At 36.5% G+C, this 72089-nt stretch overlaps 1 protein-coding gene across 1 annotated transcript; it reads right to left on the bottom strand.

Annotated features, from left to right (window-relative positions):
• Positions 1–510: 510 nt before the first annotated feature.
• On the bottom strand, positions 511–23099 carry LOC306643457 (intron Large complex component GCFC2-like). The gene is made up of 8 exons (XM_079109583.1): positions 22748–23099; positions 19130–19258; positions 15434–15658; positions 14636–14736; positions 9064–9178; positions 4901–5087; positions 1626–1749; positions 511–749 (listed from the first exon to the last, which is right to left on the bottom strand). Exons 1-5 carry the CDS (start codon positions 23016–23018, stop codon positions 9134–9136), a joined length of 771 nt encoding a protein of 256 aa, XP_078965709.1. The 5' UTR covers positions 23019–23099; the 3' UTR covers positions 511–749; positions 1626–1749; positions 4901–5087; positions 9064–9133.
• Positions 23100–72089: the final 48990 nt, after the last annotated feature.

Consider the following 72089-nt stretch of genomic DNA (forward strand, 5'->3'; position numbering starts at 1 on the left):
TATTAGAAACTTGGTAATTGACCTTGGCTTTTTTTGAAAGTCAGTCATCTCTGCAGAAGACAGTTCCATCATCACTAGATGTCCCTTCCTGATGGTTACAGCTACCAGAAAGTGCTCTTGCTTGTCTTCTTTGTATCCTATAAATTTGTAATTGTAATGAATCACAAATAAATAAAAAGCAAATAGTTCTTACTGAAATAAATGCTTTTAAAATAAAAATAATTAATTTTATAATTTATAGATTATGGCCAGAACACACCATCATATTAGGATTCAATTTTATGTTACTATTTTTTGACCCTTTAAGCTTTGGAAAGTTTTGTGATGATGGTTCTTCCTTTTTTTTCTTATAAGACATTCCTGGTAAGAACATCCCATGGGCTCATTAGTTTTCTGAGAAGGGGTAACAATATAATCAGGACTGTTTCTAGTTAAGAATAATTCCCAGCTTGATATATGTCATTTTTTTTACCCCTTTCTTTCAATGAATTCAAATACGCCAGTATGCCTTTAAAGCAGGTGAGAACTGCTTAACTAAATTTTGGTCTTACAATACTTTCACAAATTAACATGTCAGGTTAGGGTTAATTAGCTCATATAGTTAATTCTATTTAAGTAGTGAAAGTACCTTGCTCAATGATGCTTTAAGTCTTCACATTCTATAGGTACCTTCGGATTCAATCTCTTCTAAATATACTGAGTTTTTTCATCTACAGCCAAACTTCCATTTGTTGAAGTCTCAGTTTTGCCTGTTAATGAACAAAATCATTTGTACTGCAAATTCTCAAAAGAAAAATGGAACACCTTGAAAATAAAGGTAATAACATGATTGTATATACATAGGTATATATATATAAAACACACAAAATATGCTTATATTGCCATATTTCATTTTGCAATGAAATCTTCATGTTAACTCCCTATTACAATATTACTAGACATCAAGTTTCCTAGCCTAAAAAAGGTACCTTGGTTGGTATTAGCACTTGAGAATAGCAATATAATTTTATATCCATGTATCTTTTCCTCATATTCTTTTTCAATAATTTTTACTAATTTTCTCCATAGCCAAATACTAGAAATATTTTCATTGCTAATACCTTATTCATATTATTATCTATTTTAGTATAGATCATTATTTATGATTGAAAAATGTGGTTTAATCCCTTTCACTATTCCCTGATAGCACTCAGAGGAAGACATCTCTGAAAATACAAAACCAGTGTGAGAACTAAAAGAAAGTATACAATCATATACAGTGAAATTTTACAGATGAATCTATACTAAAATTCACCATAACCAGTCTGTTGAATAGTCCTTAAACTACAAAGTTAGATCTCTGACAGTCTTTAGATTATATGAACTCGTCTTAAAACATTCATTAAATGGCCATATAAATATTTTGTTTACAATACTAAGGGACTATAAGTTATAATATTTGTTTTTTAACTCTAAATTTATTTTGATATTCTACCTCTAAATGTTTTGTTTTTGGAAAGGTAGGTGAAGAATTAATGGGAAAACAACACAAAAAGTATTTTAAAATAAGAATAAAACCATTTTTATTCTCCAAATGAGAATGTAGCTTCATGAATAATAAACCATATTAAACATAAAAACACTACGTGATAACTGTTGTAAGTATGCTGATTCATGTTTTAATTCCTCTTGCCTGCGCTTCATTAAAATCATGGCTTGCTTTAAAAGAAGTGCGTGCATGGATGATTCTATTTCTTGGATGGTGATCATCTGAAATACATATATAAGTAACATTTGCAGGTCACTGATAACAAAGGTATAAAAAGTAACATTTAGAAGATATGTAACATATGTATATATTAAATTTCACATGAAGAGACATTTCCAATACCACTGCATTTCAATTATAAAACTATGAGCAAAAGATCTAACTGCAAATACTTTTAATATTAAAAACCAGAAAAAATCATCTTTTTCTACTCAAACAGGTATAATAGATAATGAAGCCCAAGGAGATGGAGTGAGGAACATGGATGTGCGTGATAGGTAGAGAAAGGGAGTCTTTTTTGAGATAGGAGAGCGGAAGAAGAAATCAGGGTACAGCTGTTTTTCCAAGGCTTCTTCCACTTGAAGAAGCTGGTAAATCTGAAAAAATTGGAAAATGAGAAGAGAACTAACCAGGGATGGGCATAAAAGTTGTGATGCAGAAACATAGGCTACTTGAAATTGGAACTCCTATTTCTTGGGCAATAGTTGCATTCCAGTGATGTTCCACATCTGCGGCCATCGTGGGCTGATAAGATTTTAACGGTGTAATTTCTTCAAGGATGAATGAAGAAAAAAATTACATTTTAATGAATACATCAGAAAGTAACTACCATGTGGTATATGAAGGTAACCAACTTAAAACAACAGAGGACAAAGCATTTAATTGACATTTTAATGATTTAAGTACTATGGAAAGTAGAGCAATAATTTATTTTTAAGTAATCTACCTTTTTATAAGGATAACTGAAGATCCCAGTGCAAGAACTTATTGTGTATAAAAACAAAAACAAAAAGTACAAGATGAAAGATTTATAAATCTGATAATACAAAAATTTCAAAACATGAATATCAAACAACCATGGCAATTTTAAAAGGCAAAACAAGACAGAGAGTTTATATTGAATAGGAAAGGATTAAAAATTTTAAGATATAAAGTACTGCTCATTTTATCTGGGCATGGTAGGGTGTGTTGTAATCCTAGTGATTTGGGAAGCTGAGCAGGAGGATAGCAAGTTTGAAGTCAGCCTCAATGACTTAGTAAAACCCTGCCTCAAAATTGAAAAAAAAAAGTGGTGCTGATATGGCTCAGGGCTAAAAGACCCCTGGGTACAAGCCTAGGCTACTTCCACTGTCTGTGCCCCCCACCTAAGAGGAATTGCTCAACTTAAGAAAACTAAAGGGTGGGGAGAAGGGAAAAAATTCCCACCAAGAACCAAAATAATAACAAGGCAAAAGAGATAATTCGCAAGTAGAAAAACTACACATAGCTAATAAAATAAAGGGTTTGAGATCAGAACATAATATAGAAAACAAAATTCGTTTTTTATTCATTTAGTAAAGTAATAAAACTAACACATCTTTCTAGAGAACAGTTTAGCAATATGTTTCATAAACCTTAAAATATTTGTACTTAATAATTCCTTTTCTTTGAATTGTTTCATTTTCTAGAAATTATTAAACAGATGAAACTTTAATACAAAACTACAATATTTTATACAGTGTTACTTATAGCATCAAAATGAGTGCAAATACCCTCAATGTCCAGCACTAAGGGAATATGTTAAAAACCTATAGGATGAAAAGATAAATAAAATGTGGTATATAACACCATGGAGTTTCATTCATGAAGAAGAATGAAATTGTGTCACTTGCAGGAAAAGTAATGGAATTTGAGAGCAATGTTAAGCAAAATAAACCAAAATCAGAAAGTCAAAGGTCGTTATGTTTTCTCTCACGTGAAGCTAGAGAAAAAAGGAAAAAAAAAAAAAAAGGTGAGGGGAATCTCATGAAAACAGAAGGGAAAGCAGGAGAACAGAGGAAGGGGACCTGTGAGGAAGGGGGAAGGGGAGGTACTGAGGAATGAAATTGACAATTACATTGTACTGTGCACACATACAAACAGGAAACAACGAAACTTAGTATTATGCATAATTATAATACACCAATAAAAATAATGTAGGAAAGGATATATCAAGAACTCAAAACAACTTAACACCAAATAAATAACCCAATCAATAAATGGGCAAAGGAACTGAACAGGTACTTCACAGAAGAAGAAATACTATCAGTCAACAAATATATGAAAAAATGTTCCACATTCTTAGCAATTAGAGAAATGCAAATTATAACTACACTGAGATTTTTATCTCACTCCAGTCAAAATGGCAATTATCAAGAGTACAAGTAACAATAAATGTTGGTGTGGATGTGGGGGAAAAGGTACACTCATACATTGCTGGTGGGATTGCAACTGGTGCAACCATTCTGGAAAGCAGTATGGAGATTCCTCAGAAAACTTGGAATAGAACCATCATGTAGCCCACTCTTTGGTCTGTACCTGAAGGACTTAAAATCAGTATACTATAGTGATGCAGCCACATCAATGTTTGTAGCAGCTCAATTCACAACAGCTAAGCTATGGAACCAACCTAGGTGCCCTTCAACAGATAAATGAATGAAGAAAACGTGGTACATATATACAATGGAATATTACTTGGCCATAAAGAAGAATGAAATTATAGCATTTGCTGGTAAATGGATGGAGCTGGAGAAAATCATGCTAAGCAAAATAAGCCAATCCCCAAAAACCAAAGGTTGAATGTTCTCTCTGATATGTGGATGCTAATACACAATGGGAGTAGGGAGGTGGGGTACAGAAGTTCAATGGAATAGATAAAGGGGAATGAAGTGAAGGGAGGGGTATGGAAATAGGAAAAAGACCGTAGAATGTATTGGATATAGTTTTCCTATGTTCACATATGAATACATGACCAGTGAAACTCCACATCATGTACAAAAACAAAAATGGGAAATTATACCCCATGCATGTATAATATGTGAAAATATAATCCACTGTCATGTATAACCAAAAAGAATAAAAAATTTTAAAAAGTTCCCAACTGCCATAGATGGGACAATTTGAGAAATAAATTAGGTATAATAGTTCTTAACTAGGCAAAGAGTCTGAAAAATAACCTATAACCCCTCATTGATAAATTATTGACTAAATAAAAGGGACAATAGAAAAAAATATGTAGGAAAAATACTTACAGATAATCAAAATCACAACATAAATAGTAAGACTTAGGAATATTCTTTAGTTGTATGATAAAGGTGTTTTTCCCAGAAGAGGAAATGATAGATTTATATGTACCTTTTCATTAAGACAGTCAATTATATTTTCCACGTAGATTTTCATGTTTTTATAGAATTTATAATTACAGCTTGACTTGATGAACTCTCCAGGTTCTCGACTGTACTCTTTGATCTTTTGACATCTTGCATATATTTTTTCATATTCTCTCTGATGTGCACGATGAGTATCCTGTAGTAATGTTAGTCTAAATAAATAAAATAAAAATGCTTTATTTTTCAAGCTTTTCTTTGAAGTAGCAGTCTTGCAAACATTTTTAAAGACAATCAAGGGAATTGATAATCTTATAAACCTGAGTTATTAGACTTGCTAAGTAAAGGGGCTCATCACAGTTATAGAGCTCTTAAGGGGGAAGGGAATAGAGCACTGATAAGTTTTTTAAATTTAAATTTAATTTTAATTTTTATTTCTAGACATATGTTAATTCTTAATCCTTTCTCCCCAACTTTTAAAAATTGGTGTATTATAGTTGTACAGACACTGCTAAGTTTTTAAAGGTGAGGGCTAATTCATAGACTAGTTTTAGATTAGAAGTTAAAGAGTATGGTTTTAGGCTGTGATTGATAAGAATTTATAAACTACATGAGATCCAGGAACAATCAATCACTTCAGATTCAAACCCAAGGAGGCCATGTGGAGTTACTGTTATATAAGTTTGTGCCAATGGAGGAACAAGAAACACATTTCTTTAAAAACATCTGGGATGTATTTTCCACTAATATTTGCCTCTGCTTTAAAATGAGAATTAACTAAAAATGAAATAATAATTTCACAGTATGTGGACTTGAACCAGGATTAAAATATTTATCTATTCCTGCTAACCTGGTCCATAAAAGACACTCTAGCACTTGCTTAGGCCAAATGTCCTCTCCCCAATTTACCTTTTTTCTTTCAGACTATGTAAAGAACAGTGAGAGTTAAGATATAAATCAATATAATAATGTACAGCATTACATTAATAAAATATTAATGTAATAAAATATTTTAGTTAATAAAATAAAATATTAATAAAATAAATATTATTTTAATAAAATATTTTAGTTTAATAAATATAATATTATCAGTATAGCAGTCAATTTGTAAGTAGGTTCAATGTGAAAAACTCTAGATATACCAAAAACAGCGTGGTTTCTTTTTTGTATAGCAAAATGGGACAATATATAAATATATATATATACACCAAGGGGAAACAATTAGCACTGTGAAGAAATAACCTACAAAATGTGAGAAAGTATTTGGTAGGTACTCTTCTGACAAAGGATTAATATCCAGAATATATAAATAACTCAAAAAACTTAACACCAAAAAAAGAAAAAAAAACCCAATTAATAAATGGGCAAATGAACTAAACAGGCACTTCTCAAGAGAAGAAATAAAAATGACCCACAAATATATGAAAAAATGTTCAAAATCATTAGCAATTGGGGAAACGGAAATCAAAACTAAGCACTGAATTTTGATCTCATTCCAGTCACAATGACAGTCCTCAAGAATACAATTAATAAATGCTGGAGAAGATGTGGGGAAAAAAAGAACACTTTTACACTGCTGGTGGGACTGTAAATTAGTACAACCACTATGTAAATCAGTGTGAAGGTTGCTCAAAAGACTAGGGATGTCACCACCACATGACTCGGCTATATCCCTCCTAAGATATTAACTAAAGTCATCACACTACAGTGGTATGTGCATACTCCTGTTTATAGCAGCACAATTCACAATAGTCAAACTATGGAACCAGCCTAAGTGCCCATCAACAGATGGATGAATAAAGAAAATGTGGCATAAACACAGCGGAGTTTTATTCAGCCATAAAGAATGTAAATATGTTATTTGCAGGAAAACGGATGAAACTTAAGAATATTATGTTAAGTGAAATAAACCAGAAATAACTCAGAAAGTCAAGGGTTGTATGCTTTCTCTCAACTGTAGAAGCTAGAAAGGAAAATGGAAAAGAAAGGTTGTTGGGGGGAATCTCATGAAAGTGGAAGGGAGATCAGTAGAATAGAAGGGACCGGGGGAAGGAGGAAGAGAGGGATGGGGGAAATAATGGGGAAGGATATTAGCCAAATTACATTATTATATTTTGTGCTCTTAGGAATATGTAACAATGAATCCTTCCATTACATACAACTATAATACACCAATAAAAAAATAGGAAAAAAATATACATGTATTTGTACAGATACAGACCACTTCTGGAAGGAAACAAGAAACTGGAAGCAACAGTTCTCCTTTTCTCTGTATATCTTTTGTACTGGTTGGTTATGTTTTTTAACCATGAAGGTGTATTTTCTTTTTAAAATACAGAACCTAGTGAATAACAAAATTGAATACAACAATAAATTTAAAGTAAAGTATCCAGATCAAATGAAATGCTAATCTAAACCAGTGATTCACTGTCTTTCTTCTATGTTATCACTCTTGCAAAACAATTATGAACAACCATAAAGGTTCTGGTTTACATGCAATTCTAGAAGCAAGAGTCATTCTAGCTGTTTTCTTTTAAATAAGGAAATTGTATCAAGATACCAATAAATAATAATGAAGTTATTTTAGAAATATCTTGAATATATAACAGTAATCTCACTTAACATAACTATTTTTATTTATTTATTTATTTTTTTGCAGTGCTGGGGATTGGGGTTTGCAGTACAGGGCCTTGTGCTTGGGAGGCAAGCACTCTACCAACTGAACTATATCCCCAGCCCTTAACATCACTGTTAGAAAAACACTGAGCTGGGCACAGTAGCACATGCCAGCAGCTTGGCAAGCTCAAAGCCAGTCTCAGCCATTTAGTGAGGCCCTACGCAACTCAGTGAGACCTGTCTCTACATAAAATGCAAAAAAGGGCTAGGAATGTGACTCAGTGGTTAAGTGCCCCAGGGTTCAATCCCTGGTAGCCCCCACCAAAAAAACCCCAAAATAACACCCCCTCAAATACTGATTTAGAATAGGTATTGGCAAACTTTTTCTGTACAAGGTCAGAAAATAAATATTTCAGCCTTTTTAAAGGCTAGATGGCTGCTGTTGCAATTGTCTACTGCGCTGTACACAAAAGTAGCCACAGACAACATGTAAATATACAAGCAAAACTGTGTTCCAAAAAAACTTTACTAACAAAAGTAGAAGGAACTGGTAGTTTGCCAATTCCTTAGAAAACAGAAATAACTTAATATCTAAAAACTTGTACATGTAAAGATTCTCAAATATTTATTTCCCTATAAAATACTACTAAATGTCCTTTCTACATCAAATCTTCATTTAAATGAACAACTATGATCACTGTTTTAGTTGCAATGTAATAAAGGAATGAATCCACTTTAAAGTTGATTTATGGAAAAGATACTGGGAAGGACATTTTGCACTTATTCTTAAGTACAGAAACAAATACACCCTGAAAGCACTCAAAATGTTCTTTTAAAGAACCAAATCCTCTCCTTGTATCAAACTGTTAAAGATTAAAACTTACCACATACTTCTCTCACACCCTAATAATGAGCATCACTGGATCTCACAGTACAATATAAAATATTTAAAGCAATACAACATGATGGGGTTTGCCTGAGCTTTAACATAAATAACACATTAAGGTTAGTCTATTAAGGAGATAAATATTAATACTGTTAGAATAAAAGATAGCTTGCTTTAGAAAGGCATTTTGTACCAAGAGCCATAAAAATATGACCTTTGCCATGACTGACTTTTGCTGGAAATTCATTTTAAGGGGGGAAAAAAAGTCAGCAAAGCAAAAGGCTTACAGAATACAGTATTCATTATCTGTATTATTATCTGTAATAGAGGAAATTTAGAAATCAAAATGTCCTGCAGAAATACTTAAGTAAATTATGGTATGTTAATTATATGGACAGATAAGATACATTTTTTAAAAAATTAAGAGTCATGTAGAATAATAATTATAATCATTAAATAAAAACCCAGAATTTAAGAATTACTGATTTTAACTATGTAATATATATCTGTCAAAAAGATTAAGAATACAAACATAATCCAAAGCAGGTGTGTTAGTGCAGTTAACAGAAACGGTATTTTTGTCCCGTAAATCTATTTGGTATTAATATTTGATAACCAAAAAGAATACAGTGCTTTTAAACTACTAAGTGTCTAGAACAAATGTAAATTTCAAAATGAATATTACTTACCTGGTATTTAGTCGTTTCTTTATAACTTCTAAATTTACTGGTGGAAATGAAATGGAAGTATCAAACTTCTTCACTGTTTGAGATTTCTACTGTGGGAAAGGTCTATGTCTCTTCCCTAGAAATAATATTAAAATTTATTAAAAAAAGTGTCACTTACTTTACAAATGTTAATAGCTTAAAAGGAGACTGCATACACCAAGGTCCCTTCCAGCTCAAAAATTCCCTGCCTTTGTAACTTTCATTTTCACAACAGAATGTTTTCTAAATCCTCAGTTTTAAATTTTAAAACTTAAATCTACAAGAGACAAATTTTAAAAATCAAAATTTTCCCAGAAGTTAGTTCTTAAAGTTTTTAAAGCTAACTTTGGTTACAGTCTAGTGTACTCTGAGTCATATGGTTTTTGAAGAAGCAACAGTCCTTCTTGGAGGAATGCTACCTGGCATGGGACCAGAACAATGTGATAGAAGCAGCCATTTAAATGGAAGTTTGGGGCAAGGTTTCTAGGAAAAACTTTTTATCTTGCACTGTTATTTGGGTTTTCTGATATTTGCAGAGAAATGCTACTATGGTTTGGGGACATGTTCCCCAAAGACCCTGTTAAAGGCTTGGTTACCAGACTGTGTTACTACTGGGAGATGAGAGAGCTTTTAATAGGTAGAACCTGGTTTAAAACTGGAGGCATGCCCCTTGTAAGTGATATTGGGACCATAGTCTTTCTCTTCTCTTTTTCACTTTCTGGCCACCGTGAAATGAATGGGCTTCCTCTGCCACTATGTGCTCCCATGATGATGTACTATGTCTCCACAAGCCGAAAGCAATGGGGTCATTTGGTTGTGAATGGAAACCTTCAATACTGTGAGCCAAAATAACCTTTCTTCTTTACAAATTGATTCTCAGGTATTTCTTACAGTAACAGGAGGTTCACACAAATGCATTCTTAGCTAACACATCTTATAATATAGATATCTGGATATGTATTAGTATCCTCTGGCTAATCACAACTCATCACCACAAAGTCTAAAATGTTCAAAGGTTCTGAAGACTCTCTAGATCAGACAAGGGCATGTGAAGAAGTGGATCAGATATTTAGACAACTTGTTAGCTTAATTACTCATTTACATTTATAAGCACCATCATGTCTCAAATCAATTTTCACCAAGCCTTCCATCCACCTCCAACTTACCAGCAAATTCTCAAATCCCCTGATTGAGTTTCAAATCCCTTACATAATAAACATCTTTCAATAATCCCATTTTAAATATCACCACTTCTATAGAGACTTTTCCAGACCTACCTGTTCACCCACTGTTCTATAAATCTGACCACTCCCTTGCTTCTTTGTGCTATTTTTTGCAGTGAGTTCTGGCATAGAACCTGTAAGAGTTCATTGTAATTATTTTGTTTAGCTGTCTCTCTTCCTGCAAAGATTGTGCATCATTCTAAGTGGCTGTAGTAGGTTAATGGAGACCCTATAGGGTAAGTTCACATTCATGTGAATAATATGACAAAACATGTGATTAAGTTAAGGATTTTCAGAACAAGTGCTTATCCTGGATTATGTAGTATCCTCAACAAAAAGATGGAGAGGGAGTTTGGGGACATAAGAGAAGGAGCTAAAGTAAAGATGGCCAAGAGACAGATGTGGCCACAAGTCAAAGAATACTAACTAGAACCTAGAAGAGTGAAGGAGTAGATTCTCTACTACAGCCTCTGGAAGAAATGCAGAGCTACTAACACCTTGATTTCGAACTTCTGTTCTTCAGTAAGGTGGGAGAATAAGCTTCTGTTATTATAAACCACCAACTTTGTGGTAATCTGTTGTGACTATCACAGGAAAGTGATATGAGCACATGGTGAATCTTCAATAAAGAAACCAATAAATGTGCTTATATTAGTAATAAAACTGCAAATCAAATAAGTAAGAAATTCCATTTTTGGCAACTATCCTTGCATCTAAAGCTGGCAAGCTGGTGAAACATTCCAAAATCAGTGGTGTTATAAATTGACCTAAAGTTTCTTTAGAAAGCAACAGAGAAAATATACATAAAATGTTCATCTTGTTCGACTAGTAATAACACTCTTGGCAATTATCTTAAGGAAATAGCTGAAAACCACACATTTGAACAAATGAAAGAAGAAGAGGAAAAAATAAAATATTCAATCATTATTATTTACTAATAGAAAGTAATTCATACTGCAAATAACTTAGAATGTTCACCAAAATAAGGAATGGTTACAATAATTATTCATTCACTCCACTGAATATTACACAGCTATTAAAATTAGTTATTTTAACTGCATTGAAACAGGGGAAGACATTTGTATGTCAATCAGAGAAATGAGAATTGAGCAGGGAGTGGTGACCTGTTGGGGGCTGTGCTATGATGGCGGCGCCGGGATGGCGCCTGATCACATCGGCAGCGAGGAGGTTAATTGACATAAGCACACTCAGGTGATTTTATCGTCCACGCACACAATGTATGCACATGTGTTCTCGAGCACTAATTGCCTGCTAGGAGTGTCTCGCCTAATCTTTGCATAAGAGGCGTGGCCCTGCTCTCCGCCTCCTGGAGGTGATATAAGCGTAGGCGGAGCGAGACAGAAAAAGCAGCCAGAAGAAAGAACACAGCAGCAGCCATTAGCAGAAAAGCAGTAGAAGAAGACACACGCGCGGCAGCAGCCAGAGGGAAAAACACGCTACAGCAGCCATTAGCAGAAAAGCAGTAGAAGAAGACTCAAACACAAAAGCAGCTAGGAAGCGTGGGACGGCAGCTAGTAGGGAAAAGCGGCACAGCAGCGAGTAGGGGCAGCGGCGGAAGGCAGATCGCAGAACGAAGAACTGAGATGCATCAATAAACCACCTTAGGTAGACGGACCCTTAGTTCACAGGATGCAGGACGCACCAGTAAGCAGCAGACCTTAAGTGAGGCGTAGCAAGTCTCTCTTCCTCTAAGCAAAGCCTGTCCTTCTCTGAGGTCTCTCTTAAGCAAAGTTTCTTTTTCTCAGATAAGCAAAGTCTCTCTCTCTCCTCTCAAAGCAAGTAAACCTCATTTCCTCTATCCTCTATAAACAAACAAACAAGAAAGCAGTGCACTAAAGAGAAAGATAGAAGTGCCTCAGTTTCCACTCCACCACCCATAAGACCCGTGCAAGTTGTTGCTGCAAGCGGTGACAAATATCCATGGATTTTGGAACCGCAAAGAGCCAGCGACAGTGACCCACACCTATTAATTCCAGGGACAGGAGGCTGAAGCAGGAGGATAGCAAGTTCAAGGCCAGTTTTGGCAAATGAGCAAGATCCCCAGCAATTTGGTGAGATGTTGTCTCAAATTAAAAAATAAAGATGTGATGTGATGTGGCTATGACATCTATTACTCCACTGATCTCCAGGATTGATTCAGTTGATCTGGCTGGCTAGGTGGGTGTTCCCTTCCCCCCTCACCACTCCATGTCCATCTCTCCAGAAGCTCTGTGTTCAGTGGAAGAGGATTATTTTCCCCAAAAGAGGAGAATCATTCTCCTGTTAAAGGTATACAAGTAGCTGCACTTCTCTGCTAGGACCTCCAAACAAGCTCTCAAGATTCACATTAAAAAATAGAAAGGAACAGGAACATAGCTCAGTGGTAAAGTGGTCCCTGGGTTCAGTCTTCAGCACACAAAACAAAACAAAACAAATCATAAATTAAAATTGTAGGTAGACTATAGTTCCCAAAGTATGTGAAGGCATCCTAGAGGATTCAAAGGAGTGAGGTATTTTAAGATTTCTAGGGAAACAGAGCAACACTCTATTGAACTGCTACCTCTAATGAGTTCAGTTTGCAACCTCAGACTGTACTACATTCCTTTTGATGAGTCATATTTGTGGAGCTGGGTTTTAGGAGGATGCTATGATAAAAAGCAAGTATTGAAGTTTAATATGGAAAAGAGAGAAGCAGTGTCCAAAATGATTCCAAAGTTTGAGAAGTCATGCCAAGTCAAACAGGTGCACACATTCTATCAGTAAGCAACTGTGGGTTATTTAAAAATGAAATAAAAAGATTTTTCTTCAATTTATCTGTATTATTATTCTTAAATGGGTAAGTTGTTAGCACATAAATCTCATAAAGTTTGGACCTAACTATTTAATAAATGCAATTGTTTGTACTTTTTTCACATTTTTAAAAATTTTTACAGATTGTATTTTGATTCATTGTACACAAACGGGATACAACTTCGTTTCTATGGTTGTGCATGATATAGATGTTTGGTACTTCTTTTGATTCAGGATTTCCATGTTAAAATTACTGAGATACTAAGGGCTTCATTATACATAAATTTTGGAACCTCTGATGGACAATATGATAGCAATTAGTCTGAAAAAAAAAAAGGCATAAGAAATACAAAGGAATTATGTAACTGAGCAGGTACAGTAAGGACTGGGATATGGTTTCTTCTGAAATATTTTTAAAATGATGTTGTTAACACTGATTTTTACCAAAAAAGTAAGGGAAAACATCTAAACCTATTATAATTATAAAAACCGTCTGCTAAATCATTTCTCAGGTTAGAAATTCCAAAATTACAATCACAGGTTTAGCTTTATTTAGCTTTATAGTTTTAAGAACATGAAAATCTTACAAAACTTTCTAAGTTAAAATAACAAATAACAACCTCTCAAAGAATTCTTAATATAAGACCTTTTATATGTATATTATTATAGTGTTTATAAGCACTTTGACTTGTTATAATTTTGAATCTTACAGTCATCACCTCATCAGGGGTTTAATATTATTATTATTCCCTTTATTATTGAGGAAAAAACCCCTGAGGCTTATAGAAACTTAGTGTTTTACTCGAAGTTCTTTTCAATATTTATCGAGCACCCACATTAGGTGCTGTTGAATACAACCCTGAACAAAACTGTTAACAATTCTTCACCTCATGAGGATTATATTCTAGCAGGAAGACCTGAACCAAAATCCAGGACTTTTGACCCCAAGGGCAATTTTAGTTTTTTAAATTTTTTGTAGTGCTAGCGATTGAACTCAGATCTTGTGCATTTTAGGCAAGAAATCACCCCCAGCTCTTTTTTTCTTTTCAGTTTTGTTTTAAATATCACCATATATATTGGGTTTAACTTTTAAACACCTGTGTTTAGCATAAACTGCTAACAGAAAATTAAGAATGAAAAAATATTTTTAATTTTATTGGAATAAAGGTCTTTGTGGTTATATCCAAATGAAGGATCTTGAGATGAAATCATCCTGGATAATCTGAGTGAACCCTAAATGTAGACAAGTGTCCTTACAGGAACCACAAAGTACAGACACTGAGAGGGCATGTGACAGCAGAGGCAGGAAAAGGAGCTACACAGTCACAACTCAAAGAAAACCTGGAACAACCAGAAATTGAAAAAGATAAGGAATAATTCCCCTATGGGGCATTTAGAGGGAGCACAGCCCTGCCAACCATCTTGATTAATTTTAGATTTCTGGCCTCCATGATGTAAGAGAATAAATTCTGTGTTGTTTTCAGTCACCATGTTACAGTAGGCACAGGAATGTAATAATATATGGTATAAAAAATAATTACCTCTGTGATTTTAACTGCTTTCCTCATTTGTTGCTGTTCCCAAATATCTTGATTTTCATCTTCTTCTTGACTGTCTTCACTTGTTTCTTCATTTCTACTTGCTGTCAAAAAAAAAAAAAAAAAAAAAAAAAAGTTCACACATCAACACTCAGTATTTTTCCATGCCAGTTGCAGCAGCCAACATTTCTAGGGTGTACTATATGCCAACTTAGCACTTTACATGTTTATTCTTCTTCATTATAATTTGGGAAGAAGATGTCTCTATTGCCTTCAGTTTACAAATGAGGAAGTTCGCGTAGTAGGGGACACTTAAATTATTTGTCTGAAGGCTATGATGAAGCTTAAATCCAGCAAGTTGACTCCAGAACCTGCACCCAGGTCACTCAATTGTCCCACTCAAGGCAATCTTTTACTAAAATAGGGAAGATTTTAATATGACATCTAAAAGCTCTGTAGAATCTTCCATATTTACAAAAAATAATTTATAAAGGTGACAATGATAGCTTGTAATATTTCAAAATTAAAATACTGCACAATTTCTTCAGCCTGCCAAAAAGCAAATAGGGTACAGGTCTTAGCAAACATTATTACACACACCCTTTAAGAGTAATATTTTGATACAGATACAGCTTTTAGAGGCTTATAGCATTATATGTCATGAACCAAATTGACAATAAATAAAAACCAACATTAACACTCTCTACAATGTGAAATACTACATTACATTTTTATGGAAATTTTATAAAATATTATAAGGAAGAATGCCTTAAAATTCATAGAATATAAATAAACACATACTTGTTTCTTTAGTCATTCTTTGTCTAAGTGTCTGAGGCTTTCGGGTAAATGGTATTCTCTTCTCATGGTCATCAGGCTCGCTCTCAGGATCCTCATCACTGTTCCTCTTCGTATCAGGGGTGACAGAGTTATGTTTTACATCCAAAGAAATATAGTCATCTTGGGTCCTGGCCAATTCGTGTTTTCTGCGGGCTGCCTGAATAAAAGCTGCATCGGGGATCTTAACTGAAACAAAGGAGGAGGATGAAAACTAAACACCAACAGAAATACATATTCCTCACATTAAACAAAGAAAAAAAGCCCTATGTTTCTAAATTTTTCACTATTTTGATGTATGCATGATTTTAATAAATGGCTCAAAATCTATATCAGTAAAGGAAGAAATTTAATTTATTAATTAATTAATTTAATAGATACTAAATGCAATTTAGAGAAATTAATGCTATCTAGAAGTATCAGGAAATACACTCAAACCATCATCTTTTAACTCTCTTACTTATCAGGTTTTGCTGACTTTTTGATGAGGGCTAGTTACTTCTACCTTGTGCAAACTCTTTTGAGTGTCAGGGTAGGACTGTGGAAAAAGCTGAGCCTAGAGTTCCAGTCAGTGAGAACTGAAGAAGTTAGAAAGATCTATCACAGACCAGTCTTACCAATTAAGAAAGAGGTGACACTAGGACACCCTACTTCCCTGTAGACACCAATACAAAAGAGGAAGTGAGAAATGCAACACAATTGGTGCAAAGTTAAACCAGACTGGAGAGTTCTGGGGTAAGTTCCACCTGAATAATTGTAAGAAGTTAAAAAGTGTAAAGGAAATAAGTATTTTTCAACCTGATTAAATGATAACAATTAATAGAGGCTTATTTCATTTTTTTCTTTATTTGCACAGAAAAAAATACATTAATATAACACTTCCAATTCAAAACAGGTTTCTTCATTCAAGGTAAGCTAAGCTGAAGTTGATCTTTATTTGATGCTCTAGAAAAAATTTGCTTTTTTTTTTTTTTTTTTTAGTATCAGGGATTGAAGACAGGGCTCTTAAACACTGAGCCACATCCCCAGTTCTTTTTTGAGATAGGGTCTCTAAGTTGCTTAGGGCCTTGTTAAGTTGCTGAGGCTGGCTTTGAACTAGCTACCCTCCTGCCTCAGCCTCCAGAGCTGCTGGAATTACAGGTGTGTGTCACTGTGCTTGGTGAAAAAAGTGGTTCCTTAAGAAAGATACCACAGTAAATAAAATGGGAAGAGAAATTCTCCCCATTCCAAGCACTTGAAAATATTAAAGAGATAACAAGCCCTTAAGGCTCAAGTAAAATTTTCTAAATCTCTCCCATAAATTTGATCCAAATTCTTTGAGGGAGAAAACATGTCACTGGCTTAGAGAGGAACAAATGCTTTGATGTCTGAAATAATGATAAAAAATGATAGATTTCAGAAACTACAGATTGGTCTATAATTACAGACCAGACTGACTGGCAGACATTAGTCCAGGGAAAATAAAAAGTGCTGAATCAATTATGAAACGATACAAGGTGATCACAAGAAATCAATAAATATTCACTGATAATCAGTATACAAAATCAAGTGATTGCTCTTTTATAGACTAGTATTTATTTATAGACTACTACAGGAGAATGATAAAAGACAGGTGTTTCTATATCCTCACAAAGGATAAAACAGTTCAATTCCTTCCTTGTGGATAATTTTACATGAGGTAAACCAAATAGTTCACTGAATTCTTAACTAGATGAATAACTACTAAGAAAAGAAAAATGCTGATTACAAAGCCAAGTAGGACCTGCTAGAGAACTTTGTATTTTGCCTTGTTTGATTTAATGATTTTATTGTAATATGAAAGAAGACAAGATGACATGTCTTTAAAGCTGAGAAGTACAATGTAATCTAAGGCAGAATTAAGATTTAAAGCCATCACACAGGGTTACATGAGCAATTGCCAACTCTGGCTACACATCAGAATTATCTGGGAAGCTTGATAAACTACTGGTACCCAGGACCCCATCCCAGAGACTTAGGCACAGTTGATCAGAGATAGAGCTCAGTCAATAGTTTGTTTTTACAGCCCTCTTGGGGATTTTAATATGTAGTCAGAAGACAATACATTTAGGTTTGAATATTCAAGTGTTTGAATATGGAAACAGAAATATGTAGGTTGCAAGCAACTTACCTGCAATTAACTTGGCAGGGTTTAAATAATAAATTACAAGAAATGAAACTCACTAGTAAGATACAAGTACTACATAAAGCCAATACTCAAACTACAATAAAGAAGTAAAAGTTCAAGTAAGAGAAAAATATTCTATCTGTCCTGTTTCACCTAGCTCAGTGGTTCCCACAAAGCAGATGCTATGCAGACACAGAATGAATGCATACAGTTAACATCAGGTTGTTACAGAAAACTCAAATAATTATCACATACACCATTCCACCTGACACACAATCATCTAAGATGCAGAGGTCAACCAGCATCTCCCTTTGGTAGCAGTCTCTGCCACAGGGACTATTCCAAGGCAGATACTCCATTACTGATTCATTCTCACAGCTCTACCATAGGAACATTAAAAAAATGCACTCTTGCTACACAAGTCCTTCAAATCATCACATTCCTCCACCTTTTCTTCTCCAAATAGTACATGTCTTCCACTTCCAAATGCTCCTCACAAGCTTAGATTTCAGCTTTTCATCAGCTTTCTCAATGGGGCATTGGGGAGAAGGATAACTGTTCACTGTGCTGAACTGTTCTACCCTCTGCAGGACATTTATCATCTCTTGCCTATGGGGCACTACATGACAACAACACCCTGATCACCACAGTTTTCAAAACTATTCCTCACATATCCAAATACTGACTTCTGAGGTGGGGAGTGCTGCCCATGTTTTATATCCACTCCATTACACTGTTTAATCCACCATCGTCCATAGTAGCACAGTTCAATGCAACAGACGCCAGTCATAAATGATCATGTAAATTAAATTTTGCAGTAGTCACATTTCAAGAGGTTGACAGCTACTATAGCCAATGGCTACTGTATTGGACAATGAAGGTACAGAATTTTTCCATCCTAACAGAAAATTCTATTGGACAGTGCTATATCTTGAATCTATATAGTTTTAATTATTTACCAGGCTTCGATTCTTAAATTTGACTTTCTCACTTAATACTTCTCTATCTTGTGGATTTGTATAAGAAAAAAAAGGTTACAAGGCTACAGGGAAACTAGTTGATAGGGTTAATAAAGAAGCTCTTTTTATTATAAGACTTTTTTTTTGGTGGAGCTGGAGATCAAACTCAGGACCATAAACATGCTAGGTAAGGGTTCAACCACAGTTACATCCCTAGCTGTATAATACAAGACTTTTAAAACACATTTTAATAATTATCTTTCAATGTAGTTTCTTTTATAAAGCTATATATTCTACTTTATTAACTTTCTTAGAAGGTCTTCACTAGAATAAAAAAGGAGTTCAGTCTACAGCACAAAACAAGTTATAACAAGTTAAAGGGCATGATAAATATTTACTGATGGCCATTTTTTTCTCTGCTAAGGGAGAGTTGAGAACTGTACAGCTGCACTGGGTTCAATACTGAGCATGCACACGCACACATGCATATATACATACATACATATTAATATATATTAAATAAAAGTATTAACTATAATTACAAAAATTACAAACCAATTGATGAAAATTCTTTTTCTTCCGGAGAGCTAAAGTTGTCAGAAGATGAACTCTGATCATCTTTACTTCCTGAGGAACAATGTGCTCCATCCTCTTCATCTGTTGAAAGATCAACTGTTCTGGATTCTAATAGGACATTTTTTAAATACACAAATAAATAAAAATATTGGAATCAATAATTTAAATTCTGACATATGTATTATAAACACATGTATGTAGAATATGGCATTTTAATCCTGTTCCACATATTTAAAGCACACATACAGATCTGTCTTCCAGTCTTTCTGAAACAACTGAACAATCTAACAAAAAATCAAAGACTTACCTTACTTGCATTATTTATATATCTAATAAAATATTCTAAAAGGACACAACAAGAAGAGGGACAGGAACATTGGAGAAAAATAAAAGGACACAAATTGAAGTCATATTTTGAAAAGAAAAACAGTGGTAGTAAATAGAAAAAGAAAAAATATCATTTACTATGTGCCTAGGTACACTGAAACCTGTTTCACATGACTGAATACTCATAATTCTATAAGGTAAATGCTATTACTGGTGAAGTACTAAGGACTGGAGAGTAAATAACATAAAACAAGTAAGCAGGGCTTTCAACCTAATAAATCCATTCACCTTTAGAACAAAAGCTGTCTATAACATGTCATGTTTCAATGGCTGGTGGCAAGAAGTTCTATAATGAGTACTCTGGTCAAAATTAAAGCATGGGTCTGTTGTTTCTTTGTGTGATTTGGGAAAGATCAGTTGGTGTGTCAAGTTCAAATATATAAGACAACATTAAAAAAATCCACAGTGGTGCTGTAAGAACTGAATGAGCAAAACAAAAAGGAATTCTTGATGTTAACTGACAATGAAGGATTTTTTAGTTCACAAGACTGCGATCTTTATGAATAACATTAAAATATAAGATTTCCCCTTAATTAAAAGACCTACATGAAGTTTTAAAGTTTGGAGTAAACCCAAACTTAAAAATCTAAAGGAATATAGCTGTGGCTCACATCTTTCCTAACTACTGCAATTTATGATAGCCTTTACCTATTCCCCAAGTGAATTAGGAAAAAAAAAAAAACAAAAAACATGATTCTCAAATCACAGTCTCTCAATCCTTGAGGTTCTTCAAATCTCTTTCAGAAAGTCTGTGAAACAAAACTATTTTAATCTTAATATGAACATGTAGCAACGGTAGGTAAAACTGCTGAATCAAGGTAGTCACACTAACTTTGACAAACATTTTCTCAACAACGAGCCAAGATGTGACTATAATAACTTCAAGAATTAGAGAGTCTAAAGTCCAAACTGGAATTTGGAAAAACACATTCTCCACTGTGAACTTGACAGTTTTTCAATAAAGACTGAGAAGATTGGTGGTAATATTAAGAGTTACATTACTTGCAAGGTAAAAAATTCAGTGAACAAATATTTTCCAAATAATCACTGTAGGACATTATCAATCAGGCATAAATAAAATATCTTCAAGTCTACAAGAGGATTTTAATGTAAAAGTACCACATTTTTCTGACATGATTTAAGATTTCATGTTGCAACTCGCCTTTAAGAAACTATTATTTGTTGAGCTTTGTTGTAATATTAAAGCAGAACACCCTTAATGAGCTAAAGAAGCAATTTAAGTATTCCTCTTAGCCACACATCTGTGAGGGGTTGATTTTCTTTAAATACTTCATCCAAAACAACATAGCACAACAGACTGAATACAGATGCAATTATGAGAATTTAGTTTTCAGTAGACATTAAGGAGATATGCAAATTAAACAATGTCACTTCCAGTTTTTGGAAAGTTATTTTTTTCACAAAATTTTCTTTAAATGAATAAAATTTTCTTTTAATTTCAAATACGGTAAACATTCGTACTGTTATAACCCACAGAACTCTTTGGGATCCTTAGCCACTTTTAAGAGTATAAAGGGAATCCAAAGAATAAAAAAAAAAAGTTTGAAAACCAAAAGTTTGAGAACTACTCTGGACGGCAGGAAAAAGGCAACTCTTGTCCTCAATTCTCCCTACTGAAGTTTAAAACCATATTTTAGGGTACAAATAAGAAAAGTCATCAAAACTATAGATAAACAGGTCATAAGAATGACTAGGATCATGAACCTGAAAGACATTTGTTAAGTGAAATAAGTCAAACACAAAAATACAAATATGTGGAATCTAAAAATCTGAGTGGAAATCACAGAAGAGTTGAATATAGTAGATATACAATTTTATCTTATTTATTAACTTATTTTTGTGGTACTAGGGATTGCACCCAGGAGCACTCTACCACTGAGTTACACTCCAAATCTTTTAAAAAATTTGATATAGGGTCTCACTAAATAGCCCAGACTGGCTTCAAACTTATGATCCTCCTGCCTTGACCTCCTCAGTAGCCAGGCATAAGCCACCTTGCTCAGCTCAAAGGATACAAAATTTTAGTTAGAAGAATTAGTTTAACAGACCTACTGGACAAGATGGTAACTATAACAATGTACTGCAACACACTATATAATGTACTTGAAATTGCTGAGAAATTGTAAGTGTTCTGACCAGAAAAAAAAATGAGATAATGCATAATTAGGTCAATCTAGCATTCTACAGCATACACATATTTCAAATCATGTTGCATACCATAAGTATGTATAACTTCTCTTTGTAAATAAATAAGTAAATATAATAAATCACTAAACTCACTTTAATGGGACTTAAAATAGTGGGGAGAAAATTCTGGGCCTCAAGACTAACCAAAACTGTATTCCTTGTTAAGCTCTAAACAATTATATGATGCTGAAACTTATTTAAGAACTCAAGCAAGGCAGTGGCACACATCTGTATCTCAGCTACTCCGGAGGCTGAGGCAGGAAGATCGCAGGTTCAGGTCAGCCCTGTCTCAAAAACTAATACATAGATAAATTAATTTTTAAAAAGGTGGGGAGAGGGGTGGGGTTTGGCTGATGATGCAGCTCACTGGTAGAGCTTGTCTAGGCACCAGGACCTGAGACAGATCCCTAGTAACTCAAAGATAATTCAAAATGACTACATAGTATTTAATAACATTACTGGTACAGTCCAGTGTTATCAATCTCGATTATGATAGTGATATATATATATGATACTTTTAAACTGTTTTTGTAAATAACTGATGAAAGACAAAAACGAGAAGGTTTCAAAACTTGTCTCTTAGATTCTTTTAATATACTCTTTTTAAGTATATTAAAAAAAAAAAAGAAAAGAAAAGAACTGGGCAAGTTTCCAAAAGGTACCTATAACTTTTACCTGACACTGTTAGGATTTAACTCCTTTGGGACGACTTAGTCTTCATAAACATTAATTACTGTACTATAGTTGTACATGGGGAGGGTCATCTGATGGTGCAAGGAGCCACTAAAGAGGACAAGGTTCTTTTAAACGCCCCCTCCCCAAGGAGCCCGATATGTAGATGCAGGCTGTGGGCTTGTGCTGGAAGGGAGCCTGTCCGGCTCACTATCCTGTGACTCTAGCAGCTCGTCAGCAGCAGGTCACAGGAATCCCCCAGAGAGGACCCCGCGGCCCCTTCCCGTCCCTCGCGTCACCTCGGGAGCCCACAGTTCTCCCTCTCTTCACCTTGGTCCCCTGAGCTCTCCGCGCGAGGACCGGCTCTGGCAGCGCGCCGGGAACTCGCCCAGACCGGACCCCGGCCGCGAGGACCTCGGGCCCGGCGGGGCAGTTCCGCCACCTCTGCGCGAACTCCTCCTGAGGGCGGGCCTTCCTCCTCCGGGCCGGGGGCCGCCGGCTCCCTCGGCGCCCGGGATTCAGCGGACGGATCCTCGGCGTCATCGCTATCGCTGGACTGCGCTTGGCGCTGCCGGAAAGTCCGCTTGGGCCTGTGAGCCATGCTCGAGGACCGACCTCCACGCGCGCGTTCGCTTTCTGTGCGTGCCCAACCGGGTCTTCGGCATCCACGGCGGCGCGCGCTCCCGCCTCTGCTTGCTGCCGCGTGCGCGCGCCCGCGCGGCGAGCCAACTCGCGCTTCGCTCTACGCATGCGTGATGTGCTTGCTTGGTTCTGCGCGGGCCGCAGGGCTGTCCTAGGCGCAGGGTTCACCGTGCCAATCTGGTTCTGCGGTCTGTCCAACAGAGGTTCCCGCAGACTCTCAGAGCTGAGTCCCACGAGGAGCAGCCTCCCGTGCAGTGGGATCCTTGTCTTTTTTCCGGAGAGAACTCACACAGCCAAGATTTAAAAACAAACGGGAGTGCACGTGTTGGGTTGAGAGATGCCAGTGAAGCAAAACAGTGAAATCTTCACATTCAAAATAAGAGCACAGAGAAGCAATCATCGAATGATTGCTTTTCGGCGATGGGACTTAAGAATAAAGGGTGTATCATTAAAAAAAGAAAGAAAAAGCATTACTTAGAAAGATGAACAGAGATAAGACAAATTGTTGAGATAAATTTGGGATAACGGGGATGATACCTGAGATGAGCTCTCTTACCACAAATTGTGTTGTGTCCTCGGCTCTTGCATGAGAGGACTTCAAGCAGTTCACCAGACTTTGTAAAAGTATAGCAAAGTTTATTAAAAGGGAAAGAAGCAGGGGAAAAACATTGTTAGGGCAGGCCCAAAATTCCTGCAGTTAAGTTCTAGGCTTCTCCTAGGCTTTCGGTGGATTGTCATGTTTTTAGTGTGTAGCCAGGGCTGGGAACTGGCTATGTTGTAGTTAGGCAAGGCCAGAAATACTCTGATTCAGGGTGTATATTCAAGGCCATAAACATTAACTTGTGGGCATGGGTTCCCTTAGATGGCCTGTTGGCAGACTTGAGAGCCAATGGGGCCAAATGGGAGCAAAATGAGGATTAAAATGGAACTGGTTGGGAGCTGAAGCTGAAGCTGGAGGTTGGAGGCTGTGGCCACCACTGAATACCTACTATCTTAACTGCATCTTGCATTTTCTTCCACCAGCGCCCAGAACTTTGTTTCCTGTTCCCTAGTCCCTGAATGACAGATGTTCTCAAAACAGGGAGTGAGTCTACTCAGAGGAGACAACTCACTCCTTTGTGAGCTAAGTTTTATTAGGATAGGAGGGGAGGTTTCCGGAGAGTGTTCCCCAAGCACTACCTCTAAACTTTTGACTGATGGTAGAATTGTATCTGATTTTTAGGAGTCCCTACTGTGCATCTTTCTATCTAAAAGCAACTCCGCAACTCTCAGTCATTTCAGTCTCTCAGCTTCCATATTTTTGCTGCAACTGATCTAAGGACCCTGCCATTCATGCAGCCTTTCCTCAACATAATCTTTCTCCACCTGCTGCCTCTTTTCTTTCCACTCTTCCCATAATTCTGTCTGAAAACCTTCCACAGTCATCTAACATTTTGTTGTCAAAATAAGAAAGTAAATTATTGTAATGTTTGCTTTTCAATGGTCTTGCAAATCAGGTGGTTTCCATGTCTTACTTTCAACAAAATCAGAGTACCAAACCCAAGTGTCAGTGATACTGAGCAAGGGCTCATAGAAGCCAATTCAAAGGAACAAGGGGTTTTGCAAAAGAAAAAGGTTTGTTGTAGAGCTAACCAGCAAGTAGGTCAGGAAAGGTAAACTCAGATCTGCCTCTGCCTGGGGTAGCAGGGCAAGAAGAGAAGCTGCTTGCTGATTGGCTGGTGAGAAGAGTTTTAGTTTTCTTTTGCACAGGCTAGCCTCTTATCATGGGCTCAATAGGTCTTAGCTGACTTCATCAACTGACAATGCATAATAAATTTTGATGGTGCATTACTGAGATTTTTGCATGTAATTCAGAAGAAGTTCTAAGAATTGACATTGAAAAAAAACCATTTGTGGAGAGCTTTCTTAATGTATACATACATAATATGAATTAGGAATATAATAATATAATTGGCAATGAACAATACACTATTGTATAAATAAGTAATAGCTCTCTAGGACCCATGAATGTGGAGAGGTGTCTGTTTTCATCATCAGGAGATGCATTTCCCCAAAATAATTTTTTTTTTTTTTTGTTAAAATAAGTGACATATTTATATTTTCTCCATCAAGGTTATATTCACATAGCAGAAACACCATATGATGTTGCAGTGCCAATTATCACCCAAAGACACAAACCTGAATATTAAATCCTGAAAGAACAAAGTCCCTAAGGTTCAAAACCTGAGAATCATTACCTCAATAGATTGAACTGGATACAAAAATTCTGAAATCCAATATGCTGAAAACTGCAATTCCCTTTGAAGGAGAAAAACTTATAAGAGGAGTAGAAAACTGAATTCTGGGGAAAGGATTAATGTGCTTTTGATTGATGAAGAATAGTTACATGATTTTAGATGGAAATAAAAACTAGATACCTGGTAAGCATTACTTTGAGTGTGTCTGGGAGAGCGTTTCTAGAGTTTAGTCTGAGAGAACTGAATGGACAATACCCGTGAATAGATACCATCCAATCTGGAGAGAAGGACAGCAATACAGAAGGCAAATAGTGTCTCTTTGAGAGCTGCAACAGTTTTCTTCTGCTGCATTGAACATCAGAATTTCAGGCTTGTGGCCTTTGGGTTCCAGTCCCTAACACAAGCAACCCCCAGGTCATCATTTTTGATAAATCTTATCTGAAGATTTAGGTTGTCCATCAAGGTATTTCCGATGACTGCAGCTGTAAAGCTGGGGGACCTTGTAACAGTGTTATACACGTGTTTGGACATCTGCTCTTAACTGTTATACCCATGACACTGTCTTTAGTATACCTTGAGTGTTTTTGCTTGCAAAGATCTCTTTGTTATTACTACCTATTTTGTTGTATAAAGACCAATGAAGTGTTCTGTCATGCTTTTACATGTTTCTCCATCAAATCTCATTTAAGAATGGAAATAAATACCTGTTAAAGAAATTTAAAATTACTTTTTCTGGAATTACATTGCTCAGAATTTTGTGTTTTTGGCATTTTAGACTTTAGGGATTTTGATCTTTTGGGATTTTGACATGAGGGATAATGGCATTTGGGATTGTGTCTTTCAGGATTGTTAATTAGATTTCCATCACTTTAACAAATCCTTGAAAAAAAAATCATATTTTAGGGAGGAAAGGTTTATTTTGTCTTACAGTTTCAGAATTTTCAGTCTGTGATTGAGGCCCATTTATTTTGGGCCTGAGGTGAGGCCCATGGCAGGGAGCATGTGGAACAGGGCTACTCACATCATGGCTTCGGGGAAGCAAAAAAGGGGGGTCCCAGCATCCCCTTCAGAGGCATGCCTCCTGTGACCTAACTTCCTCCCACTAGTCCCACCATCTACACAGGCTGGAGACCAAGTCTTTTACATATGGCCCTTTGGGGGACGTTCTATTTTTAAACTTCAGCAAGGATTATGGCCCAAACCTCAAATCACCTGGGAATCATGTGGACATATAGATACTGATTAAGCTGTTCTGTGGAAGGAACTGAGATGCTTCCTTTGTAACAAGCTCTCAGGGAAGCCAAATGCTGCTTCTGGCAGATCACACTTTAAATAGCAAGATTCTACAGCAGGTACTAAGAAAAATGATTCACACTTAATAAGTAACGTTATGATCTGGATATGAGGTGTACCCCAAAACTCATGTGTGAGATGATGCAAGAAGGTTCGGAGGAGAAATGATTAGGTTTTTGAGAGTTTTAACATAATCAGTGAATTAATCAATCCCTGATGGGATTAACTGAGTGGTAACTGGAGGCAGGTGGGATGTGGCTGGAGGGAGTGGTTCATTGGGGGTGAAGTTATGGGTATATATTTTGTATCTGGAGAGGGGAGACTCTCTCTGTTTACTGATCACCATGATGTGAGCTGCTTCCCTCTACCACCTTCTCCTACCATGATGTTTAACCTCACCTGAAGCCCTGAGAAATGGAACCGGCCTTTTATGGACTAAGACCTCTGAAACCATGAGCCCTCAAACTTTTCCTCCTTTACAATTGTTCTGGTCAGATCTTTTAGTCCCAGCAGTGAAATAGCTGTCTAAAACAAGTTAAAAAAAAAAAAAGTTTAATATCAAATTGTAACTGCATGTAAATTCCATTAATGTACTTTAAAATCTGGAAACTTAAGTTGTCCTTAAAAAGGAAAACTAATAAGAACCTACTCACAGTGATTGAGATTATCTAAGGATGGCAGTTATTCACTGTGTCTCCAGAATGGTTCACAGCCAGTTTCCGAAATCACTTCAGATGTTTACCTTAGTTTGAAAGATGATCAGTAGGACAGAATTCACTCCCAGTTTTGCTCAAAAAGGATCAGTTTATTTAATGATAGTCTGAATGTGATGCTGGAGTCCCAGAAGACTGTGCTTTCCCTTCAAAAGTAACCAAATCACGAACATGTCCAATGTGAAAACACTAGGTAGAATTCAATAATCTGAGTTCAGAACCGGCAGGGAAAGTTGGCTAGAAACTTACTCTTCTGTTGCAAAATAGCTGATTCCCCAGACAGGGCTCTTCTTTTACTCATCTTGATATCTCCATTCCTGATCTGGTGCACAGTATGCACCGAATTAACAAGAACACAATGAATTAAATATGCAAATGGGTAGGCCAGAGTCCAAAACATATGTGTTCAATCACAATAATGAAACTTGTAAACAAATCACTTTAACTTGCGGATGCAGGTGAGTGGGCTAGAATGTAACTCAGTGATACACCACTTGCCTAGCATGCACAAGGCCCTGTGTTTGATCCCCAGCACAACAAAAAGAAAGAGAAAGATGCATGCTTGTGAGAAAGAAGTGATGCGCTACTGAGATAGAAAGAAAGCTCTCTGCTGTTTAAAACATCAACCAAATATTTGTTCTAAGGTAGAAAAATAAGAATTGAGTTTCTCTAGGTGCTTGGGTGGGAGAGGATCAAATAAAGAGAAATTATTTAACACAGAAGCAGGAATCCTGAGTTTTCTTCTCTGATCCCAGGAAAGGCAGAGTGGAGGCTATGGGGAAAAATTGCCAGATTTAGAAAAAATACAGGATGCCAAGTTATTTCAGATAAGCAAGGAAATCATTTTTTTTACTCTAAGTACATCCCATACAGTATTTGGGGTATACTTGTGTGAGACATTTTGGAACTCTAGGGTAAAGAGCGATGTGCAGAATTTAAAATGGTAGAGAAAGACTTCATAATCTGATGTGGAGGGTGGGGTTGGTGGTGGTTCTGGAATCTGTGGAGAAATGATGGTCAGTGAAAAGTTCTCAGCTACAGAGAGTGAAGGGATTAGAGGCTTTTAAGATATAATGGTGTTTTCTTCTAAATCCTGAACAAAACTATGCCCCATATGCAGTCTTAACTGCTACTGGGAATGAAGGGGTTGGTGGCTGAGGTCAGGGTGAGTGATATGGAAGGGTGGGTGACTCCATAGTTTTTGAGCTGTGAATTTCAAAGGAGTTGAAGTGGATTATAGGAGAGAAGCAGGCATTGACTCTGGTGTGACTAAGACAAAGCCCCTTTCCTCAAATGTACCAAACAAACAAGCCGGTAATTAAAGGGGAGGTTGCCCCACTTGGTTACACATGGAGACGGGAACAGAGCAGCCAGAGAGCAAGCACTTTATTTCTCCAAACAACCTTCTCAGGTACAGTACCCATATTTGTTGCTGCCTTATATAAATTCTTTCTTGTGAATACTAGAACTTTTCCCCCAGGAGGGTAAAGATAATGCCATCTCTTATCTGTCTTATCCTACACTTATTTGCAGGGCTACCTTATTAATCGATTGGCTTGTTATAAGATTTTGCATCATTCATTAATGTAATTTAGAATTACACAGCTTAATATTTGGAGAAAATTGGCATGTCAAAAATTCCCCAACTTCTGCAAATTCATGTTGTATTTATCCAGATTGTATTCCCCTAAAGTGAAATGACATTTTATGCAAGTTGTCTTGCCATTTATTGGTGGGTGCTGAGCTCCCTCTAGCGAGAAATGTGCTACTTACAGAAGGTTCTTATTAAATAATCTTGGAAATTGCCTCCTTCAATTATAGAGCAATAATTTTTTCATTCTCTTATGAGCAATGGATATATTTTCATTTTTAACCCAGCATATTTTATACTTTCTCAGAGGACAATAAGTTATGCCTTATCCATAAAAATTTAGAACTAATTGATAGAACTAATTGTACTTTCATTTTTTTTCCCCAGAATATATTTTTTCAACATTTCTTACTACATTTAGAAATTCTGTTCCAGAACCAGGAAGTCATAAACCACATGGAGTCTTGATCCAAAAGAAAAAGTACTAGTAGCCAAATTAGGAGATGACTTATTAGAAATACTTCATGAAATCCTAGAATCTCAAGTATTGAGAATTTTCTCAATTACAGATACAACTTTCAGGATGAGATGAATCTTTAAGCTGCTACTCTTATGTGCCTGGACAAACGTTTTGATTACTGTCCCCAAAACCTCTAGAAACAAACCTATTGATGACACAAAGTTAATAAGATCAACTTCAGTAAGGGAGAACAGACTTCCAAGTGTCTGAAAATGAACAACAGGACACTGCATACACAGGGTTTTAAGGTCTGGGCAGAATGATTTCTATAAATTTTTATTTTATTGTAGTAAGAACACAACATAAGATCTATGCTCTTATTAAATTTTCAAGTGTACGATGTAATTTTGTCAACTATAGGAAAAATGTTGTATAAGCAGGTCTCTAGAACTTACTCATCTTGCATGATAGACTTTATATCCACTGACCGGCAACTCCCCATTTCTCCCTGTTTTTAGTTGACTTATGGTCTTGCTTCTAGAAGCAGGCATTGTTCAGTCCCAGTATGTTTTCTGCCGAAATTGTTTAGTACAGTGTCTCCACTAGGGATCATCATTTGAATTGTTTTTCTTACTATGAAATGTAACACACATGCATAAAAGTACACAAATAAAACATACAGTTCAAGAACATATCACAGAATAAATCCCTCTTTAAGCATCACCAAAGTCAAGAAATAGAGCATTCCCAGCATCCCAGGAATCCCCTTATTCCCCCACTTGAGCTGTCACTCTCCTTGACCCCCTAACTAAACATTGTTCTGAATTTTACAGTAATCAATTTCTTTTTTAAAAAATGTTTTTTGACACTTAAGCATGTATATTTAAACACAATGATCTAGGTGCCTCTCTTTTTTTAAACTATAAAATGGAAATATACCATGTATACCGTGTTAGTTATGGCATATTTTAGTTTATGTGTATTTGTGTTATAATTCCACCTTGTCTGTATATCTGCTGTTTTTATTGCTGTGTGGTATTTCATTATGTTACTACACTATAGTTTATTTACCTATACTTATTGACCTTTGGTTATTTTTAGTTTTTACCATATTACATATGATATTATTATGGACATTCCATATCTATCTCCTGGGGTCCTGTGTACACAATTCTGTTGAATATAAACCTGGGATTGGAATTGTTGGGTCCTAGGATATGCATATGTCAACTTCAGTGGAAAAATGCCAGCATCCAAAGTAGTAAATGACTGAATTTACACTCCTATCAATGATGTACTAAAATTTCCACGACTCCTTGTCTTTGCCAACACTTGATATTATTGCCAGTTCTCTTAGCCATCTGGGTGTATTTTCTTGTGCTTCAAGGTTGAATTTACTTGATTACAAATGAGGATGATTTTATATATGCATATATATACACATATGTACACACATACATATATATACACACATATAGATATGTGTATTTATATGAAAACACACACACACACACATACACACATTCTACCATAGTTTTTCTTTTGTGAATTGCCTGTCCAAGTGACTTACCCATTTTTCCATTGAGTTGCTTGTTTTTACTTAATGATGTGGTAACTCTATATATTCTATACATGGGTCCTTTGGCTAATGTGTGCATTGCAAGTGTGTTCTACCACTTTGTGGTTAGTCTTTGCATTCTCTATATATCCTATGTAACCTATATAATTTTTGATGAAGAAAGATTCTTAAAGTTTTGATGTTAATATAATTTAACCTTTATTCTGCCATTTGAGCTACATGTGTCCTATTGGAGAAATATTTCTTGACCCCACAGTCAATAGGATATTTTCTGATATTACATTATAGACATATATTTATAATATACCTTCAATTGATTATTCTTTTTCTCCTCCTCCTCCTCCTCCTCCTCCTCCTCCTCCTTTTCCTGTTCCTTCTCCTTCTTTTGGTATGTATTGATGCTATAGTTTGGATCTTAAATGTCCTCAAAAGGTCCATGTATTAAAGGTTTGGTCCTTAGCTTGATGCTTCCAGAAGGTTGTTAAAGTCTTTAAAAAGTGTGGCCTAGTGGTAAGTTTTAGGTCAGTGAAGGTATGCCCTCAGAAGCAGTTTGGGGACAGTGGTCTCTTCTGCCTTTTGTTCTTTCTATTAGGTGAATTGCCTTCTTTTATCTCATGTTCCTGCCATATGCCACCATAAGCCCAAAGCAACAGGGACAATGCTCATAGACTGAAAACTCCAAAATGGTCCCAATAAACCTTTCTTCTTTTTAAATTTATTTATCTCAGGTATTGTTACCATCATGGAAAACTGACTAATACAAGTGAGATGTCAGCCAAATTTTACTTTTTTCAATATGGATATTCAATTGATCTGATTTGATTAAAAACTATATTTTAGAAAATTCATAATTATAGTTATTAAGTAGGCAGAACAGTTAAATGAACTTTCATCACTAGCTTTGACAATATGTGACTCATGGACAACATGATTAGTCTTTACTTCCATCCACTTTCCTCTTCATTGTTTTGAAATAAATCACAGATACGATGTTTAACTCATAAATATTTCAAGCATCTCTAAAACATAATGACTATTTGAAAAAATAAAACATATTCACAATGTAATTATAGCAAAAAACAATTAACAATAGTCCTTAATATCATAAAGTATCTAATTAGTGTTCAACTTTCTAATTTTCTCTTAAACTTATTTTTTAGTTTATTTAAATCAGGATCTAAATAAGACCCAATAATCAGATTAATTTAAGTGCCTTTTAATATTCTCTTCATCTACAATAGTCTATTTCTGTTTCTTTTTCTTCTACTCCTGTTCTCACTTTCCTCCCTTGCATTCTTGTAATTTAACTCTTGAAAAAATACTGAATATATTTTCCATAGTCTGATTTTTGCTGATTGCAGTCATATGATGTTATTTTTAACATGATTCTTTATCCCCTTTAAATAGAGGCTTCCTTAGATTCAAGTTCAAGTTTTTTCACAGGAGAATCTCAGGGGAAGTTTATTTTCTTTCATTAAAAGGTATAGAATGTCTAGTTGCCTCTTTGTGCGTATGTGTTATTAGATGCCATTAATGCTTACTATCTAGATCTAATATATATATATATATATTTTTTTTTTTTTTAATTTGGTGCTGGGGATTGAACCCAGGAACACTCTACCACTGAGATACATCACCAGCTCTTAGTGCTTTTTTTTTTCCTTTAAGTTTTGAGACAGTACCTCGAAACCCCTTTTCTTTAATCAACCAAATAACTCAGATTAGAGGTGTGTTCCACCACACCTGGATGATAATTCTTTAAGGCTTAAAAATTAGTGCTATGCTATTTCAACCATTCTTTTTAAATTTACTATTTCAATTACTTTTTTGCATATTTTTTAAAACAGAGCTCATTATGTTGCCCAGGCTGGCCTTGAACTACTGGGTTCAAGCATCCATCCTACTACCTCAGCCTCCTGAGTAGCTTCTGAGTAGCTGGGACTGGAATTGTTTTTTTTTTTAAAGAAAGTTCTGGGGGTGATCCAGGATGGCGGACTAGAGGGTGACTGCATCTCCAGTAGCTCCAGAACCCAGGATTGAGAGACTCGGACTAAAAGAGAGCCAACTGGGTGAATCTTCCCCACCCAGTGAAGCTTGGCCCGGGCTGCAGGCCCGGATTCGGGTGGCTTATTAGAGTAGGGCAGGGCAGCTAGAGTCTTCCGCAGGCAGCCCTGCGCACTCGGGTGGTGGGCTCCTCCTACATGGCCAGCTTCCCGGAGCAGGCCCCTCAGTGAGAGCCTGTCCACACAGAGCCAGCTCCAAGCCTGGAACCAGTAGCGGGCTAGGGGCAACTTTCTTTGGAAGCACTGCATTATCAAGTTATTCCAAGACTTCAGGCTACTGAAGGCGGGGAGGTGATATACTGGAAATCTACAGGGACACTATAAGCCAATAGAGGAAATCTGCAATATCACAGAGTCCCACTGACATCTGACCAATATGAAAAAACAAGGGAAGAAAATGTCCCAAACAAACCTAGATACTATATCAATAAAACCCAATGACAGCACAGCAGAAGAAATGTCAGAAAGGGAGTTCAGAATGTACATAATTAAAACAATCAGGGAAGCAAATGAGGAGATGAAAGAGCAAATGCAGGCATTGAAGGAGGAGATGAAAGAGCAAATGCAGGCATTATAAATGATCGCACCAATCAACAGTTAAAGGAGCAAATACAGGAAGCAAAAGATCATTTCAATAAAGAGTTAGAGATACTGACAAAAAGCCAAACAGAAATCCTTGAAATGAAGGAAACAATAAACCAAGTTAAAAACTCCATAGAAAGCGTAACCAATAGGATAGAACACCTGGAAGACAGAATCTCAGATATTGAAGAAAAAATATTTAATCTTGAAAAAAAGTTGACCAAACAGAAAAGATGGTAAGAAATCATGAACAGAATCTACAAGAATTATGGGATATCATGAAAAGGCCAAATTTAAGAATTATTGAGATTGAGGAAGGCTTAGAGAGACAAACCAAAGGAATGAACAATATATTCAATGAAATAATATCAGAAAATTTCCCAAATCTGAAGAATGAAATAGAAAACCAAGTACAAGAGGCTTATAGGGCTCCAAATATACAAAATTACAACAGACCGACACCAAGGCACATTATTATGAAAATACCTAACATACAAAATAAAGACAGAATTCTAAAGGCCGTGAGAGAAAAGAATCAAATTACATTCAGGGGAAAACCAATAAGAATATCAGCAGATTTTTCAATCCAGACCCTAAAAGCTCGAAGGGCCTGGAACAACATTTACCAAGCCCTGAAAGAAAACAGATGCCAACCAAGAATCTTATACCCAACAAAACTTACTTTCAGATTTGACAATGAAATAAGATCCTTCCATGATAAACAAAAGCTAAAGGAATTTACAAAAAGAAAGGCGGCATTACAGAACATTCGCAGCAAAATATTCCATGAGGAAGAGATGAAAAACAGTGATGCAAATCAGCAACTGGAGGAACTAGCCTAAAGGAATAGTCAAATAAAGGAGAAACCAAATCATGTCAAAAAACAAAAATGAGTCAAATGACTGGGAATACAAATTATATCACAATAATAACCCTGAATGTTAATGGCCTCAACTCATCAATCAAAAGACATAGACTGGCAGATCGGATTAAAAAGAAAAATCCAACAATATGCTGCCTGCAAGAGACTAATCTCACAGAAAGAGATACCCATAGACTAAAGATGAAAGGATGGGAAAAAATATACCATGCACACGGACACAGCAAAAAAGCTGGAGTATCCATCCTCATTTCAGATAATGTGGACTTCAAGCCAAAACCAGTCAGAAGGGATAAAGAAGGACATTACATACTGCTTAAAGGAAGCATAAATCAGCAAGACATAACAATCATAAATATCTATACCCTGAACATTGGCTCATGCATGTATGTCAAACAAATCCTTCTCAATTCCAGAAATCAAATAGACCACAACACAATAATACTAGGCAATTTTAACACACCTCTCTCACCACTGGACAGATCCTCCAAACAAAAATTGAATAAAGAAACCATAGATCTCAATAACACAATCAACAATTCAGACTTAACCGACTTATATAGAATATACCATCCAACAAAGAACGAATACACTTTATTTTCAGCAGCACATGGATCCTTCTCTAAAATAGATCATGTTTTATGCCATAAAGCTACTGTTAGCAAATACAAGAAGATAGAGATACTACCTTGTACTCTATCAGATCATAATGGATTGAAATTAGAAATGACAGAATAAAAAACAGAAACTTCTCCAATACCTGGAGATTAAATAATACACTATTATATGATGAATGGATAACAGAAGACATCAGGAGGGAAATAAAAAAATTCTTAGAAGTAAATGAGAACAAAGACACATCATATCAAAATCTCTGGGACACTATGAAAGCAGTACTTGGAGATTTATTTCATGGGGCGCATTCAACAAAAGTAGTAGAAATCAGCAAATAAATGACTTAACACTACAGCTCAAAGCCCTAGAAAAAGAAGAGCAGACCAACACCAAAAGTAGTAGAAGACAGGAAATAGTTAAAATCAGAGCCGAAATCAACAATATTGAAACAAAAGAAACAATCGGAAAAATTAACAAAATAAATAGTTGGTTCCTTGAAAAAATAAACAAAATTAATAAACTCTTAGCCACACTAACAAAGAGAAAGAGGGAGAAAACTCAAATTACTAAAATTCGGAATGAACAAGGAAATATCACAATAGACACAAGTGAAATACAAAACATAATTAGAAGCTAGTTTGAAAATCTATATTCCAACAAAACAGAAAACCTCGAAGACATCAACAAGTTTCTAGAGATATATGAATTACCTAAACTGAACGAGGAGGACATACACAACTTAAATAAACCAATTTCAAGCAATGAAATAGAAGAGGTCATCAAAAGCCTACCGACAAAGAAAAGTCCGGGCCCAGATGGATTCTCAGCTGAGTTCTACAAAACCTTTAAAGAAGAGCTCAGTCCAATACTCCTCAAAGTATTCCATGAAATAGAAGAGGAGGGAACCCTCCCAAACTCATTCTATGAAGCCAATATCACACTGATACCTAAACCAGACAGAGACACTTCGAGGAAAGAAAATTTCAGACCAATATCCTTAATGAACATCGATGCAAAAATTCTCAACAAAATTTTAGCAAATCGCATACAAAAATATATGAAAAAGATAGTGCACCACGATCAAGTGGGTTTTATCCCAGGGATGCAAAGTTGGTTCAACATCCGGAAATCAATAAATGTCATTCACCATATCAACAGACTAAAAGTTAAAAATCACATGATTATTTCAATAGATGCAGAAAAAGCATTAAAAAAAAAATACAGCATCCCTTCATGCTCAAAACACTAGAAAAAATTGGGGTAGTGGGAACATTCCTTAACATTGTAAAGGGCATCTATGCTAAGCCCATGGCCAATATCATTCTAAATGGTGAAAAACTGAAAGCATTCCCCCTAAAAACTGGAACAAGGCAGGGATGCCCTCTTTCACCACTTCTATTCAACATCGTTCTTGAGACTCTAGCCAGAGCAATTAGACAAACCAAAGAAATTAAAGGGATACGAATTGGAAAACAAGAACTTAAACTATCCCTGTTCGCTGATGACATGATTATATATTTAGAGAAACCTGGAAATTCCACCAGAAAGCTCTTAGAACTCATAAGTGAATTCAGTAAAGTAGCAGGTTACAAGATCAATGCTCATAAATCCAATGCATTTTTATACATAAGTGATGAATCTTCAGAAAGAGAAATTAGGAAAACTACCCCATTCACAATAGCATCAAAAAAAATAAAATACTTCGGAATCAATCTCACAAAAGAGATGAAAGACCTCTATAATGAGAACTACAGAACACTAAGGAAAGAAATTAAAGAAAACCTTAGAAGATGGAAAGATCTCCCATGTTCTTGGATAGGCAGAATTAATATTGTCAAAATGGCCATACTACCAAAAGTGCTATACAGATTCAATGCAATTCCAATTAAAATCCCAATGGTGTACCTTACAGAAATAGAGCAAGCAATTATGAAATTCATCTGGAAGAATAAGAAACCCAGAATAGCTAAAGCAATCCTCAGTAGAAAGAGTGAAGCAGGGGGTAGCGTAATACCAGATCTTCAACTCCATTACAAAGCAATAGTAACAAAAACGGCATGGTATTGGTACCAAAATAGACAGGTAGATCAATGGTACAGAATAGAGGACACGGACACAAACCCAAATAAATACAATTTTCTAATACTAGACAATGGTGCCAAAAATATGCAATGGAGAAAAGATAGCCTCTTCAACAAATGGTGCTGGGAAAACTGGAAAACCATATGCAACAGAATGAAACTAAACCCCTATCTCTCACCCTGCACAAAACTCAACTCAAAATGGATCAAGGACCTTGGAATCAGACCAGAGACCCTGCATCTTATAGAAGAAAAAGTAGTTCCAAACCTTCAACTTGTTGGCTTACATCAGGCTTCCTTAACAGGACTCCCATAGCACAAGAAATAAAAGCAAGAATCATCAACTGGGATAGATTCAAACTAAAAAGCTTTCTCTCAGCAAAGGAAACTATCAGTAATGTAAAGAGAGAGCCTACAGAATGCGAGAATATCTTTGCCACTCATACTTCAGATAGAGCCCTAATTTCCAGAATATATAAAGAACTCAAAAAACTCTACACCAAGAATACAAATAATCCAATCAACAACAAATGGGCTAAGGAAATGATCAGACACTTCACAGAAGAAGATGTATAAGCAATCAACAGATATATGAAAAAAATGTTCAACATCTCTAGTAATAAGAGAAATGCAAATCAAAAGTACCCTAAGGTTTCATCTCACCCCAATTAGAATGGCGATTATCAAGAACACAAGCAACAATAGGTGTTGGCGAGGATGTGGGGAAAAAGGTACACTCATACATTGCTAATGGGGTTGAAAATTAGTGCAGCCACTCTGGAAAGCAGTATGGAGATTTCTCAGAAAGCTTGGAATGGAACCACCATTTGACCCAGTTATCCCACTCCTTGGCCTATACCCAAATGACTTAAAATCAGCATGCTACAGAGATACAGCCACATCAATGTTCATAGCTGCTCAATTCACCATAGCCAGATTGTGGAACCAACCTAGATGCCCTTCAGTTGATGAATGGATAAAGAAACTGTGGCATATATATACAATGGAATATTACTCTGCTATGAAGAATGATAAAATTTTGGCATTTGCAGGCAAATGGATGAAATTGGAGAATATCATGCTAAGTGAGATAAGCCAAACTCAAAAAACTAAAGGACGAATGATTTTGCTGATAAGCAGATGAGGACATATAATGGGGGGTAGGAGGGGTTAGTGTTAAGGTTAGGGTTAGGTTTAGGGTTAGGAATAAGGAGGGTGGTAAGAATGGAGGAAGGAAGGACTGTGTAGAGGGAAAAGAGGGGTGGGAGGGGTGGGGGGGAAGGGAAAAAAATAACAGAATGAATCAAACAACATTGCCCTATGGAAATATATGATTTTTAATTAAAATAAAAAAGAAAGTTCTTATCTAACACTGATTTATTCTGTGGTATAATTTATGTATAAAAGGAATTATAGTGGGCACAGTGGCACATACCTGTAATCCCAGTGGCTCAGGAGGCTAAGGCAGGAGGATCGCAAATTCAAAGCAAACCTCGGTAACTTAGTGAAACCCTTTCCCAAAATAAAAAATTAAAAAAGCTATCAAGGCCCTAAGCAACTCAGCAAGACCCTGTCTCTAAAGAAAATACAATTTTGAGCTGGGGAAGTGGCTCAGTGGTTAATTGCCCCTGGGTTCAATGCCTGGTGCCAAAAAAAAAAAAAAAAAAAGACAAATATGTATTCCTTTCGTTTTATCTGTTTTCAAAAATAATAACTTCTTTCATAGCATCCTCCAATAATGACAAATTAGTATTTCTCCTAAGTTACATGTACTTATGTAAACATGTATTTTGAATGATTATCATTATTCTAATTGATAATCAAGTTATTGCAACATTGACCAATGGGAACAAATAGCATACTAATTCAAAGTACTTAAGTAAAATAAAACTACAAAAAAGAGGTATCTTTATAAGACTACAGAGTATTAAAATATATAAAATAGGCAGGTCTTGGGCAGGATTGAAACTGGGCATTGGACTCTATTTCTCATCTTCCAGGTTCTTTTTTTTAAAAAATCTTTTCTTGTACTTGGGATGAAACCCCAGGCTTTGCACATGCTAGGTCAGTGCTCTACCCTTGACCTACATCCCAAGCCCTTATTTCTTGTCTTTAAATGTCTGCTTGTTCATTTCTACCTATCTACTCATTCCACTTAACTCCACTTTCGTTGTTATTGTAGTTTGAGGTGGGGTCTTGCTATCTTGCCTGTACTAACCTCAAACTCTTGAGCTTAAGAGATTCTCCTACTTCAGCCTCTCGAGTAGCTAGAACTACAGGAGTGTGCACCACGCCCAGCTCTCTTCCTTCTTAATCTTCACAATGAGCAGAAGTCCTCCTGAGTTTCACTTGATTCCAATCCATCTTTACCTTTTACTCAGAACTTCCATTATCCTTATCATCTATCAACTTCAGGAAAAATGAAAAGAATTCAGGAAATTCTAAAACTATAACTATCAAAGCTCTAAGAAACCTCAAACATCCAGGGACCAAGTTATTGCCACTGGCCTAAAGACAATAAGATCAGTCCCCTCTAGGAACATTCTGAGTTACAACCAGGGTGTATGTGTACTTGAACATTACTTTCAATTCTAGATTCTTCTTTTTTTTTTTTTTTTTTTGTTACAAGTTGGTATGACCAAACATCATGAGAGCTTTATAAAATACCTCTAATTTCATGCTATGGTTTCTATATGACATGTCCCTTCAAAACTCACATGTGAGACAATGCAAGAAGGTTCAGAGAAGTGATTGGGTTGTGAAAGTTTTAGCCCAATCAGTGAATTAATCACCTGATGGAATTAATTGAGTGGTAATTGAAGGTAAGCACGGTGTGGCTGGAGGGGTATATATTTGGGGTGTAGCTTTGGGGTATATATTTGTATTTTGCAAGTGGAGAGCTCTCTTTTCCTGATCATTATGTGAGCTACTTTCCTCTGCCACACTCTTCCACCATGATGTTCTGCCTCCACCTCAAGTCCTGAGGAATGGAGCCAGCCTTCTATGGACAGAGACCTCTGAAACTGTGAGCCCTCAAAAAACTTTTCCTCCTCTACAATTGTTCTGGTTGTCTTTTAATTGCAGCAGCAAAAAAACTGACTAACACACTTGTATCACCAGTGAGCAGTATTTCTATAGCTCCTAAGCAGACTCTCTTCTAGAGAAAAACTGTACTTGAACCTTCATAGAAAAGGCCTTATTTGGTAATGGTAACAACCAACACCAGCAAAAGTCCAAAGTGTCCTTCTCAATGTAAGAGACACACAGTACTTTCTTCAGGCTGTTGGATGGCCACTTGATTTTAAGACCTTAAATTTAGGATCTGTGGGATTTGGCCAGAAGCCTCTGACTACAGAGGAAACAATAGCCACCCCAGAAAATGGAAAGGATTAATTTGTGTGTGTGTGTGCATGTTTCCAGTACTACGGGTTGAACCTAGAACCTCTTAGATACTCCTCAAGCGCTCTACCACTGGGTTACATCCCCAATCCTAATTTTCAGATTCTTCTTCACCCATTTGCCTTTTTTTAATTTAATTTTATTTTTTTTTTGGGTACTGGGGATTGAACCCAGGGCCTTGTGCTTGCGAGGCAAGCACTCTACCAACTGAGCTATATCCCCAGCCCCCCATTTGTCTTTAATTTACCATCAATTTGTCATATTTTGGCACTCTCTATTAACTAGATAAAAGACTTTACAACATGATCTCCCTTATCTTCAGTTTATTACTTTGGATCCTTTATAAGAAAGACGAAAACTTTCTAATGTGGTTTTCTCAGATCATAGCTCTGGCTATGAATTTAACTGTCTGTTGACAAAATTTAATAACTGTTCCGTCAAACACTTCAAAAGGTAGATTATCATTTATAGGACCCACTTCAACTTAAATTTCCCTCACATCATTAATCCCAACCTTTATTTAGTATTTTAAAAATTAAAGTTTAACCTTCCACTGATTCTCACTAAAGTCATTACGACTGTATCAGCAAAATCTGGCCTTCCAGGAATGAGAACCAACTTTGGGGCCGTTCTTTCCACAACAGTCAGTTTGTTCTCCTCAAAGACACACAAGGACTATCTAGCTCCCTCTAAGGAATCTTCCTAACTTGAAGGAAGAAAAATTGGCCTGCTTCTCTGGTTGTTCTAAAGTATACTTACATTCTCAATAGGGTCTCTACCTTTGTGAATAACAGGCTTATGCCTGTCTGCTATACACTAACATAACGTGTGTATTCAGGATAATTGTTAGATTTTTCTTTTTTTTTGCGGTGCTGAGGATTGAACCCAGGGCCTTGTGCTTGCAAGGCAAGCACTCTACCAACTGAGCTATATCCCCAGCCCAGGATAATTGTTAGAGATTTTCTAATATTTGAAAGTATCAGCAGATCATGTTTCTTTGAAAAGAATTTCCAGAAATCTCCAAAAAGATCCAGGCAAGTATAGGCCACTTAGAAAAATTCCCTGTAGGGAAATGGGCTATAACTTCCATAGTAAAAGGAAAACGAAACAAAACTACTGGAAAAAAGTTGTCAAACACTTGTACCTGAACCTAGAAAAATTTACAAATTATACAATTTCTTCTCCAGAAGGTTGATAAACCAATTTAAATTTAAATTTATTAGCTGGAATTATAAATTCTCGCAAAACTGTTGAATTGTTCTTTTTTTCCCAAATGTTTTTAGCATTTGAGTTATTCTTAACAAGTCAAGGAAAAATTTAGGCTATAATAATCATGTCTTGATATGCTGTTATACTGGAGTATAAGCAAAGCAGTCCTTGACAAAGCTAAAATAAAAGTCTACCTGACTCTCTCAAAGAGATCCTGGTGGATTTGGAGACATGTTTTCATTACCTGGGTTTTTCTATTCTAGGCCCCTGGCTTTGAGATTTATTATAAAGGTGAGAAATAATTTTTTTCAGGTTATTGGTTTTCTTTTTTTTACAGTTGGCCAATATATCCTGTCTACAGTCTTAAATGTTACTTCACAACTATAGCCATGTCTATGTTGTTGATTCAAGAACTCATGCCTGGTCAGAGCAGGAAAAATTAACCCTAATCCAACTCTGGACACTTTCCATTCTCAATCTCTCTCTCTCTCTCTCTCTCTCTCTCTCTCTCTCTGGGGATTGAACCCAGGGGCTATTTACCACTGAGCCACATCTCCAGCCCTTTTTATTTTTTATTTTGACACAGGGTCTGGCTAAGTTTTTCAGGGCCTCACTAAATTCCTGAGACTGTCCTTGAACTTGTGATCCTCCTGCCTCCGGCTCCTGAGTTGCTGGGATTACAGGTGTGCACCATCACACCCAGTTACCTTTCCAATCTTGAACAGAAAAATGTCAGCAATGGGAAAAATTTGGATATTTTCTGCTCTTGGTGAAGAAGGGACTAAAAGAAAAAGAAAAATGGTCCCTGATGTTCAGAAGCTGACCTGACATTCCCATGTAGCAATTATGCTGTCAAATTCTGACCTGGCATTCTTAGTTAGGCTGTGTGTTTTCTGTTGAACATAAACAAATTTCTAGAATACCAGCATCCAGCAAGGTCATTCTGTGGCCATGATGAATCAAGACAGAAATGAAGACTACTGTGCAAAGTTGTCCATGAACATTGTCCAAATCACGAAAATGGTCGGATATCCCTCATCCTGGCTAATATGAGTGAGTGCTGCTCCTCTATCAATCACAGTGATAGCTTCATTCTAGTCTTCCCCCGACGAGTTTTACAAATGATAGATTAGCTTCGGTTTCCTGATAGCATCTAATCCTCAGCAAAGTCCTGCTTCCTTAACTCTGTCCATCAATCATCTAAGACAAACTTCAATTCTGTGTTTTCTAACATCTTCCTACTGAGACATTCCACAGTGCCTAGTGGTGTGGGGTTTCCCTCATTGCAGTGGGCGATAAACCCAACTTACTTAACTCTGGGTGTGTTCATGGTAATCTGGCTGGCAGGTAATGATAGATGAAGTGATATAAATTTGCCATCTTTATAAGTCACGAGTGTTTGCACACTGGCCATTTCATATGTTCAACCTGATTCTACACCCATGACAGTTCTGGGTGAGGTCCACTTCTGAGAGTGGGTGACAATTCTAAGAAACCCTCCTACTGTTTCTTCTACTCAATACCTTCTAGTCATCAAGAGTTAATAATAAAATGTGGGAGAATCAGATGAGTTTTTAAATTAATTTTCTCTGGAGAGCGAGAGAGAGGTAGAAGGTAAATAGGTATTGGATAGGCTTGAAAAGCTTTATATGCCAAGACAGATGAAATTAAAAAAGAGCTAAAAATACTGCAGTGAGAAAATAATTGCTGAAATCCCAGAAGCATGGAAAGTGTTGGGATTTAGTCCGGGGAATAATAGACCAGGAAATAATTGCAAACAGGGATACTTATGGTGCACTTAACTGTATAAGAGCCTGTTCTAAAAGTCTTGCAAGTCAAACCTTGAAAAATCATGCTAAGTGGACTAAGCCAAAGACAGAAGAACACAGTGCATTCTTGCTTCATATGAAATGCCCAGAAAAGACAAATCTAAAATACAGAAAGTTGATTCGTAGTCAGGGTACTGTAGGGAGAGGGGAGATAGGGTGATTGCTAGAGGATACAGGGTTTCTTGGTGGCAGTAGGAATGATAAAGATATTTCAGATGGAGATTGTGGTGCTGGTTTTATAATTTTGTGAATATATAAAAGCCAAGGCACTTTGTGCAGATTTTATGGTGTGTGGATTACATCTCAATAAAGACCTTTAAAAATGCTTTTCAAAATGTGTTTTTAAATCATGATGTAATTTATTTAATACTCACAAATATCTCCATGAGTTCAGTATTATTATCCCTATTTTACAGATAAAGAGATTCACAGTGAGAAAGGAAAGAATCAGGAGTGATTCTTTAATTAGAGATAGAAGATGAACTGGATGTAAATCATTTTGTGACCATGAGATACTGAGAGAATTCCTGTGCTATGGTGTCTATTTAAGCTTTTCCTCTTGATGTAGGAGGTGAGGTTACACAAAGGTGTGTAGGGAAGAGTAGTGGAGAAAAACCAACTTTTGGAAAGTGGGTAAGTTTCAGAAGTGCTAAGCTGGCCAACCAACCACAGTGAATAAATTTCCCAGAAGAACTGGGGACACTTGAAGGTTGTATAATGTAGATTCAGATGATTTCAACACTTAGAGTTATGAGATTTTCTCCAGGAATGCTTTAATCCCATGAGGTAGAAGAGAGAGGAGTTGATGGGATGTATTCATGGCTGGAGAATTTTAGGTGGGGTCGGTTAGGATGTTCAAGCAACAGAGCAGTCATATGGAACAGGGAGTGTAGGGAGGATGTGGAAGGAAGTGAGGACCCCAGAGGGCTTCCAATAGAGGAAACAACAGGAGAAAGGAATCAAAATATAGTGAAGAAGAGGGGTAGCAAGACAAAAGAGTGAGTGCTTAAATAATGGTGGATAACAGGAGCAGTAGTGAGTTGGTAAACCTTTAACATCCAGCACTCCGGGAGAAAAGCTATGATGTGTAGGGTTTCCTGTTTTACATGGTAGAGATGTCCTAGCTGGCAAGACCCTGCCACATGTCCTGGCTACAAACTCTGAAAAAACAGGGCAAGCCTTCAGTTTTATGGAGGTTTGTATCCTCCTTTCTCTTCCTCCCAACTTTGCTTCTGCTTCCAGAGAGGCCCTCTCCACTCTTTTTCAGAAGCTTCACTTTCAGGGAACTGAGCAAAGATCTGACTCAGAGCCTGGTGCACCCAAACACTAGTGCTCCTGCCAATCTCAGAAAACAAATAAAAAACCGGTGAGCTTGGGAAACAGTGTTGCTTTCCCGGTGGGTTATGGCTATGCTTTGAACCCAGTGGAAATAAGTAGTTTGCTGGGGAGAATTGATAATTTATTCACTTCAAACTACATCTTTTTTTTTTTTTTTTTTTTTTTGTAAATTCACCTTTATTGGTGGTGGTGGTGGGACAGTGTTTCTATGAACTGCATGTCATATTTACTTTGTTTTTAAAATAAGTTGGTCAGTTTGGTTGGAACCTAAACAACTTCTTGAGTTTAAATTTTATGATAAAGTTAATTATTGTTCATTGCACATAATACTTCATGTGGTATTTGGCTTTAGAATTTTAGCCATCTTGTTCCGAGGGAGACTGTCAGCCAGCTCTTGTTGGTAGAGTGTAACTTACCTCTTTTGCATGTTTTTGAAAAATACTTGGCTACAGTTCATCTGCAGGAGTTTGCTTTCTTTAAAAAGATTTTTTTTCCCCCCACAGGAGGGCAGTGTCGACTTTGCCTTTGGCTTTGCCAGTTCTGTAAGAGCATATTTTTCATTTTGCCCATTGACGTAGTTCCATTTCTAGATCTGTTTAACTCCACTGCACCTAGAAATGTCAGGCCATAATTTTACGTGGGAACTGAAGCATGGTGAGTTCTTTGCCTGGTAGAAAAGGAGAAGTCTCTAGTACCTTTCTTCCAGCTCTTGTAGGCTGCTGAAAAACAACCTGAACCTCCAACCTGATCCAAGCCATTTTTTCATGGTCTGGCTTGTCACAGATGGTCAACAATGCCATCCACTGTCCCTGACAGGGCTTGTGTGAGCAGCAATCTCGATGGGCATCTGCAAGACTCAAAGGGTGAAGCATAGCAGGAGTATTGGAAGCCTTCTGAATAAATATATTCATTGCAAATTGTGGAGCATATTTGGTTTTCGGTCTATGATTTCCTATGATAACCGTCCTGGGACCTCTGTCCTACCCAGCTCCCTAATTCCTGTAAAGCAATGTGGCAAAGCATGTATTCAAATGGGAAAATTAGTTCCTCCAAGGGTGCTGATGGTGGATGTTTATTCTGCTGGAGGACTTAATGCTCCCAAATTTTGTACTGCACCCTAGATTCTGGCCTTAGGAAGGGATGCTTCATGGGATTCAGTGTAGTAGGCTTTTGCTTTCACAATTAAATGATGAGGGATCCAGGCTTCCTATAGCATTTTGACTCAAAGCGCGAGTATCCAGAAAGCTGCCCGCTTTGAGACCAGTTATCTCAGGAGAAGTCTGATGCTACTGACATTGGGGATGCCTGAAGCCTGCCTCAGAAGGGCCTGGCATGCTATAGCACATATGCAGCCACCAAAGCTTGAAGCAGCCCAGCCAGGAGAGACTGAGACTCAAGTCCTCTAGGGATATATCTTTTGAATGTTTATTATTCTGTGCCTGTCAGTCTCAACTCTTGGCAGGATATAATCTGTCCTGGAATCTAGGGAGCTACAGAGCCAAGCAGAGAGAGATAGTCTAAGAAGGCCTCTCCCTGAGAACCTTGCAGCCTGGCTGGAGTAGTGGGTAGACAACTGCATGTGACTGTGCTGTTCTAAGAGTCAGTGCCCCAGAGCTGGCAGGATGGGCACAGCAGTATATGTAGGTGGTTGGTCTTAGATGTTTGAGACTGTTCCTTGTGGGGTATCTTGCCCAAGTACTTTGTGCCATGACATCACCTAGCCATACACAAATGTTCTGTTATAGTTTGGAAATGGAATGTCCCCAAAGGCTCACATGTTGAAGGTTTGGTCCCAGCTGATGGAACTATTTGGAGGTGATGAAACATTAGGCAGGGGGGCCTAGTTGTAGGAATTAGGTCACTGGACCTGTGCCCTTGAAGGTGGGCCCTGGGCATGTACACCTGATCCTGCCTCTGTCTCTGCTTCCTGGCTGCCATGAAGTGAGCAGCTTTATTCCACCATGTGCCCTTCACTACCATGTTCAGCCTTGTCTCAGGCTTAAAGTGATGGGGCCAAACAACTGTGAATGGAAACCTCAAAGCCTGAGTCAAAATAAATATGTCTTTATTTCAGCTATTTTGTTGTGGCCATGGGAAGATGACTAATATGTGAACCAAGTGGGGTTTTATTGTCCCTACACTTCACAAAAGTGTTTCAGAAACACCATTTCTCTGAACATAGTGGTACACACCTGCAATTCCAGTGACTTGGGCGGCTGAGGCAGCAGGATCCCAAGTTCTAGGCCAGCCTCAGCAACTAAATGAGACCCTATCTCAAATTAAATAAAATTAAAAGGACTGGAGGTATGTCTCAGTGGTAAAGTACCCCTGAGTTCAATCCCCAGTACCAAGGGAAAAAAACAAAAAAGAAAGGGAAAAAAAAAAAAAAAAAAACCCCAAAACATAATTTCTTCTCAGCATGGTGGCACATGCCTGTAATTCCAGCAGCTCAGGAGGTTGAGGATCACAAGTTCCAGGACAGCCTCAGCAACTTAGCAAGAGACCCTGAACAATTTTGTAAGACTCTGTCTCAAAATTAAAAAAAAAATAAAATAAAAAGGGCCAGGGATGTAACTCAATGGTTAAGAACCCCTGAATTTAATCCCTGTTACCAAAAACAAAACAAAACAAACATACAACAACCCATAATTTCTGCTATTTACAGCAGGTATAAAAAGACCTCTGTATTTAAAAGAACCATTGGGTGCCTTTGAGATGATCTTGCCCTAACAGAACATCCCCTTCTCACATTCCCATTCATATCATGCTTGGAAGAGACGAACATTTCTCAGAGGTGGAACACTATTGATCCTGTGCCTGTTCCCACTGGCATCCTAATATCCACCTGTTACCTGCCTTCCCAGACTGCCAGTTCCCTTGGGATTTGAAGCAGCTCCTTTTTCGTGACCTGTTTTTTTTAGGGCATCATGCTCAACACAACTTCTAAAGACACATAAGCCAATAGGATGTGTCATTGGAGCATTTTAAAACAATCTAAATCAGACAGAAATATTAAGTGTTCATTTTCTCCAAGAAATGCAAGGCAAAATGAGTTAGCAAGACAAAGAGGTAGAGAAGACTACTGTTCAGCAGAGGGAACCCTGTGGTGGGAGAGGGCTGGAGTAATCAAGGAATTGGGTGAGCCTGGATATGACTTGCACAGAGAGAGCTGGGGAAGAGTGAGGGCATGGTGCAGGGGCAGACCAGTCAGAGAGCACAGATGATCTTACAGGCCATTAGGAAGAGGGACTTTTTAATAATGTAGTAGGACTTGAAGATAACGTATATTTTTGTTGCTCCTTCTGGTAATACATCCTTCAGTGGAATCTGTATCTGTGTTGGAAAGGAATGATACTATTTTAAACACAATTGACTCTAGCAACTTTTTTCTTGTAGGTCATTGACATAATTTCAGGAAAGCTGTTTTTGTATTTTTTTTTTAACGTTAAAAACAAAACAAAACAAAACAAAACAAACAAAAACAAAACAAAACAAAACAAAAAAAACACCGTGAGGCACTGAAGCCTTCTCTGGCCTTTTTCTAGTAGGGTCAAAGAAGGATGAAATGAAATGGCTAAATTGACCTACAAAATAAATAAGAATATTCTGTTGAGGGTTTTTATCTAGAAGTGCAATTGCTGATGATGGGGCTGCACATTCTCAAGTTTACCAGAAACCGTTCAATTGCCTACTGAAATGGTTGTTCAGGTTCACATTCCCATCTGCAATATCCAGGAGTTCCTGTTACTCCATATTCTTACTAATTCCTAGAATCATCAAACTAAAATTTCACCAACCTGATGAGTGTAAATGTTATGTTGCTATTGTTCTCATTTTAATTTTCCTGGCCACTGGTAAGGTTGACTGAGGGCACTGCTGCATGGGTGGCTTCCTTGACATCCCTCTGGGACAATCCTGCTGTGCACGACCCTCCCTCCTCCCTCCCTCCACCCTCCCTCTGCCATCTGCTGAAGCTGCATATCCCACTGCCTCAGCGCAGATGTGGTGTATGTTTAATAGCCATTCGTTTCTTTATTTGGTGTGGGATTTTCCTTCTCTGTCTTCTTTCTCTATTTTTCTGTTAGATTTTTCATCTTTTTCAAAACTAATTTTTGGGTACTCTTATGTATTCCCAGATTTCTTTTTTTCCTTACTTTATCATTATGAAGATCTTCCCCAAGCCTGGAAATTATTCTTAAATTTTATGTAATGTTTTCTGTTTCACAGAAGTTTTACATTTTAGTGTAGTAAAATTCATAAACACCTTGTTTGTGCTTTTTAGAATCTTGTTTAAGAAATCTTATTTGAGAAGCACTGCCATAAAGTTATTTTCTTATAAAGTTTTAAAGTTTCAATTCTCTTCTTTAGATCTTTGAGTTAGTAAGAGTATATTTTTTTTGTGTAGGTGTAAAGTATGGCTCTAATTCAAAAATTTTTTCATACTATGGACTTGGTGTCATAAATTGAGCCGGGCATTCTTGCCTTCTATTTTGTAGTGCTATGTCCATCACATACCGTGTGCTGTATACTGTTCCTTTGGACATTCGTCTACTTTTGCATCAATGTCACACAATCCCATTACCATAGTTCAAAATAATCTTTAATATCTAGAGAAACAAGTTCAACTCTTTTTTCTTTCGACAATTGTCTTGGGTATTCCTGACCTTGAGGGTTTTTATATAAATTTCATACAATTTTTTATTTTAAATTCTTACACTTAAGGTATGAGATTGGTCTGCAAACTTTTTTTTCTTTGTACTAATCTCATCTGGTTTTGGTATCAGGGTTCTAAGTCTCATTAAATAGATTGGACAGTTCTTCCTCTTCTGTTATATGAAATAGTATCTGAAATAGAGATTAGACTTGCACAGTGCAATATGGTAGACACAAATAAATCTCTCACTTGGCTTTCCCTGAGTTTTATCCTTCATATCAAGCCAGTAATAGCAAGTAATGCTCTTTCTTGAGTTCTGTGAGCTGTTTAAACAAATTATTGAAACAGAAGAAGGAGTCATGGGCACTCTCAACTTTGTAGCTAGGTGGTTAGAAGTCATGGGGCCCTAGAGCTGAGATTGGCATCTGAAGTTGGGGCAGTTTTGTGGGACAGAGCCCTATATCTGTGGGTTCTGCCCTAGATCTGGGGTGCTTAGTTAAATTTCTAGTTCAGTTGTAGGCCATCCAGCTGGTGTCTGGAGAATTGGTTAGTTGGCATGAGGGAAAAAATTCACACATATAGTGCCGGCAGTGTTGAGTAGAAACAGCACACAATTGTTATTCCAACTTTCTTCTGGTCATTTGCCAGTATGTCTACCAACATCCCTGCCTTTTATTCCTCATTTCTTTTTATCAAAATAATAATTATTATTTTTCTATGATAGTCTATGAGGATTATTTTAAAAACCTAGTAATCCTTATTTCTCTCCCTCTAGCTTAAATGACTTTAAATTATTTTAGATGAATTTTTAAAATATTAGTATCCATTAATATAGTATGTTTATACTGCTATTTCTCTCTTTCTAAAATTAGAATTATCTGTTAACTTATATATAATATATAGGATATTTACTTAGTACCTGGCACTTCTCTATTACTTTACATATATTGCTCATAAAGTTCTAAAAGCAATCCTATGAGGGGACTTGGAAAGCTCCTTCTTCAACGCTTTCAGTCATTCTTTCTATTTGAAGCATAATTTTTATTATTTGACCCATTCCAGAAGTCCCTGGTGCCCTTTGAGTCCACACTATAAATCTTGTTGTCTTTTTGCTTTTTTCACTACTACCTAAGTCAATTGTTAAGAATCCACTTGCTTTACAGTTTTCAAAATATCATAGCTAATATCTCTTTCACTGTTGTCTTTTTTTTTTTTTAGGACTTAAAATATTAGCGGTCATTCTAGTGGGTTTCAAAGGGATCATAAGTACACTCTGTGTCCATTTGTCTTTTTTTTTGCCTGCAAGTCTCACTAAGGTTTCCATCTATTCGCATTTAACCCATGTTTCATCTTCACTATATTTAGGCATGTGTCTTGGACATGAAGTTACATTAAAAAATAATATGATTTTGTCAATCATTAGAAATATTTGTGTGCATTATGAATTATTTCTACTACCTTATTTTATATTTTTTCCTTATTATCCTTTTTCTTTGCTCTGTTTCCTCTGGCATAGGTGAAGTTTTCCATATTCTCTCCCTCTCTTTTCACTATGGAGGTCTGGAAGCTACAGATTGTGTTTTTTAGGCTTTTGATGGTTATTCTTAAAACTTACTCCTATGAACTCATAAATAAAACAAGGATCATATCAACAGTCTCTTTATCCATTGAACTCTTTCTTCATTTGTTGCCTGAAATTTTAGTGTCACATTTTTAAACATAAATTAGTTCTTAAACTGAGGAAGTGACTCAGGGCTGGAGTGTTTGCCTAACATCTGTAAGGCCTTGGGTTCAATCCCCAGCACCAAAAAGAAGAGGAAAAAAAAAAAAAAAAAAAACTAAGAAAGAAAGAAGAAACAGCTAACAAAAAGTTTAAAATTAATTCTTATATTTTTAAAGTATTACATTTTGTTGTTAATTACATTTTTCAATACATTTTATTAATCTCTGTGTAATCCCTATATTATGTACTCTATGCAATCTCTGTGATTTTATTCCTCTTGTTACGGAAGCATTTTTTTCTTTTTTCTTTTTTCTTTTTTTTGGCCAGGGAGTGAACCCAGGGGGCACTTAACCACTAAGCCACCTCCCCAGCCCTTTTTATTTTTCATTTAGAGAAAGGGTCTCATTAAGTTATTTAGGACTTTGCTCAGTTGCTGAGGCTGGCTTTGAATTTGTGATCCTCCTGCCTTAGCCTCCTCAGCTGCTGGGATTACAAGTGTGCGCCACTTCGAGGCCTCTCTAAAGCATTCTTCAGCAGTTCTATAAATGAGAGTTTGTGGGGAGTAACTCCTATAGTTTTTGTTTATTCTATAAATCTTTTTATCACTCCATTTGGAATTTAATATTCAACCCACCTCACCCCTATTTTCCATTCTTTTAACCAATATCACAGCTGGAGCTGACTTGTAATGGCTCATGAAAGCCAATTGTGCCTGTCAATTTCCAGCTCCCTGTTCGGACATGTTAGTTGAAAGTAGTTTTATTAAGAGTACATACAGCCACATCAATGTTCATAGCTGCTCAATTCACAATAGCCAGACTGTGGAACCAACCTAGATGCCCTTCAATTGATGAGTGGATAAAGAAACTGTGGTATATATATACTATGGAATATTACTCAGCCATAAAGAATGATAAAATTATGACATTTGCAGGCAAATGGATGAAATTGGAGAATATCATGCTAAGTGAGATAAGCCAATCTCAAAAAGCCAAAGGACGAATGATATCGCTAATAAGTGGAGGATGACACATAATGGGGGGGAGGGAAGGGTTAGAGTTAGGGTTAGGGAGGGGGGCAAGTATGGAGGAAGGAACTACTGTATAGAGGGTAAAGAGGGGTGGGAGGGGTGGGGGGAAGGGGAAGAAATAACAGAATGAATCAAACAACATTGCTCTATGTAAATTTATGATTACACAAATGGTATGCCTTTACGCCATGTACAAACACAGAAACAACATGTATCCCATTTGTTTACAATAAAAAAAAAAAAAAAAAAAAAAAAAAAAAAAAAAAAAAAGAGTACATTGTCTCTGTGGATGAGCACTGGGGAACCACGTTGCTGAGACGGGTTCTCAGGCCTCTGCCGTGATGGTGTCTCTGGTTTTCTTGGTCATTGTTTATTATTCTGGCATCTCCTTCTGCTGGAAGCAGTTTTTCCTTGCTTCCCTAAGCATATAATATCATAGACTCCAAGGAAGATGATTTGGGGGAGAGAAGAATGGAAAGCATCAGTTTATTAAAAGCCTCCATAAACAAGTCTAATTTAGGGGCATACCAAGATAATATTTTGTAAATAACACATATAAGAGCGTTCCTATGGAGTCCTATGGAGAATCCTTTTTCTTCTGGCTATGTACAAAATGCATCTTTGGGAAAAATTCTGTTGTTGATGATCAAATTGTCAGAATCAGTCTCTGGTAGTTGTAAAGAATTACATAAAATAACATTTTTTTGTTTACTTCCCCAAAATACACTTTTCTTGCCAAATAAATTTAATTATGTTAAAAAGAGTACAGGGAAATTGAAAAGTTCTACAAATCAGGATTGTGTTTTGCTTTGCTTTTGGGGAGCTAGTCATTAAATATTTACCAACTGTTCATTGAGCACCTGTAATATGCCAAGGCCCTGTTTTATGTAATGATAGAGTAAGAAAGAAAACATAAAAATCCTTGCCGGTGCAACTTACATTATAGTGGAAAAAGACATCAATCAATCAATCAATAGTATTTCTGATGAACATAAAGTTATGGTGAAATTATGAAGTGAAGGAGGGACTAAGAAGTGTGGGGTTGTGAGCAGCATTGCAAACAAAAACTCACTGGGAAGATAATGATTGAGCAAAGCTCTGAGGAGAGGGAACAAGGTCTACAGATATTTGCTGGATTAGATATTTGTCTGATTAGAGGATAGCAGTGCACAGCCCCGAGGTGGGAAGACACCTGATATCTGGTGTTTTCAAGGAACATCAAGGAAGCAATTTTGCCTATAGTGAGGCGATATCTTGGGAGTGGGTCAGGAAGAATAATTTGATATGAAGTCAGTGAAGAATAAAAGCTTATATAAGGTCATGTCATTCACTGTAAAGAGTTTGGTTTTTATTTTGAATTATATGGGAAGCCACTAGAAAGTCAGGGCAAAGAAGTAACATGATTTGACTGAGTTTTAAAATAACCACTCTAGCAGTTGTATTGAAAATATAGTCTAAGGCTTAGTGATGTGCTGACCTTAGAGAACGTGGCAGAAGTGATACTCTAAGTGATAAGAACTCCAGCAACTTTTGCCTGAGCACCAGTCACCAGGTTGTAAGACTATCTACTACTTGCTGTGATGAAATGAAAACGCTTTGTAGAGATAGAGATGGCTAATTGTTCTCACGTGTACCAGTCATCCTAGCTCAGGAGCCTAACCTGTGAAGGAGTATGCCTCCGTATGCCTCCCACCTTAGCCATCAGCTGGCTGCAACCCTATGAGGGACCCCCGATCAGAACTGCCCAGCTAAACCTGTCCACCCACAGAACAGATGAGCAAGAGAGAACAGTAAATTGTTTTTAAACAATTTAAAGCCACTAAATTTTGGAGAGGTTTGTTATGCAGCAACAGGTAAAAAACAATTTATCAATATATAGATGTCACATAAACTATGAGGCTTGTTGAGCTTATGAGAGAAGAGATAAAGAAAAGAAGATATCTGAGGATTGAAAACTGAGAGGTTCCAACATTCAGACTCTGGAGACAAGGTGAAGGAAAAAACAAAGTCCCCTAACAGCCCTTCCTGCAAACCCAACAACAACAAAGGCAAGACTAACAGTTATCCTACAGTGCTTTTAAGATTTCACACCTTGTGCATATGTAAATACATCACAGTGAATCTCAACATCATGTACATCCACAAGACTGGGATCCTAATTAGATTAAGATATATGGCATGCTTGTAGAAATATATCAAAATAGTCTACTGTCATGTGTAACTAAAAAGAACAAATAAAATTTAAAAAATGTTTTACGCCTAGAATCTTTTTCTGCAAAAGAAATCTGTGGTTAATCTCAATGATTCTTTTAAATAATGTCTTTTCTCTGGTAGCTTTTAAGATTTTTCTCTTCTTTTCTTGGCATTCTATAATTTTACTCTGATATAACTTACCATACATCTATTTTTATTTATCCCATTAGTAGTTGGAATCCAAATTACTCTAAGTACATATGCTTTTTATAATTCTGAAAAAAATCCCAGCTACTAATTTGTTAAAATTGGTTGTCTACTTGTCCTTCTTCCAGAGTCTGGAAGAGTCTTATTAGATGTATGCTGCCATTTTCCAATTTTTTCTTCCTGTCTCTTATTGTTATGTAGTGTGTGTGTGTGTGTGTGTGTGTGTGTGTGTGTGTATGTACACAATACATATGTATACAATTCATTTTACTGTCTTCAGTAAAATCTCCAGACTACCTTCTAATTTTTTCTTCCATAGTGTCCTCTCTAGAGTTTATTTCTTTCATTAATTTTTGATTTTGTATTTTCATGATCAAATTTTAATTTTTCAGATTTCTCATTAGCTCTTTTCCATATTGGCTGTTCTTTTAAAATTTCTGCTTGCTTTTATTTTATCTATTTTATTTTATGTTATTCTTTTCATGGTTGTATTTCCTTCATTTGTGTCATTGAAAGATCTAAGATATTCATTTTAAAGTTTTAGTCCAACCATTCTAGAACCTTAACTTCACTTAGAGTGAATTTAAGCTCATATTTTTAAGTTGTCCTAGGTAGAGTTGAAATAGTTTTCTAAACCTACTTTCGTGAATTGAAGTTCTTCACCAAACTCTGTCCTGGGCAGTGAATCTTTTTCTGATTATCTTAGCAGCCTTGTGGATCTTCTTTTCTTTCCTTTTTTTTTTTTTTTTTGTGGTACCAGGGATTGAACTCGGGGGCACTCAACCACTGAGCCACATCCCCAGTCCTATTTTGTATTTTATTTAGAGACAGGTTCTCACTGAATTGCTTAGGCCTCACTGTTCTAAGTCTGGCTTTGAACTCAAGATTCTCAGCCTCTGGAGTCTCTGGGACTACAGGCATGTGCCACCATGTCTGGCGTGTGGATAATTTTTATTTCCCAGTATTTTATAGAAGCTGAGCTCCTAATAGTTCCTGTTTGGCTCAGAGCTTAGCTCCATTTTTTCATTTCTTTTCCATATCTGATTCATGAAAGTGTTTATCAATTGTTTTTGAACACAGTTTATTATTATTATTATTATTTTGTTGGTTTTCTTTTCACATTTTCTTTTCATCACGGCTATGTGTTTGGAGCAGGATTGTTTTAAAATGTGCATTTTCTGCTTTGTCTCCCCTGAGCTCCTGCTTTATATCCTTTTGTTTGAGGTTAGAGAAGAGTTTGCTACCTGAATCTTACTAGTTGTCCCTGTTTCTCAGAGGGGGTCTTGTAGATGAAGTAGAGCCCCAAATGAGTCTGAATGCAATATGTTCTGAAGAACATACTACCAAATAAAGATGATTAGGGAACTTGATGAGGCCTTTTCTTCCTTCAAGTCTTAGACCTTGGGATCTGATAACTCTGACTTCCTACTGCTCATCCCACCCCAGCCCACTTGCTGGTGGAAGGTTTCCAGTAGCAGTCATTCCTCATAGATGTGTTGATACTGGTGGGATACTGTGCCCTGTTAATCTTACACCAAGAGCAGAGAGTCAGGAGGTCAAAGGATGGAATGTGCTTCCTAGCAACCACAGGAAACCAGAGGTATCAACTCTTCTCCAGTTCTTCAATCATGTCAATCACTCTGCTTATTATGGGGAGATCAGATTCAGGGTTTATTCAGGGTCTGAGACAGTTTGTAGCAGGCTTCTCTAGGCCTTACAAAAACACCAGAAGCTGAGAATACAGGTATTCTCTCCATGCTCCTGATCCAGTAATTCTTTTTCTGGAAATTAGTCCTGAAGAAACAACCAGAGATGTGATCAAAACTTTTATATAAATATGCTTGCCTTACTTTTACCTACTATGCTGAAAAATTGGGATAAGACTCCTTAATGTCCCCAAACTATAAACATTTGGATAAAGTATGATGGAGTATCAGGTAGCTTTTTAGATTTTCAAATTTTTCAAAATGACATGGCAAATGTTCATAATGTAATCTTAAATTTAAAAAATTAGGATTTTAGTTTGTAAAACAGAATAACAAACATAGAAAAATGTTTTTAGGAAAAGAGAATTGGAAGAAAATACATCAACATATTAATAAGTTACCCTTTCATATTTTCAAAAGTTTCTTAACTACATTACCTTTAGAATAAAAAATGTAATTAAGACACCTGTGTCCTAATATTTATGATTACTTTAGACAACTAATTTTGATATAGTGATATCATCTAAAATTAGTTACTTTTTAAAAAAAATTTATATGTAATATTTTTAGTTGTCAATGGACCTTTATTATTATTTTTTATTTATTTATGTGTGGTGCTGAGAATTGAACCCAGTGCCTTACATGCCAGGCAAGCACTGTAGCACTGAGTTACAACCCCAGCCCTAAAATTAGTTACTATTAATGTCTGTATACTTGCTGTTAAAAAAAAAGTTCCATCATGTATAACTTTTTCTTCTAAACAGCTAGTGTAGAAATAAGGAAAAGGACATGAATTATCATGTATAATTTTCAAAGTTTGCTTGCAGGCATTTAAAAGAAATCTTTAAAAATATTAGATCACATACAATCTTTTTATAGCAGGGTGACAAATGTCTCATTAGGTAAAGTGCATGTTGGCATAAAAATGAATGTAATTTATATTTGAATTTTTGGCTAATCAAATGACATATGTTTTATTGTCTTGCAAGTTTTATTAATGAGCAATATTTAATTAAAAGCTAATTGAATATTCCAGGCGGCAATTATCTTGCAATAGAGATGCCAAATCTGACACGAGGAGGCAGGTGAGCAGAAAGCAGAACTTGTATAATTATTCCTCTGGGAGATGGAAAAGAAGAGACCACACCAAGCGTTGCCACCATGAGAGATTTGTGAAGCTTTTGCCCCAAACTGAGCAAGTTCCTTTGTTGAACTTAATTTAAACTTTCTCCATCAGGTAAACCAGGTGCAACTAAAGCAAGTAGAGCCAATGTTCACTAGTTCACCAGTGAAATTCTATAGACATCATTTGAACCCAAGCCAGAAATTGGAGAGCGAGCCTTGCTCAATTGCATTAATTCAGGCACCAATTGTGTATGAGGGAGCCTGGGCAGACATCCTTTAACACATGAGGTAAAAGACGAAGAGAAAAAAAAAAAATACAAAACCAAAAATATTCTTTTAAAATCAGAAGTAAATTGGGCAGAACTCACTGTTTTAATATAATCTTTTTGTTTTTGGAGGCCTTTCAATATTTTAGATATATATAATATAATGATATGCATAAAATATATGTACATATTTCCCTGATTTACTGAGGAAAATTTACACATGATAAAAGTCATTTATTTTTAAGTGTACATTTTAATATGTGTTACAGTTGAATACAACTATATATCCACCTACCCAGTCAAGATTTGGGTCATTTCCATCACTTCAAAATGTTCTCTTGTGTCCCCAGGTCCCCAGCATCAGACAACCATAACTCTGTTTTTGGTTACTATCCTTTAGTTATTTCTAGAATTTCATGAACAGAATATATGGTACATAATCTTTTTTTTAAAACTTTTTTTGTGTGTGTACGTGCATGATGCTGAAGGTAAAACCCAGGGCCTCATACATGCCAGACAAGCACTCTATCCCTGGCCCATCTTTTCTCAGTTTGAGATTCACTCATGGTGTTGCATATTTTATGCAAGTGGCAGTAAATTATTACTAATGAGTATAGTTTTTCCCTTATTCATCTGCCTATTAAGAAGATGCCAGTGCGAGTCATTTCAGGAGGGTTCATTATTATTATGGAATGAGTGTTCCTCCATACAGATGTTGAAGGCATAACTCTGAGATGATGATATGTAGAGGTGGGGGCTTTGGGAGTTAATTCATTTTCAATGAGATCATGGAGGATGGGGCTCTTCTGATGGGACTAATGGCCTTATAAGAAGAGGAAGAGAAAAAGCCACGAACAGTGTTGCACATCTGTAATCGCAGCTACTCAGGAGGTGAGGCAGGAGAACGTCAAGTTTGAGACCAGTCTGGACTACACAGAAATTCCCCACCCTATCTTAAAAAAAATAAAAAGAGAGAAAAAAAAAAAAAAAAAAAAAAAAGGAAAGAAAAGAAAAAGGAAGAGAGACAGGCACTTTCTTTTTCTTATCCATGTGAGCAAACACTGAGAAGGTAACTACCTAAAACCAGGAAGAGAGCCCTCACTGGGAATCTGAATAGACCAATGATCTTGGACTTCCCAGCCTCCAAGACTAAGGAATAGATTCTTGTTGTTTAAGCCACTCGGTCTACGGTCCTTTGTTATGGAAGCCGGAGTTAATTATCTTTTTTTTTTTTTGGTACCAGGGATTGAACTCAGGGGCACTCAACCACTAACCCACATCCTCAGCCGTATATTGTATTTTTTTTAGACAGAGTCTCACTGAGTTGATGGTGCCTTGCTAAGTTGCTGAGCTGGCTTTGAACTCCTGACCCTCCTGCTTCAGCCTCCTGATGAGACAGTTATCTTTTAACCTTGTATTTTTGGGGCAGAAAATTGGGAAAATGGAAAGTGTAAGATGGACTTATCAAGGAAAAAAGGAAACAGGAAGCTCCAACCAGAAAGGCTAAGATAACTTACATCAGTGATTCCTAAAGAGAGATCCCTGGACCATCAGCATCACCTGGGAACAGTAGGGACACAAATTCATGGGTGCTCAGAGTTCAGACTTCCTGAATCAGAAACACTGGGATAGAACCAGCAATCTGTATTTTAACAAGTCTAAGGCACGTTAAATACTTTACATAATAAAGTACTGAGAGAAGCAGAAAGGAAGAAGATAAAACAGGTGGGCTGGGGGTAGAAGTTTCAGAGAAGCCCAGAAGCAGCTGTGGCATATGAAGAAAGCAGAGATTTCAATTAGCATTTCTGTCCATTTTCAAGGACTCTATCTGGTTTCCAAGGCACACAAGAAAAGGTTTTGTGTCATTTTGAAATTGATGGTGATGGCGATCGTGTGCATGTGTAGTAGAACTTTTCTAAGCCTGAGCATACCAGCCCTGGATTTATGAACGATGTACCCATACATTATTTATTCTCTACTCCACAAGTATAATTGTTCAAATGGGGAGATGAAGGTATTAAGAAATGAAATCCATATAGAAATCAGAATTTAGAATAGAACTTGTTATTTAAACTTTAAATACTGTTAGATCTGGTGTTTTTCACAGTATTTATACAATTTTTCTAGGCTCAGGAGACACTATGAGGAAGAGAGGAAAAAAAAAAAACCTTGTGAGGCTCTGACATTATAGAGGAGGGTGATGGAATTTCAAGTGTTTTGAACATGTTATGTATGAACCATGGGTTCACAGTCCTGAACAGATACGTGGTGGAAAGACGCAGAATAAAGATCCAATAGACACAGAAGGCGAACATTGAGTTGCTCAGTAGGACCACAGCTGGAGTGTTTATAGATGAAGTGGCAGAATGGCAAGCTGGTATTGCATTGATTTTATTTTAATCCACAATGTAAAAAACCCAACAAAGAAGAACAAAACCAGCAAAGAATGAAATCTCAGCTAATATGTGCTGTAGACTTCTCAAAGATCACTGGGGAATCCTGTGTCAAACAAACAAGCTGGTTTATTCATGTGATTGCAGACAAGGGAGAGAACTACTAAGAAAAGAGTCTCAATAGTATCTTGAAAAATTCTCTGGGTTTTTATCAGCCTAGGATTGGAATCCAGTTTAGAGCTTGGATGGGAACAGATGGGCCTAGATTCAGGATTAGGTGAAACTGGCAGGTTGTAGTCACTTAATTGACACAAAGGCAAAGAGCAGGGATTTCAAGCAGTTGTTTACGCTAAATTTTTTAGGGTCTTTGTTTTTTCTTTTTTCTTTTTTCTTCCAGAGCAACTTGTGGCAATGGGGATTGGGTCTTGTTTATTTAAAGTCTTGGTAAATTTCCATTTTTAGTTTGCTAAATTCAGTTCTCATTTCTCAATCCTTATTTCTCATAAGAAACCATAACAACAGACTATTTTAAACTTTGGTATTTTTTTACACATTTGCATATCATCTTCAGAATGATAAGTGTATGTTAAGACTATTTTGTACTGTGCTTTGACAAATTTTAATCTGGGATTAACAATGACCTCCATTTCTTCTAATCAACCTCTTTTAGCTCAGAATTGAACTACATTCTAAATTTCTCAAAAAACTTCTTAACTACTTTATTCATAGTCATTATAACTTTAGAGGTTTTAATTGTATTATTATAAATTTTTAAAAATCAGATACAAAAAAAATTTCCAATCTTTTTGTCTCTTCAAATAAGGCAATTTTCAATCCCTTTATTGTTTACCTGTCCCTGGGTCTTTAAGAGATCTATGAGCAGTGGGAGATTAATTAATATATTTCCCTAGCTGATTTAGTGTAAACTATGCCAGTTATCTGTGATTTGAGAAATTCCTGCTAAGAAAAACATTGCCTCTATTTTGTAGTATTGATGGCCTGTCCAAAGAAATTAGCAGCGAAAACAGCATTCAGTATTTAATCTGGGGATAAAGCCAAGAATTAGGTAGAAAAGCTTGCAAAACAGATTAGATTTGCAATCTCAAAACCCACACAGCCAGCTGGGCAAAGAAATATTAATTGTGTACTGAAATGTGATTTCTGACATTTCTTTTAGTCTCAGGGATGAGCAATGAAAACATGATCCTCTTTGAGCTCCAGAGGAGCTTACAGTAAATTCCAAAATATGAGAAGAGATGTGGTCTTTTTATTACCACTATATCATTATCTTGCATTAACAGCTGTAATTAGTCTGAGCCAAACTATCATCTGCTATTGAAATATCTAAAACTAATTAGACATGAGATACATTACTGGAACAAGATTGGGAGACTGAAAATTTACACAAATGACGCTTTCTGAAATGATGAACACAGGTCATAATAATATTTATGGAATAAATAAAAAATAAGACAAAAGAGAGGATGAAATCAGAATAGAAACTAGAATCCTAGCACTTCAAAAAGTTAATCACCATACTTTAAAATTTTATTATGGTAAGGGCCAAAACAATTTTCATGTAATGACCAGGGCTATTTCTTATTTAATCTAAACCACAAATGTGTTAGTCAGCTTTCCATCACTGTGACAAAATATCTGAAGTACGCAACCTAAAAAGAAGAAAGGTTTATTTTACCTTATAGTTTCAGAGGTTTCAGTCCATGGTTGACTAGTTTTGTTATTCTTAGGCCTGTGTAAAGGCAGCACATTATGGCAGGGAGCATGTGGTGAAACAAAGCTGTTCACCTCACGGCATCCGGGAAATGAAAGAGAGAAAGAGGAAGGATTGGGGTCCCAATATCCACTTCAAGGGAAACCACCCCCAACACCCGGGCCCCAGTGACCTAACTTCCTCTACTAGGTCCTACTTCTTAAAGGTCCCACCACTTGCCAACAGCACCATAGGCTGGCAACCAAACATTTAACAATGAGCCTTTGGGGACACTTATCCAAACCATAGCAGATACATCAATTGAATGCAGGTTGCATTCGACTTTTAGAGTTCCTATAACAGTTCCCAAGGAAGTTTGCAGAAATTCTCTTTGGGATGCTATGTTGCATTTGGTCTATAAAGCACAGTGTAGGGAACACTTAAGAAATGCTTACATTTTTTGTGCTACTTTAATTTCAAGTAGTCTTCTGTTCCACAACCCTCTCCTCTCTTGTGTTCCTCCTCCCCAATGGTGTTCAACACTTGAGTCCCTACTGTTAGCCCTCCTAACCTCCCATCCTTCCTTGTTTTTCTCCTTCCTCTTCTCCTCACCCATTCCTCCTTCCTCTTAAGCCAGTGGCCAAACAAATTAGCAAATCCTCAGACAGAAAATCAGATGTTTATCCAAACAAGACAAATTCTAATTTATAAGCATCTAATTTAGTAATTATAAATAAATATCAGTAATAAGCACTCAACAATTTTTATTGATAAAAGTTGCTTCATTAGAAGCTTAGAGTCCATCACTTTATGTTTAATGAACTTTTTGTTCATTTACATAGCCTCTGCATTGTATTAAATACTCTAAGTAATTTAGGAATGAGGATGTGAGTAGGTTACATGCAAATACCATACTGTTTTATATAAGAGACTTGGACATCCTTTACTTTTAGTATCTGGGGGTCCCAAAATCAATCCCTTGAGGATGCCAAGGGACGATTACACCAGAAAATAATGTGGTCCAGTGTCCCAGTTAGTCAGCTGTGCTCCCTTCTAGCTTTATATTTTGGACCACTTGCTTAATGTGTCCAAATCTTGTTTTCCTCTAATATGCTAATCTATTAAGTATTACATAAAATAGCACATGTAGATCCCTCAGCCCCACAGCAAAGTAGATTTGACTGCTATTTCCAGCCCCTTTTCTTTCTCTTAATAATACAAAGTAATACTGCAATGGTATTAATTTTTAACTGCTGCATATCAAATGATCACAGTTTGGTGGCTTGAAACAATATCATTATTATTGCACAGTTTCTATGGGCCAGGAGTCCAGGTACAACTTGGCTAGGTTCTCTGTTTAAGGGTCTCACAAGTCTTGAATTAAAGTGTCAATTGGGCTCTGTTCCTTTATGAAACTTGAGGTTCTTTTCCAAACTCAAATGGTTGTTGGCAGAATTCAGTTCCTTGCAGCTGTAGGACTAATGTCTTCCTTTTCTTGCTGGGGGCTGCTCCCAGTTCCTTACCACTTGCTCTCTCACAACATGGAAGCTCACTTCAAGATCATCAGGTGAGTACCTGCTAAGGTGGAGTCTTATATCATGTAGTAATCATGGAAGCCACTGTCCCATTTTAGTTATGGATCCCTCTTACACACAAGGGGAGAGGATTCTACAGAACAAGTACAGCAGGAGGCAAGGATGTTGCATGTCATCTTAGAATTCCTCTACCATGGTAGTCAGAGGAACTCTCTGCTGTATGGCATTTAAAGAGTTCAGGTATGCTTATTTAATTAGGGAAGGTGCCATGAAGTCTAGTTGGGGCCCAGACCCTCAGTGTCTAAAACAAAGAAGTGAGCAAGACATATACAAGTAACAGGCAAAGTACAGATTTATTGAAGGTGAAGGTGGAAGTAGTACTCCACAAAGTAGAGTGAAGTGGGTCACACAAAGGAGAGAGGCTCAAGGCCCCAATGTTTAAGAATTAGTATCTTATATGCTGAGCTGTGAGGTATTCTCTTCCCTAAATGGCCCTACCCCATTTTCTCCCATTGGTCACCTTATGATACTTAATTAGAACATTGTCCAATTTCCCCCATTGAATGTTTAAGTAAACCTAATTAGAGTACTGTCCAATTTACCCCCATTGGTCATTTTAGAAAACTGAACCTGTGGCAGGAGTTGTCTTGGTAATGGGACCTATGGCAAACAAGGACGTAACTCATCTCTCTGTCTTGTCCTCCAGCAGCAAGCACTCTTCTTATACCCTGTCTCTGCCATCTTGGTGTTCCTGAACGCCTACCTAACTTTGGAATCCCTAATTTTCTGGTGTGCCCAAGCCTCTTGGAATTAAGACTACTTCTCAACCTTCCTTACAGCTATATTGGCCACCTGTCTAAGTAATTAAGTTCTGCCCAGTTGAATGCAGGCTGACATATGTGGTGTGTATGACTTCTGGGAAATGTCCTCAAAGAAGTACAGTATGTCTTTCTTCCTTTTGTTCTTAACTGCTGGTTAGAGTGTAGACATGCTATCTATAGATTTAACAGCTCTATTGAATCATAAAATTACATAGGAAATAGAAGCTATATCTGGCAGAACAAGAAGGCTGGTTCTCAGGGTATCTAAGGTTGTGTTGTGGTAGGCATTTTCCAGGGTCCAGAGTTAAGGCGTTGATGGTGACACAGTCTAGGGCTTGTCAGTAAAAACAGTATCTTCGAAGGAACATATTTGTCAAATATTTTGGATGTTGTACTGGCAGAATTTCCTGAACCTGGTTTTCCAGCCTGCCTAATGGGTCTGTATCCTGTTGAAATAAAAAGAAAATTTTTCTTTTATTATAAATTGACAAATTACAGCTGTAATATTGATAGGGTACAAGGTGATGTTATGATTTTTGAATAACTCCTATTCCATTCATGTGTAATAATTAAATCAAGCAAATTAGCATGTCCTATCCTTTTTTAAAACATATTTTTAAGTTGTGAATGAACGCAATACTTTATTTATTTTTATGTGGTGCTGAGAATTGAACCCAGTGCCTTACACATACCAGGCAAGTGCTCTACCACTGAGATACAACCCCAGTCCTGTGCTATCCTTTTCATCAATGCATTTTCTATTTAAATTTGCTAGTTGTTTTTTCTTGTGTGTGTGTTTGAATGTAGCACTCTGACTGGTAACTGCTGGTATGCTATACTGGTATCTGTGATCACTGCGTATTGAGGCTATCTCTCATATTTCCCTTGGTCCAAACAGTGAGTAAAGGTAGATAAAGAAATATCTAAGTCTTTGCTTTCCTATGTACAGACTAGGTATAAGATGCTATAGTCAGGGAAAGGGGAGAAGGAGAGGGATACAAAGAAAGGAGACTATAGATCTGGAAACTAATGAACCTCCAAAGGCCTATCAATTATTGTCAACACCAGGAACTTTTGGGTACTCATCTGTGTTCATGTCATGATGTGGTGAGGACCACTGATCAACAACTCGGGCACCAGATAATCCGCTGATTGACCAATAACACTGAGGCTAACCTGTGGTACAACATTTTCTCAGCACCTCATGTAACCTACCTGATCAGTGGTATAATCATTTATTAACCTACCCAGGAATTTGTGGTGGAACTAGGAACTCCACAAGCCTGGGATGGGCACAAAAGGTCAATTTTCCTTCATTTTCCCAGGCAGGTTAGACAAAATCAGTTTCATAAATTTCAGTGAACCAAAAGACACATGGATCTCCTTCCCTGCAATCACAATTCCAGATTTCATAATTATAACATGGGCTATCAACTTATATACCTTATTATTTTAGTTCTGGTTACTTTATGGTTCTAAAACTTCATGAGGGGTAGGAATCCTAAACACTGGACTCTAAGATCAATCTATCATATTACTGTTCAGAAATTAGGAGAAGTTCGAGGAAATGGAAGTTGTTTGTCAAGATGCTTCTGTTCTCCCTCAGGCAAGGGGAATTAGAAGGACTCCAGTATGAGAGAAGTAGTTATTTATGTAATGTTGGAAAGGAGAAAATCTTTTTGGGCATAGGACAAAATAAATTAGCCATAAAAGAATGAGTGATAAATATGACTACACAAATATTTCTGTGTGGTTAAAAAAATTAACAAAGCTCAAAGGGAAATCTACCTGCTATATGTATGATAGATAAGAAGAGTGCTTTCTCAGAAAAGGCATAGTACGTTCATAAAAAAAGAAGAAATATTCTAACTAAAAACTAGTGAGAATACATAAATTGGCAACTTACAAAATAATTTAAATTTTAAACATATGAGAAAATGTTCAACTTTCTTAATAGAATAGTTGACAATTTTTAGTTTATAACTGGGGAAGATTAAAAATGTAATATCTGTGATAGAAAAGAATACTCCAAAATGGGTTCTGAACTATATAAATTGACACAATATTTCTGGCAGAGAATTTAACAATATGTGTAAAAAATTGCACACCATTGAAATTTATATTCAGAATTAATCATTAATATGTACAAAGGTATGTACCTAAGACTATTCATCATGTTATTACTTAGAATATTGAAAAATTGGAAACAACCTTTGAGTTCCAAATTAATGAATTAAAAATTACATTTGGTATATTCAAATAATAAGCATAAATTAAAAAAAAATTTATTTACCTGAACAATTTTTCATAATGTTTATATAAGCAAAAATAAGTTTTAAACTACCATATGACCCAGATATCCCACTCCTCATTATTTATTCAAAAGAACTAAAATCAGGATACTATAGCAATACAGGCACATCAATGTTTATAGTAGTGCAGATCATAATAGCTAAGATATGGAACCAGCCCAGGTGCCCATCAATAGATGAATGGATTAAGAAATTGTGTTACATAAACACAATGGAGTTCTGCTCATCCATAAAGAAGAATGAAATTATGTCATTTGATGTAAATGGGTGGAACTGAAGAACATCATGCTAAATGAAATAAGCCAGACTCAGAAAATCAAGTGTCAAATGTTTTATTTTAAATGTAAAAACAAGGGTAAAATAAGAGGAGAAAAGTGTTGGGGGAAGCCGCATGAAAATAGGAGATCTCTGGAGTAGAGGAGGGAGAGAGGGAGATGGAGGGGGGATGGGAAAGGGAGTAACTGAAGAATGAAATTGACCAAATGTACATGTATGAATCTACCACAGTGAATTCCATCTTTTGTCTATCAATAAAGTGCCAATTGTAAAAACAATAAATAAATAGAAGTAAGACCAGTATAATAAATAAACCTGGGACAGGAGAAAGGAGAAAAAGGAAGTCCTAGGGACTGAATGGAGCCAATATATTTCATGCACATATGATTATGTCAAAATGAACCCTGCTACTATGCATAAATATAGTACACTAATAAAAACCTCTTAAAAATGAGTGTCAAAGTGTTATGTAAAGTAACATTTCATTTATTCACTTTCTTTCTTTGCAGAGGAAAAAAATAACTAACAACAGTTATGATTAAATGTTTGGTATGGATTATATTTGGGTGGTGGTATAATGACAATTTTTATCTTTATTTAATTTGTTTATCGTTACATTTTTCGAGAGATTTTGCTTTGAGCATAACACGGTGAAACATGCCTGTAATCTCAATGACTTGGGGACTGAGGCAGGAAGATCCCAAGTTCAAGGTCAGCCTGTCTCAAAATAAAAAATATGAAAAGGGTTGGGGATGTAGCTCAGTGGTAGAGTACCCCTGGGTTCAAACAACAGTACTGTCAAAAAAAAAAGTGGTTTTTTTTTTTTTTTTTTTTTTTGCTTAGAATATGTAAATTGGGAGTATCATGGTTAGGAGCAAAATTGAGAATTGAGAAAGTGCTCTTTGAAAACATGTAAATGAAACTAAAAAGCAGAAGGAAATGCAGGTAAATTTTTATTTCATCTCTAATAAAAAAGTTTTCAATGGGTAAAATCAAAGGAGGAATCCATAATTTTCAAAGCTTACAGTATTTTGCCATTATAAAAAATATATGCATAAAAAAATATTACCTAAATTAAATTAACGCAAAAACTTGGAAAAGCATTTGTAAGTGTATCTATCAGTAGAAATAGACTAAGTTGTGCCAAAAAGTAGCTAACAACTCCCATTTATCAAGGGCTTGACAGGACAGTTTATTTCATGTTCATGTGTCATGGCCAACATGGGACAACAGGAAAGTTGTACTAATTGTAGACATTAAGAGATGTAGGCTAGCATAGTTTCCTATTTGATTAATAAAATTTTAAATATGGATTAAAATCTGCCATTGGTATGTGCAGAGAAAAATCTTGACTCTGCTATTTGATTAGCTCATTGGGAGTGTAGAGTTAAAATTTTTCTAAGGGGAAAATGCCACAGGCATATAGCAATGTAAATACACAGTGATGGCTACTTATTAAACAAGTATAGTATATACAAATGTGTAATATATACAAATGTGATTGCTAAAGATATTTTAGATTATTTAGAAATATGGATAGAGGACTGGGAGTGTAGCTCAGTGGTAGTATGTCCTTAGCATGTACAAGACCCCGGGTTTGATCTCCAAAACCCAAGAACAAACAAACAGAAATCAGAAAAGCAGTGTACAATGCAACACACACACATGCACACACACATAGATGCTTCCCAGTAATTAATTTATGTAGATATATAAATCTGCATATAAAAATGATTAGAGTAAAATACAAAGTATTTTTACAGTAAGTTATTTCTCGATTGATAATGCTTAGTGACTACAGGTGATTTCCACTTTCATCTTACTGCCAAAAAATAAAAAATAAAAAAAAAAAAAACTCCAGGTACATCTCCAATGAACACATATTTGGTAAGGAGAGGATTAGCAGCAGCTATGCATTTATTCTCTTATTTGATGGAAGAAAACCTGGGGAGAAAGAAAGATGACCTAATCAGGTCTCTTTGTTAATGTGCTAATGGTAGATCTTCTGGCAAACAGATTAGTGGTATTTAATAGTGGGAGATTACTAATCTATGACATTTTTAGCAAGAGGTACCTGCTCTATCTAGAATTGATTATAGTAAATAAACCTGGAATCTATGGGTTTCTGGAGCCTGACTCACTAGAAGATGTCACATAAACTATGTAATTACTGAAGTATAAAATGGAGATGTTTCCAGATTAATTTAGATCCCTTTTGTGTAAATGCTATCTGTATCCACCACATAAAGAGGTTGTAGATTTAATCTCAGCCAGGAATTTCAGACTCTCAGCCTGTGCCTTGTGTTTACTTGAAGTTATCTTTAAGATTCAAAATGGGAGAATCTCTCTAATTCTTGTGAGTCTGATTTGACAGTCTGATCCTTTGTGTTAGCTCTTATTTTTACTACCAGGAAAAAACGTATAAAAGAACATAAAACAGTAAACTCACAACATAGGTGCTTGCTAGATTTAAGAAAACATAATCTACTCATTTGGCTTTCAAATTTAAAAATGGTTATAAGGGTGAGATTGAATATGATATGCACACTAGATCTCTATGACAATTCTGTGACCTACAATACTGTGTTATTACCAGCAATACCATTGAAATCCAGAAGAATGTCCATTCATCCCCAAACTTACCATTATACTTTGTATACATAGCCTCAGTTAGTTGATTACCTACATGGAATACTGACTTCAGGGAGAACAAATATGTTCTGCCTTCACCTGAATAAGTCAACTGAGCCAGGGATGGGAAGATAAACTGGTATGTTGGGCACCTGGGTTAAATTTCCTGGGACTGAGCCCTGGGTACACAATTCACCAGCCAAATGATTTTGAAAATTCAATGGATGTTTCCAAGTCTTATCTTATTCACTTATAAATTAGAGATAATTATATCTTTTCCTCACGTAGACATTTTGAGAAATAGAAGTACACAAAGGCCAACACTGTGTCAGACCCAGCGGAGGTGTAGTTATTAATTATTTTAATGAATTCAGTGTTTCCTTAAAGCTTAGCTAATTACCTTCTGACTTTCACTGAGATGGGGGTCTCCTCAAAACCCTCTGTTTCTGCACACCTTTTGACACACGGTATTTGTTCCAACCAGTTAAAACTGTAGATAGAGCACAAATGAAAAAATAAAATTCCCTTGTGGAGTTTCGAAGAGTAAAAGGAAAGAAAAAGTAAAGCCAACATTTGTGCCAATTGAGTTTTTAATTCCAAAAATGAGACCCCAAAGAAATTTGGACCGGAGTTGAGATTGTAGTCATGGATTTTGAATACTAATTTCTTTTCAACCTATCTAATCACCATTTCACCACCTCCTTCTGTTTTTAGAAAGCTCTGTAATATCTGGACCCTTACAGAGCTCCCAATGAGTTATTCCCACAGCATGGCTGAGTAAGTGCCTGCTGGTGCACGTGAAAACTGCTCTATTTCCTTCTCAGCTCAATGTCTTTATTTAATACTTGCCTGTCAAAGCTGATGGGATTCCACAACCTTGATCCCTGTCTGCTAGCCTCAGAGTGACATTTTCCATTTCTACAAATCCTTTGGTAGTAATAGAAATAAGGACTCTTTATGATTTCCACCTAAATAGCTTTTTCCCCCTCTTGGAGATGCTCATCTTTAACTAGTTAACAGAATAAGGTAAACTTAATTCTCATGTATGCCCAGGACACAGAACTGTGAAGTTGAATTGCTTATTTGGTCCATCTCTGCTTGACACTTGCAGAATAATCTTTTTTTTCTTTCCCTTTCCCTCACCAGAGCCCTCTGTTTGACAGCAGCCAGGAGCATTCTGTGTGGATGTCACGAAACTCTAGGCATTCTACAATAATGACTCTGAAGTCACATTTCTTTTCAATGGATTCATCTCCTGAAATTCATCTTTCTAATTTCTGCTGCTCTGAATCCCAGCAGAGTTATGATGAGCTTAAAGTGTTCATCAATTAATGTCAAAACTCAATGTAACACCTTCAGAACGGCCTTTGACAACCACTAGAATACAAAATGAATTCACTAATGATCAGTTCCTGAGCAGAAGGAGTCTTATGGATTTGTGATGATGGGACATTTAGGCTCAATTCATAAAATATGCATGGGTTTTTAAAATGAGGACTTAAAAAAATTTGAGCACAGAGTAAAATGAGGGCACAAAGAATAGTCACATGATAAAAAGACCCTAAATTTTTTTTTTTTTTAAATTTAGAGCTCTCCTTTTCCTTTGGATAAATATAGTTAATTCTGATACTTGTTGAAGAGAAGGTCCAGAGGTCCCTGTGAAATCTACCCCTCTCTCAGAAGTTGTATTTTATTGGTATTTATTTTATTGTTGTAATAGAAAATACGGGCATTTCTATTACCCATAAGTGCTTCAAAGCAATTCAGTTTTGATAATTTTCAACAGAATGGCTTATGTTCTTCTAGGGACAAAACAAGAATGCACATATATTCCTCTGGAAGTTTTCATTCCTGCTTTGTTACATTCACATCACCAGCTGATAGGGCTGCACAACTACCAGTTTGAGTTTAACCCGCTCAAGGGAGATTTCCAGTCTAGCAAGGTTGGGGCTCTTTGTCTTCTGCATGAAAAAATACACAATTCTTAGTGTGCTGTAGGAAGTCCCCTGGGACCTGACCTCTGCCTGCCTTTACAGTCAGCCTACCATGAACTCTGATTCTAGATGCTGTGATCAGTGTTGGTTCTTTCTTTCACACTTCCAATCTTTGGCATGCAATGTTCTCTCTGCCTGGAATGCCCTTCACCTCCTGACTTCCTGAAAGACTCCTTTTCAGAATTAGGCAAACTCAGGCTTTTTCTTTTTTGTGCTCCTATAGAGCTTGATTCTCTCTTACAGCCTTTATCACACTTTGTTGAAGTTCTTTCCATATCTGATTCTTGTTTCACTTTATCTGCAGCACCTAGGAATAAAACCAGTGCCTAGTGAGAGCCAGTACTCGCTTGTTAAATGACTGAACAGGCCAGTGAATGGATGACAGAATTGGTATCATGTTGTCTGTGACTTTCTCCATCCCCCTTTTATTTCTAGCCTCACTGGGGCAATTTGACTCCTCTTGGAGATAATATAAACTCACAGAGACCTATGGCAGGAAGAGGACTTGGAGTCTCACAGATTACTTCATGTCTGCAAATACCAGTAAAGCATTTATTTTGTGGGATAGAGCCAGTCATATCTGC

Source organism: Sciurus vulgaris (genome assembly GCF_902686455.1).
Source record: "Sciurus vulgaris genome assembly, chromosome: 14".
NCBI classification, from domain to species: domain Eukaryota; kingdom Metazoa; phylum Chordata; class Mammalia; order Rodentia; family Sciuridae; genus Sciurus; species Sciurus vulgaris.

Bases quoted from the DNA above. Each gene is read 5' to 3' on its own strand.
- LOC306643457 (XM_079109583.1), bottom strand. From the start codon at position 23,018: ATGGCTCACAGGCCCAAGCGGACTTTCCGGCAGCGCCAAGCGCAGTCC. The intron at 19,259-22,747 runs GTGAAGAGAGGG...ATGTCCTATTAG, and splicing joins GGAGAGCTCAGGGGACCAAG to AATCCAGAACAGTTGATCTT. The intron at 14,737-15,433 runs GTATGTGTTTAT...TTTTTTTGACAG, and splicing joins AAGAATGACTAAAGAAACAA to CAAGTAGAAATGAAGAAACA.